Source organism: Homo sapiens, chromosome 1 (genome assembly GCF_000001405.40).
Source record: "Homo sapiens chromosome 1, GRCh38.p14 Primary Assembly".
Lineage (NCBI taxonomy): Eukaryota > Metazoa > Chordata > Mammalia > Primates > Hominidae > Homo > Homo sapiens.
The window spans coordinates 12,628,645-12,700,437 of record NC_000001.11 but is presented as its reverse complement, the minus strand read 5'-3'; the positions used below and the strand labels follow the sequence as shown (position 1 = coordinate 12,700,437).

Sequence of the window (71,793 nt, the reverse complement as noted above, 5' to 3'; positions counted from 1 at the left end):
TTGAAATATTTTTTTCCATTTCTGAAACAGTAATATAAGTGCTTTTTTCAAAAAAGTGTTCAGTAATAAGTGGTTACTAGTGGTGGCTCAGTAACCACCATATCTTGAAGTAATGATGAGCATAAAAGGTGCTTTGTGATATCTGCCATAACTGAAATGTGATATGAAAATATCTTTGATTTCCACTGGTGATAAAGTCCACATACAGGCAATATTACTGTGGCTCATGGCCTACATTTATACAAGAAAGAAACTAAATTTCTATTAGAGGTTGATGAAAATAACAATGTGATTTCTTTTCCCCCCCAAGTTTACGTGCTCCTTAACTGTTATCCATTGAACCCAGGTTTGAAGACATAATAGTGTTGTTGAAATTCTCTGAACTACAAAATAAATTCTTCATGTTTCTCAAAGATGAGAGATCACATTAGTTTCATGTACTTGGCAAATGCAAGTTTTCCCACTAGACACTACAGAAATGACACCTACCCTCAGCTCCCCAAATGAAATACAAGTCCACTTCCTCCTGTATCCACAAGCTGTTTAGTAGCTTGACACGTTCAGGCTCTAGTAACCAATTCAGAATTCGAAAATCAATAAAATAAAACCATCTTGGAAAACACAATTACTGGGCTCTCTTTAGCTATTTCACATTGTAGAGTAGCTATATAAATCCAGAACAGATTAAATATCTTTAATGGCTTCCTCCCAATATTCTGAAATAGAACTGGATCAAGAAGAACTATAAATTCAGAGTCAACTGCACAAGATAATCAGAGTGTATAGGGAAGAAGGAAAAATAAGCTAATATTTAATGTGAATCTGCAATATATAAGGCTTTTTGCATAGATTATTTCACTTTATCCTCAAAAATAATCTGAAATTCAACATTCCTTTATGATAAAAAATTTTAACTGAGAATAGAAGGAATCTTCCTTAATCTGATACGTAGTGCCTACAGGAAGCATCATAGTTAGTGTTAAAATATTGGAAGCTTTTTCCAGAAATCTGGAATAAGACAGGGATGCCCACTATCACCACATCTATTTAACATTATACTAGAAGTCCTAGCCAGTACAATAAGACAAGAAAAAGGAATAAAAAGCTTAAGAACTGGAAATGAAGGAATAAAACTGTCACTATCCAGTGTGGACATGATTGCATATATAGAACACCCAAAAGAACCTACAGAAAAACTAGCAGAGTTAGTAAATGAATACAGGAAGGCTATTGAATATAAGATCAATATACAAAATTCAATTGTATTTTTATATTCCAATTTCAAACGAATAGATAATGAAAAATTTCAAAAGACACCAGAGATCTGTGACTTACAAGTGCTGGGAATGGAGGAAGTGGCTGACCTCAGAAGGGCAACATGAGGGAATTTTTTTAGATGATGGAGTTATTCTATACCTTGATCATAGTGGTGGTTATACAACTATATGCACTTTATCAAAACTTATACAGTTGCACACCAAAATTTTAAACTTTACTGTGTGTAAATGTAAAAAGTGAATTAAAATAATTAAAAAGATATTTATAATATCACTTCAAAACCTCAAATAGCTAGGAATTAATCTACTGAAAAATGTTTGAGATCTCTATATTGAAAACTATGAAACATTATTGAGGGAAATTAAAGAACACTAAAAGACATGCAGAATACTATTCTCATAGACTGGAAGACTTGATAGTGAAAAATATAAATTCTCCCCAATTTGATCTTTTAACTTAATTCATTCCCAATCAAAATTTTATCTGCTTTTTTTTTTTGCAGAAATTGACAAGTTTACTTAAAATATATGTGGAAATGCAAAGAACCAAGATTTACACTATCAGATGTTAAAATTATTGGAAGGCTACTATAATTAAACAGTACACTATCAGTGCAAGTGTAGCAAACCAGTGTAGCAGAAGAGGAATCCAGAAACTAATTCACACATACATGGCCACCTGATTTATGACAAAGATTGTACGCAGTGCAGGGCTGTCAAGGAAGCATGACATTTTCAATACTACACTATGCAAAAGAATAAATTTCAGATGGGTTGCAGATGAAAATGTAGCATATGAAACAATGATAAAGATTTCTTAAGGAAAACTAAAAGCACTAACCGTAAATGCCAGAGAGCAGGGGAGAGAAGGATAAACTGGACCATATTAAGATTGAGAACTTCTCTGTTCATCAAAAGATACCATGAAGGGCCGGGAACCATGGCTCACATTTATAATCTCAGTGCTTTGGGAGGTTGAGGCAAGAAGATCACTGGGGCCCAGGAGTTCAAGACCAGCCTGGGCAACAAAGTGAGATGCCATCTCTACAAATAATTTTTTAAAAAATTAAAAATTAGCTGGGCATGGTGGCACGGGCCTGTGTCCCAGCTACATGGGAGGCTGAGGCAGTAAGATCACTTGAGCCTGGGCGGTTAAGGCTGCAGTGAGTCATGATCACTGCATTTCAGCCTGGGCAACAGCACGAGACCCTGCCTCAAGAACAAAAACAACAACAAAAAAGTTAATTAAAAAAAGAAGATACCATGAAGAGAGGAAAAAGACAACCTGTAGAGTGGGAAGATATTTGCAATACAATACCTATTTCCAACAAGTGAAACACATTCAAAACATATAAAGAACTCCTACAAAGCAAAAAGACTGAAAATGTAATAGAAAAATGAGCAAATATTTGAAGAGGCCCTTTACAAAAGAGAATATGCAACACACATGTGTCAAATGTGGCCAATACACACAGGACAATTTCAATTTCATTAGTCATCTGGGGAATGCAAAGTAAAACCAGTGTGATGCATAGGAAAAAATATTATAAAACTAAGCATTGGAAATGACGTGGAGCATGCCAAACTCTCACACACTGCTGGGAATTAGCACAACCGCTTTGAAAACTGTTTGGAAGTATCTACTAAATCTGAACGCATGCAAACCCTAGGATCCAGCAAGGATGTATCCAACAGAAATTCATGAATGTGTGCACTAAAGGAGACAGAGCCAAATATTTACAGCAGCTCTCTTCATGATAGCCCACAACTGAACAGAATCCAGATGCCCATCAAGAGGAGAATGGATGAATAAATGCTCATTGATTCACACAGTGGAATACTAAACAGCCACGAGAACAAACAAACTACAGCGAAGTCCAAACATAGATGAATCTCACCAATATAACCTTCAGCAAAAGGGACCAGATGTGAAACAGCACATTCCATTGTATTAAGTTCAAATTCAGGCAAAACAGATCAAATCTATGGCATAATGACCAGAAGAAGGAATGAGGGAGGTTTCTAGGATATGGCTATGGTGTGAATATCTGTCCCTTCCCAAACTCATTTTCAAATTTAATTGCCATTATATTAATAACAATATAGTGGCACCTTTAAGAGGTGGTTAGGCCATGAGGGCTCTGCCATCATAAATGGATTAAAGCCACTATTGTGGGAGTAGGTTTGCTATCACGGAAGTGAGTTCCTTTAAAAGGTTGAGTTCAGCCCCCTTTTGTCTCTCTCTCTCTCTCCTACTGTCTTGCCCTTCCACCTTCCACCACAGATGACTTCGCAATTTTGGAAGATTCATTCTTACTGTAGATTTTAGCAACCTCAGCATATGATTTCTTTCTCTCCTTATTAAGTCAAGAAGTTTCACCTTTTCGCTTAAAGGAAGCACTTTATGGCTTCTCTTTGCCATGTCTGAATTGCCAGCACTTTGGGACCATCATGAAGTAAAATAAGGGTTCCTTAAACACAAGTGCTGTGATACTGTGACAGTCAATGCAATACTGTGAGACTCAATGTGATAACTCTCAACCCCCTGGAAACATTTTTATCTGGCACTGAAAGAGGAAAAACACACCTACTCATCTCTATTTATGGGCCAGACACAGAAGCAGGCACTTAAGTGATCTGTTTCCATCATCACAGCATCATCTATTGTGGACACTTCTTGCTAAGAAACATAGAGAAGGCCAGGTGCGGTGGCTCACGCCTGTAATCCCAGCATTTTGGGAGGCCGAGGCAGTCGGATGGCTTGCACTCAGGAGTTCGAGATTAGCCTGGGCAACAAGGTGAAATCCCATCTCTACCAAAAATACAAAAAATTAGCCGGGCGTGGTGGTGCATGCCTGTGGTCCCAGCTACTCCAGAGGCTGACATGGGAAGATGGCTTGAGCTGGGAGGCAGAGGTTACAGTGAGCCGAGATTGCTCCTCTGCACTCCAGCCTAGATAACAGAGACCCCATCTAAAAACAAAAACAAACAAAAAGCATAAAGAGGACTTATCGACCACCTAAAACTGAAATGCGTCAGGCTGGTCACTAGCGTGGGAGATTGGGGGCGTTTCTGAATCCATTTTCTTCTCCCACTCACCTGTGTTAGAACTCAGGGCTACCTTTCTCCAGGCAAAATGAAATAAATCTGAGCTTTCTCTTTGTTCTGAACGATTTGTTTGTAATTAACCTTTGTGCGTATCTTGCATTTTATGGCTTTCTTGAGAGAAACTCAAGTTATTTTCACACGATGTATAAAATCTACACAACATTAATTTTTCTATATGGCCTGGGGCAAGAAGATTCTAGCCAAGACCTATGTGTTGGTCTTGTAAACCACAGTCCGTCCAAAGACAGACTATTTTTCCTCCACCTCCTCCTCCTCCATCTTCCTTCCAAATGTTGGGCTTTGGGATCAGAACTCCATTCCTTCTCTTCCTCAACACTCTTTACCCCCATAGCTGTAAGTGCTGCCCACAAAGCCTTCTATCTTCAGCTCTGTGCTCTCTCCAGAGTTTCAGATGCAAAAATGCATCTGCCAAGAACTCTTCAGCCATAAAACAGAATGAGATCCTGTCTTTGCAATAACATGGATGGAACTGGAGATCACTGTGCTAAGTGAAATAAGCCAGGCACAGAAAGACAAGCATTGCACGTTTTCACCTATTTGTGGGATCTAAAAATCAAAACAATTGAACTCATCAAGATAAAGGATAGTTATCAGAGGCTGGGAAGGGCAGTGGTAAGGGTGAGGGGGAAGTGGAGATGGTTAGTGAGTACAAAAAAATAGTTAGAAAGAATGAATAAGGCCTACTATTTGAAAGCACAACAGAGTGACTACAGTCAATAATAATTTAATTGTACATTTAAAAATAACTAAAAGAGTATAATTGGATTGTTTATAACACAAAGGATAAATACTTGAGGGATTGGATACTACCCCATTCTCCATGATATAATTATTACGCATTGCATGCCAGTATCAAAACAACTCATGTCCCATAAATAGATATATACCTACTATGTACCCACAAAAATTTTAAACTTTTTAAAATGCAACTGCCCTCTTGATATGACCTTTTCTGCCTGTTTCTCTCTCAGGCTTCCACACCTAAGCAAATCACACTACCATCTCTTCTGCCAGAACTGCTGGAGTTATCCATTACTCTTCCTGTTCCCACAACCTTGCACCCAAGCCATCCCTGGGTCCTTAGATCCTGTATTCCAAACACATCTATATTGATCCCTGTTCATTATTCTTTTTCTTTTTCTTTTTTTTTTTATATGGAGTTTTGCTCTTTTCACCCAGGCTGGAGTGCAATGGTACAATCTCGGCTCACTTCAATCTCCGCCTCCCAGGTTCAAGCGATTCTCCTGCCTCAGCCTCCCGAGTAGCTGGGATTACAGGTGCTTGCCACCATGCCCAGCTAATTTTTATATTCTTAGTAGAGATGGGGTTGCGCCATGTTGGCCAGGCTGGTCTCGAACTCCTGACCTCAGGTGATCTGCCCACCTAGGCTTCCCAAAGTGCTAGGATTACAGGTGTGAGCCACTGCGCCCAGCCAGCTGTTCATTATTCTTGATGATGGCTCTCTCCTCTTCATCTTCTGCTCAATGTAGAATTTGGATAATATGTATTTGTGATTCCGCTGATTTTCTGTTTCCCCAGTGAAATTACAATTCCAGCAAGGGCAAGAATAGCTATTTCACTCACTGTGGTATCCCAGTGTCTAGCACATACTCTAAGTGCCCAATCAATCACTTCTGAACAGATGATAAATGATGCCACATGGACTGGGGGCAAGGGCAGCATGAAACCTCATTCTCTTGCTCTTCTGATTATGTTTATTGAAGGATACAGGCAGTGGTGGTAGAATGAGAAGAGGTAGAAGCTCAAAAACTCTGGAGACAGCACGCATAGTTTGTGTGAAGTTTATTTCTTTGAAACCAGTTTAAACTCATGTCTCCTCAGATTTTGCAGCCTCTGGCTCCTCTATGTTACCCCAGAACCCAAAGGGCCCGTGTATTAGTCCGTTCTTGCACTGCTATAAAGAAATACCTGAAGCCAGGCGCAGTGGCTCACGCTTGTAATCCCAGCACTTTGGGAGGCCGAGGCGGGTGGATCACAAGGTCAAGAGATCGAGATCATCCTGCCTAACACGGTGAAACCCTGTCTGTACTAAAAATACAAAAAAATTAGCTGGGCATGGTGGCACGCACCTGTGGACCCAGCTACTTGGGAGGCTGAGGCAGGAGAATCGCTTGAACCCGGGAGGTGGAGGTTGCAGTGAGCCAAGATCACGCCACTGCACTCCAGCCTCAGCGACAGAGTAAGACTCTGTCTCAAAAAAAAAAAGAAAGAAAGAAATACCTGAGACCGGGTAATTTATAAAGAAAAGAGGTTTCATTGGCTCACAATTCTGCAGGCTGTACAGGAAGCATAGCAGCTTCTGCCTCTGAGAGGCCTCACGAAGCTGCCAGTCATGGAAAAGGCAAAGGGGGAGCCAGCACTTCACACGGCCGGAGCAGGAGGAAGAAAGAGGCAGGGAGGTGCCACACACTCGAAACCACCCCCTGGATACAATCTCCTCCCATCAGGTTCTACGTCCAGCATCAGAGATTCCATTTCAAATGAGATTTGGCGGGGACACAGAACCAAACCATATCAGCCCATGACTGCTGGGAAGGCAGAGTTCTGAGACCACTATTAGATCCGTTTTCATGGATGAGGCAACAGAAGCATATAATGAAGCAATCTGTCCACATTCAGCCAGCTGGTAAGAAGCCAACAGAGCTGAGATTCAAACCCAATTCAATTCAAATCCAACATGATTTAAATGCAATTCAATTCAAATCTGACTCTAAGGCCAAGGTCATGTCTTTTCAACCACCACAGTCCACATATCACAAAGCTTACAGCAGCCCCCGAACACCTCTCCTTTCGCTTCCTTTGACTCACTCACATTTTAATGACACCCTATCCTACCATTCTTGAAAAGACTGGAAAGGGCATCTCCGGGACACAGATTGGGCAACAACTGGGCAAAAAGTTCTTACTCATTGTAAAGGTAGAAAAGGAAAAGCCTGGTATAATGAATATTTGTCTTATTATTTAAGAATATTCAGCCAGGCACAGTGGCTCATGCCTGCAATCTGATACTTGTTGGCTTTAACATCCACAGAGAACACAAGTGTGTTGTTGTCTTCTGTCTTCTTCATGGCAGACTTGGTGGTCAGCGGGAACTTAATGATAGCAAGGCTGAGGCAGGAGGATCACTTGAGCCCAGGATATGGAGGCTGCAATGAGCTGTGATCATGCCACTGCATTCCAGCTTGGATGACAGAGTGAGACCCTGTCTAAAAAAATAATGCAGTAGATACATGGAATATTTGATGGAATAAACAAGGGTACCACTTACAGAAGGAAAGGAACAGAAAGATTAAGTCATGAGTCAGAAGTATGCCAGGCCTGGGTTGACTGCTATGGGGATCCTAAGCACCCAATATGGGCCTGTTCTGGCCCTGCACATCCTCTCCCAACGAATGCAGATAAAATTCACAGCTCCTCAACAAGCTAGTGAGTGAGCAGCCGCCATGGTGTGGACTCACCCCTGTGTCTCTCTGTGCCTCTCCAAGAGAGTAAGTGTGTGTATTGGCTCCAGGTACCCTCCATTCTGTTGCCCCCACCCCACGTTATTCAAGTTCTACTCTTGTCCTCTTAACCACACCAACAGAGAGGAAGGCAGATACGGTAGAGAGAGAGGGCCCATGAACATTGGGTTACCACAGATGGAACATGTGTGAACCTTCCACCCCCTGGTACCTTCTCCTCCACGAATTAACGTCCTCATCTCTTTCTCCTTGGTATGTTCTAAATGGATTTAAACCCTGGGACTAGATCATCTTAATTTTGTCCATGAACACTTCTCTTCAGTGACCTCTAGAATTGCTTGCCTGATTGTACTTGGGGGTACGACTGCATCAGGGCAACTTCCCACAGCACACATGGCTGATCTTAAGCAAAACTGAACTAGAAACTGGCCTATGACCATCTGCCTCCCTTGTTACACTTGTATGCCAACCCCATAGTTACCTGGATTCTCTCCATCGAAGTCTGCTTCTTCCTCTGGTGATGAATCTTTCTCTATGCCCTGTCTCATTTGCCAAAATTATGTCTTGTGTCTCATTCTGTTTACTATCTTGCTGGCCTTACCTCTAATTTGAGATTGCAGAGTCAACCTTCAAAATGTGTGCTCCTTAGACATTTATACCTGTACTTTGGGGTACACTGCCATCAAGTGTATTCTTTCCGTGGAGGAATGAAAAGAGGAAGACAGGGTTCTAAGGGTATAGCCCTGAGACCCCTGGCCAGGGATTTTTATCTGTTTTGTTTACAGATGTATCGCACTGGATAGGATAACGCCTAACACATGATAGGTATTCAATACATATTTGTCCAGGGCCACCTGCATTTTATAGCAGGACAAGGATTTGAGCCCCGCCCTCATGAGTAGTGCAGTGGGGATGCTCGCCACTGCGCCACATCTCATTAAGAATCAGTTAGAAAAGATGCTCTTCCTCTGTGCGCATGTTATTTCAATGGATGCTATTGGTTGCTTCGCTCATATTCCATAAAGAATTAGCCAATCTCACCATTCCCAGCTATCCTTTTGAGCAGACATGGATGGGGTTATCTATATGGTTATCTACATGGCTAACCCATCCATCATCCTTATAAACATGGATGCGGACAACGGTCTCCAGATGCCCCATTGCCCCCACCCCCACCCTTGCAAAATCGCCTTCCCGTGGCCAAAAAGATGAAGTGCAGAAGGAAAATCCCTCTGAGCAAGCATCGGAAAACGTGGCTTCCATGCCTGCCTCTACCACTAATGGCTATGAGGAAAAGTCCCTTCCCTCACCTGTTCCCCAGAAGCCTTCCTGGGGAACAGGAAGGATCTGGACCAAGTGGCTTCTGCACGTCATATTTAGTAATCTCTCTCTGTGCTGATGTAACCCCACTCAGATGCCCCAGGCTCTCATCCAAGTCTAGTGGTCCTGCCTGGAGACGTGAGCCCCTGACCAACTTCAGCTTCCTGCTCACATTATTGGCCGGGCGCGGTGGCTCACGCCTGTAATCCCAGCACTTTGGGAGGCCGAGGCGGGTGGATCACGAGGTCAGGAGATCGAGACCATCCTGGCTAACACGGTGAAACCCCGTCTCTACTAAAAAATACAAAAAATTAGCCAGGCGTGGTGGCGGGCGCCTGTAGTCCCAGCTACTCGGGAGGCTGAGGCGGGAGAATGACGTGAACCCGGGAGGCGGAGCTTGCCGTAAGCAGAGATCGCGCCACTGCACTCCAGCCTGGGCGACAGAGCGAGACTCGGTCAAAAAAAAAAAAATACACATTGCATTGTTTTTGTGGGTGTGTGTATTTCTTAATTTACACAATTGTTCTATCATTGTTCTCATTCTGTTTGTTATATATATTTTTAATTCAACACTGAGTTTTTAAGGTCTATGTTGCTGTATGTACATCAGAAGTGTTCTCTAAAATTGTTGAATAGTATTTCATAATATCAATGCAAGCAGTCTACTTTTCCATTATCTTAGGAATGAAAGCAGGTTGCCTCCAGAAACACTCTGATGGATGTCCTTGTGTGTGTGTTCTGTCATGGTCCTCAGTAGCAACTGACATGGAGTACACACCCAGAGGAGGGACAGCTAGAATATAGGGTAAACACAGGTGTAACTGAAGAAATGCTGCCAACGTCTTTCAAATGCCTGGCAAGGGCCCCTCTCTTACCAGCAATGAGCAATTCATTTTTTCTCATCCTCCACAGTGGCCCTTTGTTCTGATTCTTGCCAATCTGAAAGACTGTCAATGCATGCTGTTGTTTTACATTTTTCATTTACAGTGGATTTGAAGATTTTTTCATCTGCATGTAGCGTTTACATTTCCCACTCTGTGAATTGGTGGTGACATTCTTTGCCCACTCTTAGGTTTTTTTGTCTTTTCTGTTGGTTTTCAGGAGTTCCTTATGTATTCCAGATTTCCTTGTTGCTTTTAGATATTGCATGCTTTTTCTCCAAGACTGTCATCTTTCTGGTAACTTTCTCTGGGCGTATCTTTACAGCAGAAGAATAGATAGTGTAAGGCATTAGTCCACCTTATTTCTCTTCATGAATTGAACAAGATTTCACACCACCATCTCCTAAACTACCACCTTTTCTTCACTGATTTGTGGTACCTTAGACCTTTATTCTGTCAGTTCCTACATAGGCAGCATACTGCTTTTATTATTATGGCTTTTTATTTTTTTATTATTTTATTTTGTTTATTTATTATTTTTTATTATTATTTTTTTTTAGATGGAGTCTTGCTCTGTCACCCAGGCTGGAGTGCAGTGGTGTGATCTTGGCTCACTGCAACCTCCACCTCCCTGATTCAAGCGATTCTCCTGCTTCAGCCTCCTGAGTAGCTGGGATTACAGGCGCACACCACCACGCCCGGCTAATTTTTGTATTTTTAGTAGAGATGGGGTTTCACCATGTTGGCCAAGCTGGTCTCGATCTCCTGACCTCGTGATCCGCCCCCCTCAGCCTCCCAAAGTGCTGGGATTACAGGCGTGAGCCACTGCGCCCGGCCTACAGTCAGGTTTTAGTCAATCCTATACCCTAGAGCTAGGACAGTGGCTGACACCTGCAGTCATTGCATAAATATTTGTTGAATGGTTGACAAGGTGGCAAAAATAAGTGGTTTTATTCTCACATCAAAGCTTATATCTATTTTCTACCTACAAGCTTCTTACATCAACATCTGAACAGAACCTCACCTCGGCTTTCTCTTACAGAAAATGTTTCTCAACTTGAATGGACTCTATTGCAACCATTAATGAGGAAATAGAATTTACGTTAGAACTCACAGTGGTTATAACAGGAACTGATGAGGAACCAGCACCAGGTGAAGGGAAAAGGTGCTACTCATAAGACACAGCCGGCCGGGCACAGGGCTCACGTCTGTAATCCCAACACTTTGGGAGACTGAGGTGGGCAGATCACTTGAGCTCACAAGTTCAAAACTAGCCTGAGCAACATTGCAAAACCCCGTCTCTGCCAAAAATACGAAAACATTAGCCAGGCCTGATGGTGCATGCCTGTAATCCCAGCTACTCAGGAGGCTGAAGTGGGGGATTTCTGGGGCCCAGGAGCCAGAGGTTGCAGTGAGCAGTGATCACACCACTGCACTCCAGCCTGAGTGACAGAGAGAAACCTTGTCTCAAAAAACAAACAAACAAACAGAAAAACAAAAACAACAAAAAAACACAGCCTTTCACTGGAGGGCTTGGGGCTTGGTTATTAAGAAAAGGGTAATAAGCTGATGAGAATTTACAATTGCTGCTAATTGCTGGTGATGACCGGGGAAAGGAAGGTCCAAAAGTCGAGGTCATCAAACACTGATTCTCTTCAGGAAGGCCAGGTTTTTGTAGCTCTGTGTTTAGGTTATATATTTTTGAATATCTCCATTGCTTGGTTTCCAAGAAGAAACTCGACTTTGTTTTTGGAAATCTTACTGAACACTTACTCTGCTTTTCCCCCATTAAAAGAATTGCTTTTATAAAATTATTTGTTCAACAAAAATTTTTAAGGTCTTTGGCACAGTGCGGTGGCCCGCGCCTGTAATCCCAGCACTTTGGGAGGTCAAGGTGGGCAGATGACTCGAGCTCAGGAGTTTAAGACCAGCCTGGGCAACATGACGAAACTCGGTCTCTACAGAGAAATACAAACATTAGCCAGGTGTGGTGGTGCATGTCTGTAGTCCCAGCTACTTGGGAGGCTGAGGTGGGAGGATCATTTGAGCTCAGGAGACTGAGGCTGCAGAGAGCCAAGATCATACCACTGCACTCCAGCCTGGGCAACAGAGCGAGACCCTCTCTCAAAAAAAAATTATATATGAGATATAAAATTGAATATATACAACTGACATTAAATTGTTTATATAGAATTGATATAAAATTGTATATATCATATACAATTTCCTACCTCTCATATAATCTTTGTGTTTATTATTTTAATGGCTGCATAATATTCCAGAGTTAACTAATATACCCTGATTTGCATGACGCAAATGGGGGACACTGAAGTCGTTTCTATGCTTTTGTTACTTAGCATTTTCTCCTTTTGAGCTGTTCTTTAGGATGAATCTCCATGAGCCGAATTGTGGCAACAAAGGCTGTGCAAAGGCTCATTCCAGCTGCTCCCCAGGAATAGTGAGCTCATGCATGCCACCAATACCAGCACGTGCTCATATCCCCCGTCACCAGCATTGCGGTGCTTAGCACTTCTTTGTGTTTCTGTTTTTGTTTTTTTTTTTTCACTTTTCATTTTGAGATCACTGGAGATTCACCTGCAGTTTTAAGAAGTAAAGCAGAGAGATCCTGTAAATGCTTCACCAGTTTTCCCCCAGTGGTAGCATGGGACCTAACTATAGAACGTCACACTCAGGAACTCAATATTGGTTACATGCATTCGTGTGTGTGTGTGTGTGTGTGTGTGTGTGTGTGTGTGTGTGTGTGTAGTTCAGCTCTATGCAATGTTATCTTATATGTAGACTCATATAACCCCCAGCCACCGCAGTCAAGATACAGAACAATTCTGTTACAAGCAAACCTGATCTACTCTTTTATAGCTACATTTACCTCTCCTCTTCCCCACCCTTAGCAACTACTGTGTGTTCTCCATCTTTATAACTTGTCATTTCAAGAATATTGTATAAAAGGAATCACATAGTGAGTAACCTTTGGAGATTGGCTTATTTCACTCAGTGTCATTCCCTGGAGATCTACCTGAGTTGTTGCATGCATCAGTAGTTTATTCCTTCTTTTTGCTGAGCAGCATCCTTTGATCTGCATGGACCGTGGTTTGTTTAACCATTCACCCTTTCAGGAACATTCGGTTTGCTTCTAGTTTGGGGCTATTATAAATAAAGCTGCTATGAACATTCACATGCAGATATGGGCATAAGTGAACATAAGTCTTCAATTCAATTTATGTGAACATAAGTCTTTTTTTTTTTTTCCTTTTTGAGATGGAGTCTCCCTCTGTTGCCCAGGCTGGAGTGCAGTGGTGCTATCTGGGCTCACTGCAACCTCTGCCTCCCAGGTTCAACCGATTCTCCTGCCTCAGCCTCCTGAGTAGCTGGGACTACAGGCATCTGCCACCATGCCCGGCTAGTTTTTGTATTTTTAGTAGAGATGGGGTTTCACCATGTTGGCCAGGCTGGTCTCAAACTCCTGACCTTGTGATCCGCCTGCCCCAGCCTCCCAAACTGCTGAGATTACAGGCATGAACCACTGCACCTGGTCATAAGTCTTTAATTTCTCTGGGATTTGCCCAAGAGGGCAATTGCTGGGTCATAGGGTAAGTGCATGTTGAGTTTTGTGAGAAACTGCCAGGCTCTTCCAGTGAGGCTTCACCATTTCACACTCCCACCCCCAAATTAATGAGTGATCCAGTTTCTCTTCATCCTTCATCCTTGCCAACATTTGATGCCATTCCTTTTTTTTTTTTTTTTTTTAGCCAGCCTCATGAAAGTGTGTTGATATCTCATTGTGGTTTCCTATATGTTTGTGATGGTGTAATAGTTATAAAGAGATAATATGGGCCAGACTTAATGGCTCACACCTGTAATCCCAGCATTTTGGGAGGCGGAGGCGGGTGGATCACCTGAGGTCAGGAGTTCGAGACCAGCCTGGCCAACATAGTGAAACCCTGTCTCTACTAAAAATACAAAAATTAACCAGGCATGGTGGCACATGCCTGTAATCCCAGCTACTCAGGAGGCTGAGGCAGGAGAATCGCTTGAACCCAGCAGGCAGAGGTTGCAGTGAGCTGAGATCACGCCATTGCACTCCAGCCTGGGCAACAACAGCAAAACTCCCATCTCAAAAAAAAAAAATTAAAAAAAAGATAATATGATACATAAACAAATACACATCAGCCTAGTGGGACACTGGAAAATATTCCATTATTACACACATGAACATTTCTGCAGCAAACCTATGAACACTCACATAAGTGGAATACATAAAGCATAAATTATGTGGAATAAATACGGGCATAAAATGTGGAATAAATAAATAAGTGGAGCCAGGTTTGTTGGCTCATGCCTGGAATCCCAGCACTTTGGGAGGCTGGGGTGAGAGGATTGCTTGAGCTTAAGAGTTTGAGACCAGCTTGGGCAACATTGTAAGACCCCATCTGCAAAATAATAATAATAATAAATAACTGGAATAAATAAGTATTCTTGTTTCGGTTTAAATCTGAAGGTACCAACAAATGAACTCAGGTCAGATTTGGCAGCCAAATAAGTCATGAAAAAATTCTCAGTTTTCTCAAATGTCTGGACATTGGAATTGCAGATATGGAATTTTGGGCCTTACAATGAACAGTTCTAGGCAGCTTCATGCCATTAAGTCATGACTGGTATAGACTCCCTGGACAGTAGAAAGGACAGACCAGGAGAAGATGCTGTTTGTTCATCACTTATGCATTCAGCTGGCAAACCCTGTTGAGAGCTTACTGTGTACCAGCAAATGAGGACCATCCCTTAGGAAGCCTCAGGGAAGCCCCTTACCCAGGCTTCCAAACTCCCTGCCCACTCTGTGGTAGAAGATGATGTCTCCCTTGAGCTGGAACAGCCTCATGAGTGTCATCCTAAAATGCAGGCTGATCACCACCAGTTTAGAGCCCTTCTTTATTTTCACGCTGTCATCTATAAAACAGACATATCTGGGCATGAAGCAAGTTCCCAGCTTCTCAAAAATCTGCCCCTGTTTGAAAGGTGGAAGGAGGGAAAGAGAGAGACCAGTTGATTGATTTTAGGACCAAGCAATTCTTTTCACCCAGCTGATACTGCCCAGACTTGCCGCCTGCCTCAGTCTAGGTTTATGTGCGAAACTACCATTTTGGATGTTGATATAGTTTGGATGTTTGTCCCCTCCAAATTTCATGTTGAAATGTGATCCCCAGTGTTGGGGATGGGACCTGGTGGGAGGTGCTTGGGTCATGGGGGCCGATCCCTCATGAAGGGCTTGGTGCCATTCTTGTGGGAGTGCGTGTGAGTTCTTGCCCTATTTGGTCACAAGGGAGCTGATTGTTGAAGAGGAACCTGGCACCTCTCTCCCCTCCCTCTTTCCTCCTCTCACTCCACGATGCTTGCTCCCCTTTGCCTTCCACCACGACTGGAAGTTTCCTGGGTCTCCCACCAGAAACAGACGCTGGTGCCATGCTTCCTGTACAGACTGCAGAACCATGAACCAAATAAACCTCTTTTCTTTATAAATGACTGAGCCTCAAGTATTCCCTTATAGCAATGCAAACAGACTAAGACAGATGTACCCTGAGCTGTCTCCTCTACAGCAGGTAAATATCAGAAGCTACTCATAAAGCTCTAAGAATTAGGGTGGATGTGATCAAGACAAAAATCCTTGTTCTGTCCTTACGGGACAGAATTTCTTCTCAGCCTCTGTACAAAACACCCCCAGCCCAATTAGTCTTGAATCGATACTGGCTCTTAACTCATCTCTGACCAGCATGTGGCTCAGTACTTTCCAAGGTACTTTAGTGTCTTCATTTATTTTTTGATGCATTCATTCAACAAACGTTTGTGGAAAGCCGCTAGTTTGAGGAACAGGGCCACATGATGTCTTTCATGGGCCCCTTCCCCATGCATAGTCCAGAACAAAGCTGAATGGCTGACCCAGAACTTGCCCTTGACTGGAGCCCCTTCCAGCACAGCGTTTACAGCTGGGAAGACCTGTGTTCAACTCCCACTTCTGCTTAAAGCTGTATGGTTTTAGGTAAATCAATGACACCCATCATCTCAGGTATCTCACCAACAAAGTGGGAATAATGAAATGTACCTCAGGGGGCTTCTAGGTGGATTAAAGAAAGTTATTAATGGAAATCTACAAAGAAGGCACTCTGCAAAGGCTAGCTGCCTTTTCTGTGACTTCTTGAGCATGTGCCATGTATTTGGTGAGACACAGGGTAATTCCCTGGAGATCTACCTGTCTAAACGTGACAAAGGCAGCACTCAGGGATAAAGAGCCACAGGTAAGCCTGTAGCAAGGGTAACTTTGATTCCTGTGTGTGGAAAAGGTGCAGCTGGAACCTGGTAGCCACAATCTTCCCACAAAAATTTGTTGATGAGGCCAGGCGTGATGGCTTATGCCTGCAATCCCAGCACTTTGGGAGGCCAAGGTAGGATGATTGCTTGAGCCTAGGAGTTCAAGACCAGCCTGGGCAACATAGTGAGACTTTGTCTCAAAAAAAAAAATTAGTTGATGAGTTTCATTCCCAGCCAGGTCCTGAACGACTGAGTTCAATCAGGTGTTCTGCAAACAGATTCATCCATGCAAAGGCAATACCTGGGGAGAAGACTCTGGTTGGCAGGTTATATACCTGTGGGCCTTCCATGTGGCCCCCATCTCACTCAAGGAAACACCAAAGACTTTATAATATCCTCAAGGCCTTACACGGTCCCTCATCCCACAGCTCCCCTAATACCATCTCCCCGGCCCCCTGTTCTCTCTGTCCCCGCCACACTGGCCTCTTCCAGAGTTCCTGAGTTACACTCCCTCACCTCCTCCAGCAGTTGAGTCAAGGGTCACTTTGATGAGGCAGGGTCCCCACGACTCCTCCTGGATAGGCATTACCATCCCTCCTGCCTTTTCCTCTCCACAGCGCTCTCCCAACCAGAGCCTTGTTTGTTTTAGTGGGATGCTGAGTGCATTCCACTTGTCCATCTCCTCCCGCTAGAAAGGAAGCTCCAAGCAAGCCCCGGCCTTGTCGCTCACCACCGCGTGGACCTCGAACAGTGCCTTGCCCAGAGCATGGGCTCAGTAGGTGTGTGTTGACTGGCATCTAATTCTCCTACTCCACACTCACACTGGGACCTTTGTGAGGACTGTTCATAGCTCTGCCTTAGCTCAGGGAGGCACATCTTTCTATTTATTGAAAAATACTGGAAAACAGCCCTTTTTTTCTTTTTTTTTTTCTTGGCACTCTAATTGTTTATTCTTTGACTTTTAAATTGATATCTTTTTTTATTATACTTTAAGTTTTAGGGTACATGTGCACAACATGCAGGTTAGTTACATATGTATACATGTGCCATGTTGGTGTGCTGCACCCATTAACTCGTCATTTAACATTAGGTATATCTCCTAATGCTATCCCTCCCCACTTCCCCCACCCTCAATAGGCCCCGGTGTGTGATGTTCCCCTTCCTGTGTCCAGGTGTTCTCATTGTTCAATTCCCAACTATGAGCGAGAACATGCAGTGTTTGGTTTTCTGTCCTTGCGATAGTTTGCTGAGAATGATGGTTTCCAGCTTCATCCATGTCCCTACAAAGGACATGAACTCATCTTTTTTTATGGCTGCATGGTATTCCATGGTGTATATGTGCCACATTTTCTTAATCCAGTCTATCATTGTTGGACATTTGGCTTGGTTCCAAGTCTTTGCTATTGTGAATAGTGCCGCAATAAACATACATGTGCATGTGTCTATATAGCAACATGATTTATAATCCTTTGGGTATATACCCAGTAATGGGATTGCTGGGTCAAATGGTATTTCTAGTTCTAGATCCCTGAGGAATCGCCACACTGACTTCCACAATGGTTGAACTAGTTTACAGTCCCACCAACAGTGTAAAAGTGTTCCTATTTCTCCACATCCTCTTCAGCACCTGTTGTTTCCTGACTTTTTAATGATCGCCATTCTAACTGGTGTGAGATGGTATCTCATTGTGGTTTGATTTGCATTTCTCTGATGGCCAGTGATGGTGAGCATTTTTTCATGTGTCTTTTGGCTGCATAAATGTCTTCTTTTGAGAAGTGTCTGTTCATATCCTTCACCCACTTTTTGATGGGATTGTTTGTTTTTTCTTGTAAATTTGTTTGAGTTCGTTGTAGATTCTGGATATTAGCCCTTTGTCAGATGAGTAGATTGCAAAAATTTTCTCCCATTCTGTAGGTTGCCTGTTCACTCTGATGGTAGTTTCTTTTGCTGTGCAGAAGCTCTTTAGTTTAATTCGATCCCATTTGTCAATTTTGGCTTTTGTTGCCATTGCTTTTGGTGTTTTAGACATGAAGTCCTTGCCCATGCTATGTCCTGAGTGGTATTGCCTAGGTTTTCTTCTAGGGTTTTTATGGTTTCAGAGCTAACATTTAAGTCTTTAATCCATCTTGAATTAATTTTTGTATAAGGTGTAAGGAAGGGACCCAGTTTCAGCTCTCTACATATGGCTAGCCAGTTTTCCCAGCACCATTTATTAAATAGGGAATCATTTCCCCATTTCTTGTTTTTGTCAGGTTTGTCAAAGATCAGATGGTTGTAGATATGTGGCTTCTTTTTCAGGTTGTGTTGAGGACAGAGGATTTCCTGAGATTGTCCCAGGAATGGGCTGGGAAGGCCTTAGACCTCCTGCCATTTATTCCCAGATCTCCCTCACCCCACCCCTGCTTCAAGGCCCTACATTTAGCAGAGTTGCCCAGCACAGGCCAGATGTCCCATCAATGTTTACTGAATAAAAGACTAAGGAGCCAGGTGCAGTGGCTCATGTCTATAATCCCAACATTTTGGGAGGCCAAGGCAAGAGGATCCTTGAGCACAGGAGTTTGAGACTAGCCTGGGCAACCTAGGGAGACCCCATCTCCACGAATTTTTTTTAATTAGCCAGGTGTAGTGGTGCACACCTGTGGTCCTAGCAACTTGGGAAGCTGAGATGCAAAGATGGCTTAAGCCTGGGAGGTTGAGGCTGCTGTGAGCCACAATCGCACCACTGCACTCCAGCCTGGGCAACAGAGTGAGACCTTGTCTCAAAAAAAAAAAAAAAAAAAAAAAAAGGAAAGAATAAAAGACTAAAGAAATGAATCTAAATGAATAAGGTGGTGAACAGACATGCTTCCCAAGCAAAATAGCAACAAACCTGAAAAACAATATTTCAAACATCCCAGAAAGTAAACAGCAAAATGAAATCAGCTCCAGCTTAGGATAGTCCACCTTTGTTCTATCGAAGTTAGAGACTTAAAAGACTAAAAAGGAACCCATTTTACAAGTGAAAACACCATGGTCTAGAGAAATTAAGAAACTTTTTCTAAGTCACCCAGCTGGCTACCTGCAGATTTAGGGTTCAGCAAGAAACCTGAAGACTCAGGAAATTCTCTCTCCTCGGTACAACCTGAAAAAGAGACCAAAATTGGCCATTTCTGGTATTTTTCAATACATATAAAGATGTGTATTCCCCAAGCCAGGGAAATGCTCTGTACGGGCCTCACCAAGTTCCCAGCGCATGACTGTGGAGCAGCAGAATTAGATGCCATTCAATGCACACCTACTGAGCCCATGCTCTATGGTGTATGTTCTGCAGCCAGAGAGCCTGGGTTCAAATCCTGGTCCTACACCTAACTAGCTGTTGGCTTTGGGCAAGTCATTTAGTCCGCCAAAGGTGGATACTAATATCCTACTGGACTCAGGAAATTAAATGAGATAAAACTTGAAGACTATTGTAGGGGATCAGAAAATGCTCCCCCAAAATATGCTGCTTTGACATAAGGATTATATTGAGCTGAAGACAACTGAGAAAACAGTAAACACTTATTTGCCTAAAAAGCAAATATATTCTATGAACATATATGTAAATATATAAATTTATGTTCTATAAATTCTCCTTTGTGAAAGCATCCTCTTCCCTCTTTTGTACCAGGAAGGGCAGAGGAAGATGACTCTAGACTCTCATCAGCCCAGAGACAGCACCTAAAGACATTTACATACAAAATTTACAAAACAACTTCTATCTTCATCTGTTTACCCATATATTTACCTTCCCACAGTTTGCCACCCTTAAAAGCCTAACCCCCTTTTTCCTTTGTCTTCTCACTTCTCTATAAATTTATTGTTCATTGTCAAAATGGTATATAAGTTCTCCAGCCTCATTGCTTCTTTGGGGGTTTTCACTTTCTAGAAAGCCCCCATGCCACATAAAAATACTAATATCAAATAAAATTTGTATGCCTTTTCTCCTGTTCATCTGTCTTTTGTCAGTTTAATTTCCAGGGTCCCATCCCTAGAACATAAAAGGTTTTTTGTCCTCTTCTAGATGATGAAAGATAAACTTTTCACCAGTGGCAACACTTGCCTGGGAGCTATTAAAACACAGTGCTATGGTTCATGACCACTGATCCTAACCATCCAAAGCTGATAAACAACCACACACTCTTAAGCTACCTCAGTATGCTGGACCCTCACTTACCTAACTGAAGTCTCTTTCCTGACCAGCGAGCAATAGGACTTGTTTTAACCAACTAGGTTTGCACTTAAGGACTCAATCTGCCCTTCTCAGGCAGGACCAACTTGTACTACCTCACCCCACCCTTTTTTTTTTTTTTTTTTTTTTGAGACAGGATCTCACTCTGTCACCCAGGCTAGAGTGCAGTGGCATGATCTTGGCTCACTGCAACCTCTGCCTCCCAGGTTCAAGCAATTCTCCTGCCTCAGCCTCTCAAGTAGCTGGGATTACAGGCACCTGCCATCATTATGTTGTCCAGGCTGGTCTCAAACTCCCGACCTCAGGTGATCCACCTGCCTCAGCCTCCCAAAGTGCTAGGATTACAGGCGTGAGCCACCATACCTGGCCAACATTGATGGTTTTATGCAAGGGAGTAAGATGACCTGACTTATGTTTTTAAAAATTACTTTAGGGGCCAGGTGTGGTGGCTCACACCTGTAATCCCAGCACTTTGGGAGGCCAAGGCAGGCAGATCTCTTGAGGTTAGGAGTTGAAGACCAGCCTGGCCAACATGGTGAAACCTCGTCTCTACTAAAAAAAAAAAAAAAAAAAAAAAAAAATTAGCCGGGTGTGGTGGCACACCTTTAATCCCAGCTGCTCAGGAGGTTGAGCCAGGAAAATTGCTTGAACCCAGGAGGCAGAGGTTGCAGCGAGCCGAGATTGCACCACTACACCTCTGAGTGAAGCGTGAGACTCCATCTCAAAAAAAAAAATTACTTTGATTGGGAAGTCCCTACAAAAGTTCAATGTATGACCCAGCAATTCCACTCCTAGGTATATGCCCAAAAGAATTGAAAACAGGAACTCAGACAGATTCTTGCATGCCATTGTTCATAGCAGCATTGCTAATGACAGCCAAAAAGTGGAGACAACCCAAGTGTTCATCAGTGGATGAATGAATAGACAAATTGTGGTATATTCATACAATGGAATGTTATTCAGCCATAAAAAGGAATGAATAGAATTATGGCAAAACTGATGAGATGTCACTTCCAAGATCAGGTTTTATAATACACTTTTATAGTAACAACAAAGAGACTGAGGCTTCCCTCTGGGTATACGGGGCACCCCCTCCCTTGCTTCCTCTCTCACTCTCTGGCTCACTCACTCTGAAGCCAGCTGCCATGTGGGGAGCTGGGAAAGGCAGTCTCCCACATGCAATCTTTCCACCCCCATTTGGCCACATCAGAATGGACGTTGGGGCTGGGACATTTCATAACATGACCTGTGCTAGGCTTGCTGCCTTGTGTGGGAAGATCTTTCCCTGTTGCTAGTGTGTGCTCCTTTGTTCTGCCTAAGCATGGGCATCACATGGCATCTGGCCAACTCCACTGCTGTGTCTGTCTCCATGGGAGGGAATGGGGTCCTTCAACTACAGCATGAGAGAGGTGCATGTAACCAATTGCCCTGTGTCAGCTGCCCCAGGAGAGACTCACTGGCCATGGGGGCTTTGCTGGCCATGGGGACACACTATTGACACTTTTTTTTTTAACTTTTATTTTAGGTTCAGGGGTACTTGTGCAGGTTTTTTATATAGGTAAATAGCATGTCACAGGGGTTTGGGGTACAGATTATTTCATCGCCCAGGTAATGAGCATAGTACTCGACAGGTAGTTTGTCAATCTTCTCCATCCTCCCATCCTTTACACTCAAGTAGGTCCCAGTGCCTGTTCCTTTTTTGTGACCATGCATTCTCCATGTTTAGCTCTGACTTATAAGTGAGAATATGTGGTATTTGGTTTTCTGTTCCCAAGTTTCACGTAGGATAATGGCCTCCAGTTCCATCCATGTTGCTGCAAAGGACATGATCTCATTCTTTGTTATGGCTTTGTAGCATTCCATGGTGTATATGTACCACATTTGAAGCTGATCATCCTCTGCCTCTTCTCTATGTAAGTCAAGCTTGCTCCATTCAGTGTTTAACTAGGTTGTGTTTCCTTTGGCCATTCCAGTACCAAGATGCAATGGGCAGAAGTGTTTGGACCTCTCCCCTGGAACTGGTAACTGGTACACAGTGTTCTGCTTCACAATGATGTCTTTAGCCAACAGCCAGTGAAGCCCTGAGGTTTGCCAACAGCCACATGAGTGGCCAAGGAAGCTAATCTTTCCCCAGCTGAGCATTGAGATGATGGCAGCCCTGGCTGACACTTGATTACATCCCATGAGAGATCCTGAGCCAGAGACTCCCAGCAAGGCTGTGTTCAGACTACTGCCCCACGAAAACTGGGAAATAGTGAATACTTGCTGTTTTTAGTTGCAAAGATTTGGGGTAATTTGCTATGTAGTAGTAGTAGACAACCAACACATATTTTTAATACCCGAAGTAGGGAAGTACAAAAACCTAAAAATGTGTTGGTAATTTTTAATGTTTATTTATTTATTTGTTTGAGACAGGGTCTCACTCTGTCACCCAGGCTGGAGTGCAATGGCATGATCATAGCTCACTGCAGGCTTGACTTTCCAGGCTCGGGTGATTCTCCCACCTCAGCTTCCCAAGTAGCTGAGACCACAGGCATGTGCCACCATGCCCAACTAATTTTTTGTATTTTTTGTAGCGACGGAATTTCACCATGTTGCCCAGGCTAGTCTTAAACTCCTGGACTCAAGCCATCTTCCTTGGCCTCCCAGGGTGCTGGGATTACAGGTATGAGCCACTGCACCTGGCCAAAATGTGGTTGTAAACTTAACCTTGGGCACAGTGGTATGGCTTACATTTAATGAAGTTGAGATGCCAGGGTTTCCCCAGCACTATTTGTAGAAGGAAATCCAAAGTCTTATGGAGATGGGACTGTTGGACTGGATTTCTCTTTTGCAACCTGCACGATCACCCCCCAACTACAAATGCCAAGAAGGCACAGAAGACAGTTCCCTTACTAACACACCAAGAAATTCATTTTTGTGGAGGACATCTATACCCTTAAAAATGTCTGAGGCCAGGGGCAGTGGCTCATGCCTGTAATCCCTGCACTTTGGGAGGTCGAGGCAGGTGGATCACCTGAGGTAAGGGGTTCAAGACCAGCCTGGCTAACATGATGCAACCCTGTCTCTACTAAAAATGCAAAAAAGTAGCCGGGTGTGGTAGCGGGCACCTGTAATCCCAGCTACTCAGGAGGCTGAGGCAGGAAAATCACTTGAACTCAGGAGGCGGAGGTTGCAGTGAGCCGAGATCACGCCGCTGCACTCCAGCCTGGGCAACAAGAGCAAAACTCCGTCTCAAAGCAACAACAACAACCAAAAAAAAAAAATGTCTCTGATTATTCTCCTTAGTAAGCAGGTATGACTGTGGAGGAGGCCACATTGAGATGGTCTTTCTAACTTTATTCAAGATAATGGTATCTGTGATGGTTAATACTGAGTGTCAAGTTGATTGGATTGAGGGATGCAAAGTATTAATCCTGGGTGTGTCTGTGAGGGTGTTGCCAAAGGAGATTAACATTTGAGTCAGTGAGCTGGGAAAGGCAGACCCACCCTTGATCTGGGTGGGCACTGTCTAACCAGCTGCCAGTGCAGCTAGAATATAAAGAGGCAGAAAACAGGAAAAGATGAGATGGGCCTAGCCTCCCACCCTACATCTTTCTCCCATGCTGGACCCTTTCCGTCCTCGAACATTGGACTTCAATTTCTTCAGTTTTGGAATTCGGACTGGCTCTCCTTGCTCCTCAGCTTGCAGACGTCCTGTTGTGGGACCTTGTGATCATGTGAGTTAATACTTAATACAATTCCCCTTTAGATGTATATCTATCCTATTAGTTCTGTCTCTCTAGAGAACCCTGAGTAATACAATATCACAGAGCAGTAGAGGACTAGCGGCAACACTTCATCACCAAAAGCAAGGTGAGTGCATTTACCATAAAAAGCAGGAGAGACGCGGGGCATCTCTCCTGTAATCCTGGCTCACAGATTATGCTGGCTCATGCCTGTAATCCCAGCACTTTGGAAGGCTGAGGTGGGAGGATTGCTTGAGCCCAGGAGTTTGCAACCAGCCTGGACAATATAGTGGGACCCTCTCTCTACAAAAAAAAAATTTATAATTAGCTGGCCATGGTGGCACATGCTTATGGTTCCAGCTATTTGGGAGGCCATGGCAGGGGGATCGCTTGAGCTCAAGAGCGTGAGGCTATAGCGAGTCATGTTTATGCTACTGCCCTCCAGCCTGTGTGACAGAGTAAGGCCCTGTCTCAAAAAAAAAAAAAAAAAGCAAGAGGGATGTCCCAGTAATCAGAATGCTCAGCCCACAGAAATCTAGGCAGTGGCTAAGTGATCATGGTGTCTCAGGAATGAAATATATCATCAGTTTATTAGAGTGATTTTTTTAATTTAAAAAAAGCTCCAGGTCTAGTGCCTATAAACCACTTAAGTCACCACAGTAGAGCCATGACCTCTCATCCAGTTTCCAAACCTAAGTCACTCCACAGATACAGAAACCCTTGATAAAAGTAGAGCCTGGGTCTCCCTGAGGAAGGACCCTCCAGCTTTGCCTCAAGTATACACTCTAAATCTTCCCCAAGCCCTCCCCAAAGGGATCTGCAGTCATTTACCAGAGTGACTGTGCACAGGAGAAAAGGAAACATTCAAATTGTTCAGGAATCGGTACACATAGATTCTAAATTAAGACTTGTCCTAGGGACCTGTAGTGCTGGTGGTTCTCTCAAAGTCGGGGCTCACTGTAATCAGGTGACAGATGAAATCTTGCCTCAAGTCCAACTCACACTGGGCCCAATTGGTCCAAAGACACGTGTGTTTGTTATATCTCTAGTGCCTCAATGTATCATTGAAATAGACATATGTGAAAACTAGCAGAATCCTACATTGGCGCTCTGACCAAAGGGATGAGTGTCACTGTGGTAGGAAGCACTATGTGGAAGGCCCTGGACTTCCCTTCCCTACCAAGACAATAAGCCAGAAGCAGTGCTGCCCCTTCCTACCCCCAGGAACTGCAGAGATTCATACCACTCTAGAAGACTTCAAAGAAGCACCTATTGCACCCTGATTTAATTCACCAATGAGAAATGTGCAAAAATCAGATTGATCTTGGAGAATGTTTGTGGGTGATTCTAAAACTGCTCATGCAGTAATTTTATAATTCAATTGCAGCTGTTTTTCCAGCTGTAGCATCATATGGGAGCAAGTAAACACAGCTCCTGGCACTTGGTAAGCAGCTACTGACCTGGCAGATGCCTTTTGTTCCATACCAATTTTGTAAGGAATACCACAAGCCACCTGCCTTTATCTAGCAGGGCTAACAGTATACCTTTACATTCTCACCTCAGGGCTATGTCAATTCTGTTTTCTGCCATAATATACTCTTCAGAGATGAGGATCATGATATTCCTGTAAACATCACACTGATCTGATACATCAGTGACATTGTGCTGACTGGATCATATGAGCAGAAAGTAGCAAGTACTTTAGATTCTGTGTTAGGTTCAACCCAGGAGACAGAAACAGGGAGTCACAGATATAAAGAACAGCCACTGCTCCTAGGTCAAGATCTGACCTTATTTTAGAGGACATGGTCATAGGTAACTAGAAAAGGTGCCAAAAAGCCATTCATGGGAGAGTGTCTAGTTGGTGACACTCTGCTGCAAAACCATCTGAATGTTACCAAAGGAGGCTGCTGGTCACTGAGTGTGATGGCCGCTGGGTACTGTAGGAGCTAGACATCAGAGAAGCCTTTCTCAGTGGGCCCCACATGTTGGCAAAACTGAATGCTGCAGGAAACCGTGGTAGAGAAAACACAAACTGCAGACATCTGGCAAGAAGAGTACACCAGAACTAAGACGAGAAGCCCGCCCTTTTCCAATATTTCTCCAGCACCTTCTACTGACAAACCTTAACATTGTTGGCCAGGGGCGGTGGCTCAGGCCTGTAATCCCAGCACTTTGGGAGGCCAAGGCAGGTGGATCACAAGGTCAGGAGATCGAGACCATCCTGGCTAACACGGTGAAACCTCGTCTCTACTAAAAATACAAAAAAAAAAATTAGCCAGGCATGGTGGCGGGCGTCTGTAGTTCCAGCTACTGGGGAGGCTGAGGCAGGAGAATGGCATGAACCCAGGAGGTGGAGCTTGCAGTGAGCCAAGATCGGGCCACTGCACTCCAGCCTGGGCAACAGGGTGAGACTCTGTCTCAAAAAAAAACAAACAAGCAAACATTGTTTCAGGTGACAAAATAGAACTATGTCAAGGGTATGTCAAGAACTGGGGAATAGGTCTCAGATTTTTATCCTACTTGCAAACTAATATTTTATCCTACTTGCAAAATAATAAGACTAATAAGTCTACTTGCAAACAATAAACTATCCACAGTTTCATGGATACTGCCAGAAAACATGAGATGTCAGGCTCAGATTCAAAGATTATTATTATGTATAGCATGGCAAACAGAATGAACTTCACATTAGCGTTGGTTCTCCTTGCCTCCCAGATCCCATGGGAATGACACAGAGAAGCCCAGGTGGATGGTGTGCATGGTAGGGGTGCATCACAGGTGAGGAACTCTGACCTTCAGGGACTCCAAATCTTCTATAAGCAAGAAAACCTGCCTAACCTTTTCCCTATTATCTTTTTTTTTTTTGTAACTTTAAATTCTGGGATACATGTGCAGAATGTGCAGGTTTGTTAGTTAGGTATACAGGTGCCATGGTGGTTTGCTGCACCTAGCAACCCGTCATCTAAGTTTTAAGCCCCACGTGCATTTGGTGTTTTTCCTAATGCTCTCCCTCCCCTTGCCCCCCACCCCCTGACAGGCGCTGATGTGTGTTGTTCCCCTCCCTGTGTTCATGTGTTCTCATTGTTCAACTCCCACTTACGAGTAAAAACATACGGTGTTTGCTTTCCTGTCCTCTGTTAGTTTGCTGAGAATGATGGCTTCCAGCTTCATCCATGTCCCTACAAAGGACATGAACTCATTCTTTTTTATGGCTGCAAAGTATTCCATGGTGATATGTACCACATTTTCTTTGTCCAGTCTCTCACTGATAGGCATTTGGATTGGTTCTGTGTCTTTGCTATTGTGATTAGTGCCACAATAAACATAAGTGTGCATTAAGTGTGCATGTGCCTTTATAGTAGAATGATTTATATTCCTTTGGGTATATACTCAATAATGAGATTGCTGGGTCAAATGGTATTTCTGGTTCTAGATTCTTGAGGAATCCCCACATTGTCTTCCACAATGGTTGAACTAATTTACATTCCCACCAACAATGTAAAAGTGTTCCTATTTCTCCACAGCCTCACCAGCATCAATTGTTTCTTGACTTTTTAATAATTTCCATTCTGTCTGGCATAAGATGGTATCTCGTTGTGATTTTCACTTGCATTTCTCTAATTATCAGTGATGTTGAGTTTTTTTCATATGTTCATTGGCTGCATAAATGTCTTCTTTTGAGAAGTGTCTGTTCATATCCTTTGCCCATCCTCATGGATAGGAAGAATCAAAGTCATGAAAATGGCCATACTGCCCAAAGTAATTTATAGATTCAATGCTATTCCCATCAAACTACTATTGACATTCTTCACAGGATTAGAAAAAACTACTTAAATTTCCTATGGAACCAAAAAAGAGCCCATATAGTCAAGGCAATCCTAAGCAAAAATAACAAAGTTGGAAGTATCATGCTACCTGACTTCAAACTATACCACAAGGCTACGGTAACCAAAACAACATGGTACTGATACCAAAACAGACACATAAACCAGTGGAAGAGAACACAGACCTCAGAAATAACACCACACATCTACATCCATCTGATCTTTGACAAACCTGACAAAAACAAGCAACAGGGGAAAGGATTCCCTATTTAATAAATGGTGCTGGGAAAGCTGGCTAGCCATATGCAGAAAACTGAAACTGGACCCCTTCCTTACACCTTATACAAAAATTAACTCAAGATGGATTAAAGACTTAAATGTAAAACCCAAAACCATAAAAACCCTGGAAGAAAGCCTAGGCAATACCATTCGGGACATAGGCATAAGCAAAACCTTCATGATGAAAACACCAAAAACAACTGCAGCAAAGCCAAAATGAACAAATGGGATCTAATTAAACTAAAGAGCTTCTGCACAGCAAAAGAAACTAGCATCAGAGTGAACAAGCAACCTACAGAATGGGAGAAAACTTTTGCAACCTACCCACCTGACAAATATGTAATATCCAAAAGATCTAGTATCTTTATGATACTAGACAGTAAATAAACTTGCCCCCTGGTGCAAGAGAAAACACTATATCTTCCAAGATTGATTACTCTACAAACATCCTCAAAAAGACAATCTGGATCAAAGGCCATCAGTGCTTCTGTTCACAACAGGCACAGAAATGTGAGAAACCCAGGGAGAATGGTCTCCCTGCAATCTTCACCACTCATTACTTGATCTTGGCTTCTGGGAGATTTTTCCATGAGTATCCCACGCCTTTAGCCACTCTGATTAATCTGACTGACAAAGGCTGGGGATGGAGGGAATCTCCAATTTATCCTGTAAAGTATTTAATAAAGGCTACTATCTACAGGACTCCAAACAGCAGGATCAGGCTAATCTATGGGAGAACTGACCAGTTGAACAAATCTGATCAACCATCTGGGCTTACCTTAGAAAGCTAGGTGGCTTGCTTTATAAGTGTTTGTACTGATTTTTCTGCTTGGCCGGCAGCATTGATTTAGCCACAGCAAGATGTAATAGCAATTACACAGACTCCACCTTGGCCCATAACAAGGAAATCTAAGGTAATGCTATCGTTCACAGTAACCCTGGGTGGCAAGGTGAGGCTGGCCTGGGTGCATCTCAGGGCCATAGCAGTGTTTCCTTAAATATGCAAAAAAACACATACAAGGCTTTCTCCTCCTAGGAAAAATACAAGTTACTATATTTGAGGGAAAGAGGACAAGATAATACGTGGCTTCCACATAAGAACTTCAGCCCCAGGGGCATACATGGTACTTCTTGAAAGAAAGCACTGTTTGCCAGGTGCTGTGGCTCACATCTATAATCCTGGCATTTTGGGAGACTGAGGAGGGAGAATCACTTGAGCTCAGGAGTTTCAGACCAGCCTTGGCAACATGGCGAAACTCCATCACCACCAAAAATGCCAAAAAATTAGCCTGGCATGGTGGAGCATGCCTGTGGTCCCAGCTACTGGGAAGGTTGAGGTGGGAGGATGGTTTGAGTTCAGGAGGCTGAGGTTGCAGTGAGCCAAGATCACACCACTGCATTCCCTCTCTACTGCACTCTGACTTTGGGCAACAAAGCCAGACCCTTTCTAAAAAAGAGAGAAAAAAAAAAAAGAAAGAGAAAGCACTGTTTACAATTTGGGGATTCACCAAGTGGAAGCTATATTCACTGGAGGGCACAGGTTGACAGTGTCTCTAATGGCTGGCTGGCATTAATAGTATGCCAGCAATCCAGTCAATGTTAGGGTTCCCAAGTGGGCAGAGCAGCTTCTATAACAGCCTGAGCTTGCTACAGAGCCTTCTCTTGCTCTGTTTCCCACTTGAAACAGGCAGGCAGGCAGGCAGGCTATGGGGAATTTTCTAGTTGGATGGAAATAGCTGGCACAAATGTGCTATATGTTGCCTTCAAAATCCAAAAGCCCTAATAAGCATTGTGCATTTTTCATTGCAGATGGCACAAATGCAGCAACTTGTCTTTCACCTTGGAGCAAATATTTCAACATTCTCCACATCACCAAACCACCAGAAACTTCACTGATGTAGCTGTCCCTTAATTGTTTTGGAGTTTCTTTCACTTTGCATATGTCTTCCTAAGGTATTCTAAACTACATGCTGCTTCCTGCCTAACAGATCCAATAAGTATAATGCCATCAACATAATGGATTATCATGATGCTTTCTGGACTGTCAAAGCAATTACAATCTCTGAGGACTATATTAGAGCAGAAAGCAATATTGGCATTTCCCTGAGGCAGGACGGTAAAAGTATACTGTTACCACTTCCAGATAAAGGCAGGTGGCTGCTGGTATTCCTTACAAGTTGGTATGGAACAAAAGGCATCTGCCAGGTCAGCTGCTTACCAAGTGCCAGGAGCTGTGTTTACTTGTTCCAGTATGATGCTACAGCTCGAAGAACAGCTGCAGTCGAAATCATTGCATGAGTAATTTTAGAATCACTCATATGCATTCTCCAAGATAGATCAGACTTCTGCAAATTTCAAACTGCTGAATTAGATCAGGGTGTGATAGGTGCTTCTTTGAAGTCTCCTAGGGTGGTATGAATCTCTGTAGTTCCCTGTGTGGTGCAGCACTGCTTCTGACTTATTATCTTGGTAGGCAGGGAAAGGTCCAGGGCCTTCCACATAGTGCTTCCTGCCATAATGACCCACATCTCTTTGATTATAGAGCCAATGCAGGATTCTGCCAGTTTCCACATATGTCTATTTCAATCATATATTGAGCCACTAGAGATATAATGAACACATGTGTCTGTGGAGAAATTGGGCCCAGTGTGAGTTGGACTTGAGGCAAGACTTCATTTGTCACCTGACTACAGAAAGCCCCCACTTTGACTGGGAAAGCCACAGAAACACTGTCCTCAAGATTGGTGTCAATTCAGAACTAGTGTCTAGTGACTTCTGTGTTCACAATTTCTTATAAGTGTTCCTGGATATAAGTTTTAGCTAGGTTCTCAGAGGTAGAAAATGTCTTATGAAAATGTGATTGTACTTAGAGGCTGATAAAGACTTTTGAGAGAAAAGAAGAAGACTGCTGATATGGTTTCTTTCTCCTGATTGGACCCTACCTAATACAAGGACATACAGTTTATGTCATAAAAATATGCTAGGAATAGCTTAGAAGAAGGTGCAAATTACTCCACCCAGGGAAGGCCAGATGGGAGTAATGGGAGTAGGGGAAGGGAGAGTTGGGGAAAGATTAGAGGACTCTACTGGGGGAACCATTGGTCACTAGCTCCAAGTCAGGCCAATGGTTACAGACTAACCTGAGTTTCTCAGGCTGAGAAGTTGGGTTGACTGTTCTTCCCAGCACCTTCTGGTAAGGCCTTCTGTGGAAGACATGCTCTAAGGTGGCCTCATGGTCCCCACTCCCCAGTGGTCATACCCATATGAAATCCCTTTGGGTGGACAAGGCTTATGAATTGCTTCTAACCAACAGCATATGGCAAAGGTGATGGCATGTATGTGATATGTGCTTGTGATTACCTTGCATTAGTTCTAGTAGCTACCTTGCTGGAGTCTGTCTCTCCCTTGCAGTCATTTGGAGAATTTCATGTGTCAAGACACTGTGGGTGACCTCTAGAAGCTGAGATTGATCTCTGACCACAGCTTGCAAGAAACTGAAGTCCTCAGTCTATAATCACAAGGAATTGAATTCTGCCAACAACCTGACGAAGCTTGAGAGTAGATCCTTCCCCAATTGAGTCTCAGATGAGACCACAGCCCCAACACCTTGATTGTAGCCCGCAAGAGGCTACCAACACAGCCCCTGACTAAGCCAACAACCCAGCTAAACTGTACTCAGGCTCCTGACCCACAGAAACTGTGAGCTAATAAATGTGTATTGTTTTAAGCCACCATGTTTGTGGTAATAACGTTACACACCAATAGATACTTAACACACCCTTCCATCAAAGCTGCTTACGTATAATCCATTAGTCACAATGTCTGCTCATGCCCCCAGGGGCCCAACCCAAATTGACTGTGTGGATGCCTGCTCTTATTGCAAAGAACCAAGACTTCTGTAGGACCCCCTCCTCCATCAGTCATAGGTGAGGTCGTTGGTACCCACTGAGGCTATGGTTGGGAAAGCCTCCAGCTTCAGCATTTGGGTGGGACTTTGGTGAGACTGACAGCACTGAGGCCCAGGGGTATTACAGGTATATCTAGCAAACATGGGCCCAAGCAAACACTAGTGTGGGTCACCTCTAACATGCAATACAAATATTCCCTTCCTTTTCTCTGTGAGCAGAGAAATTGGCATGGCTAAGCTATGGCTTGGTTCTTTATAAAAGTGAGAATAGTCTGGCATGGTGGCTCAGGCCTGTAATCCCAACACTTTGGGAGTCCAAGGTGGGTGGATCACGAGGTCAGGAGTTCAAGACCAGCCTGGTCAACATGGTGAAACCCCATCTCTACTAAAAAATATAAAAATTAGCCAGGCTTGGTGGTATACACCTGTAATCCCAGCTACTCAGGAGGCTGAGGCAGGAGAATCGCTTGAACCTGGGAAGCAGAGGTTGCAGTGAGCCGAGATTGCACCACTGCACTCCAGCCTAGGCGACAGAGTGAGACTCCATCTCAAAACAAAAAGAAAAAGTGAGAACAATATACAAGCTCATTGAAGAAAACAGGCTAGCACCTTACTGCCTTAGGAAATGCAGTTTCCATATTCCAGATGGCATCCAGAGGTTCTCAAGACATCCCTGACTTGGTGAACCTACCTGTTAGTACCCAGTGGTCTGCTTTTGGAATTCAGATTAAAGACTTGAGCCCAGGCAAAGCTCACAGCTCCCCAGAGCCCACCCTTTTCTTCTGTTCCTTTCCTCTTGCCTCTTTCCCTGTCTCTCTCTTTCCCACAATCCCCTCTGAGATCTTCATTGTCAAGGGTAGAATTTCATTGCAACAGCATTTCTCAGACCAGCTGGAGCCAATCAAAGTCGAGATTTGACCCAGTGACCTTTGGCCGCAGGAACAATTAGATGCCCCCTCCAGCAATACTTTGACTTCATGGATACAAATTCACCACTGACGGTATGACCAGTTGTTGGCATTTATTCTGCACAGATCTTATATGTTGGGGCTTTGAGAAATTTTTAAAGGCATTTTTTTCTCCTTTTGATATTTATTTCACCTAAATGGGAATGTTAGAGAATGTCGCTAGATCCAGCAATGGACATTGTTAGTGCTGGAAGGAAACAGACACAGTTTGGATTTTCTTGAATACTAAGCAAGACTGTTAGCTTACTTCTCACCCTTCCCAGCTGCCCCAAGCATTGATGTAGCACCTCTTTAGTCAATAAAATAGAACTCACTAAAGCACCCGGTTTCTGGTAGAGTCCATACTTGCCCCTTCCTCCTCGGGGCCCCAGGGTTACTATCATATGCCCTTTATATAACTGACTACAGCATTCACAATCTTCAGGGAACATGGGAAAGAGAGAGCCTTCTTATCAAAAAAGATAATGGATCCGTGAAAACCATCATACAGGTGGTACCATGTCACGCGGACCCCCTGGTCCTCCAAGCGCTTCTTATAGAGCAAGCTGTCATCACGGAGTATGTCATTCTCACAGCTCACCAGGAAGGCCTCAGGAAGCTGAGCGATGACCTCATCATCTGCTATCAGGGGTGAATTTTCTACATCCAGCATATGTTTGGCTTCTAGATAGGCAGCTTCATTAAAAGGGCCGGGAGACCAGGGTTGGTAGCCTCTGTTCTTAAATTTCTTGGGGATGTTGTCAGGGCTGAGCCACTTCTCGTACTTCCTCCAGACGTCTGGGGGTACACAAGTGCCGTTCAAGATGGCGTCACGCCAGGAGAGGTCAATGGCCAGATAGTTACACAGAGAAGTCACCATGAACTTCCGGGAAAGTAATGGGACATTTTGGTTCTGCTGAAAGGATGGCAACTGCAAACAGAATGCCTGGACAACTGGATAAATCAGAACCTGAGCCCGGATCCGGGGAAGATCTGATCTGCCCACCAAGGCCTGGGTGATGGCGGCCACCGCTGCACCTCCGACGCTTTCTCCACAGACCACAACCCTGGAGGGGTCCACCCCATAGGTTTCCAGGGCCTTCAGGAAGTGAATGGAGGCATTCATGCAGTCTTGGAAAAGGGCAGGGGAATGGTGGTCAGGAAGCTTGCGGTACCTAAAACGAAAACAGGGAGCAACACTACACCAGTGTGGACAGTGTTGCTAGGGAGCTGTTTCAACAGAATCCTCAACCCCCTTACAAGACTATATCTGATTAAATCCTCAGAATAACCCTATGAAATAAGGATTTTATCCCCATTGTCTTCCTATGAGCATGTGAAGAACCTGCCTAGAGTCATACAGGCAAGGATTCTTAACTCCAAACCTGTGCTCTGTCAGCTTCCCGTAAACTCTATACGAGGTGATGCAACTTTGTTTTCATTGAAGCTATTTGCTTTGGGAGCAAAACAACCAGCAATGGCTGAAAAAAAGGCAAATGAAACCACTACCAGTCCCACTGTTTGTCTGTAGAGAAAGGGAGAGAGAACACTAAAGTTAAAGTCAAGAGGAAGCTACTTTCAGGCAGAATTTTTTTTTTAATCAAAAATCTAGGCCGGGCACGGTGACTCATGCCTGTAATCCCAGCACTCTGGGAGGCCAAGGCGGGTGGATCACGAGGTCAGGAGATCGAGACCATCCTGGCTAACACGGTGAAACCCCGTCTCTACTAAACAAAATACAAAAAATTAGCCAGGCGTGGTGGCGGGCGCCTATAGTCCCAGCTACTCAGGAGGCTGAGGCAGGAGAATGGCCTGAACTCAGGAGGCAGAGCTTGCCGTGAGCCTAGATCGAGCCACTGCACTCCAGCCTGGGCGACAGAGCGAGACTCCATCTCAAAAACAAAACGAAAAAAAATCAAAAATCTAATTTAAAAGAATTGGCTAGGCATGCATGGTGGCACACACTTGTAGTCTCAGTTACTCAGGAGGCTGAGGCAGGAGGATTGCTTGAGCCCAGAAGGTTGAGGCTGCAGTGAGCTGTGATTACACCACTGCACTCCAGTGTGGGAGGCAAGAGGGGCAGGGAGTGTTCTGAAGGTGTAATGTAGAGACGGAAAGCTAGCCTGGAAACCCACAGCTCAAGCTGCAGAAGACCCGGGTGCCAGCAGCTGGTGAAGAACACTAGGGCGTTGGTCTTCAGTATCCTGAGGTTTGGCTTCCGAAGTATGTCCCCTCAAAGAAATTCAAGGGCAAAGAAAAGGAACTTTAAAATGAGCTTTTAAAAGCAGTAATGAACAAGCTAATTAATGCATAAATTGAGATTAAGATAATAGAAAGGAATGAATAAAAAAATAGAAACAGTTTGGCTTAACTGATTGGAGTAGAGAGTTTATCTAAATAATTGTTCTCTTAAATGTTAAGTTGAAGTGGCTGCTAATCATCTTTTCTGTTCTTACAATCTATCATTGAAAACATCAAGGCCGGGCGGTGGCTTACGCCTGTAATCCCAGCACTTTGGGAGGCTGAGGATCACTCAACCTCAGGAGTTCAAGACCAGCCTGGCCAACATGGTGAAACCCCATCTCTACTAAAAATACAAAAATTAGCGGGGTGTGGTGGTGGGAGCCTGTAATCCCAGGCACTTGGGAGGCTGAGACAGGAGAGTCACTTGAACCCAGGAAGTGGAGGTTGCAGTGAGCCGAGATTGTGCCACTGCACTCCAGCCTGGGAGAGAGTGAGACTCCATCTCAAAAAAAAAAGAAAGAAAACAAAAGAAAAAAGAAAAAGAAAAGAAAACATCAAAAAGGTATATTCTAATTATCACATTAAATTTGGAAGAAGCTCATAAGGAAAAATAACACCTTAGACTAGTGGCTTTCAACTTAGAACGACAAAATTATTTTTTTCATTTCGAAGAAAAAAATTATATGAGAGCCCCATTGTATAAAATAAACAAATGCAGTTGTTCTGGTTTTGCCCAAGGGTAAGGAACATAAGCCCTCACTCTTTCTTCTTCTTCTTTGACCTCCATAGCTGCCTCTAAGGCATCACAGGGAACTCTAGGGTTCAAAAGAACCATTTTGAAAACACTTCCTTCTATTATACCTTGAATTTTGTTTCCTTTAAAAGTTAACACCTCATCTTTCAAAATAGAGTTTGATTGATTGCAGCATAATTTAGTGCCCATCTAGGAAACAATTATCACCCAATAATCTTATTGGCCATTTCCTAGATGGTCAATATATTGATAAATCTATCAATGTTATCGAAGCAGGTTCCTATTTAAGCTCAGGCGAAACACATGCTTCTTAGAGGGTCCTTGCAGGGAGGTGGCCCCTTCACCTGGTAGCAGAGAGTACAAACCTCAGCTTTCATTTTCCCATTTCTAGAAATGAATACTCCTCACCAAATGTTGAATATATGACTCCAACATGATGAAGGGGATAACAAATATTAGGTACTTTCTATTGGCAAAATCTGTGACCTGCCAGAAAGAGGCAGAAATTCTCCTGTGCCTCCCTACACTTCTCTCTTGCTCACTGTGATAGACTGAATGTGTGTGTCCCCCTAAAATTCCCATGTTGAAATCCTACACTGCAATGCAAGGGTATTAGGAAGTGGGGCCTTAGGAAAGTGATCAGGTCATGAGGGTGGAGCCCTCATGAATGGGATTAGTGCCCTTATGAAGGAGGCATTAGAGAGCTCTCTGGCTTCTCTTTCTGCCATTCTAGGATACAAGGAGAAGCTGGCAGTCTACAGCCTGGAAAAGGGTCTTCACCAGAGCCTGACCATGCTGACACCCTGATCCTGGACTTCTAGCCTCCAAAACTCTGAGAAATCAAAGTGTTGTTTAAGCTGCCCCATCTATGGTAATTTGTTACAGCAGCCCAAACTAAGAAACTCACCCAGAGGTGAAGGCTTCGCAGAACCAAAGGTCAAAAGACCCATCTTCTCCAAGAGTTCGGGTAGGGAGTCCCATCCAGGCCTTAGACATCTCCCTTCCTTCAGTGTCTCTCAGGGAGTCTCCTCTCAGCTACTGTCTCCCTGCAGCCTCCTGGAAGCCCTTATCTGTGCATGCAGCTCCATGAGCCACTCTATCAAAACTGCCCTGGCCCGTGCACCAGGTCTAAGTATCTGGGATAATGGCATCCTAAGCAATTTCCTACAAGGTATTAATGCAGGTGCTTATTGATACCTTTATGTGCTACCTGTTCAAGGGATGTTTTTATTATCACAAAGGGCTTTGGTGACATAGACTGTAATGGTGGAATTTCAGACACAATGGTAAGCCACCTGGGAGGTATGTTGATGAATACTAGAAAGTGCTGGCTTCCTCAATCTCATCAGAGAGGACCAGAGATGTTAAGTGACTTTGTTTAAGTCACACAGCTATTCTGTCTACCAAAGCCTAGGGGCAGCTAAGGTTTGAGGAGGTCCATTGTAGAGGTAGAATCTAAAAAGGCAGATTTTAATTTCTCTCGCTGGCCTTCTCTAAACTCTTTCCCAGTGATGTGAGATCTCTTGAGCCAAGAACCAGAATCCTAGTGAGTAGCCCCTACTGCCCCCTCCATCCACTCTAAAGATGCCTCCATCTCCCTTTTGTTTTTATAGGACCAGGGTTGTATCTTAAGACACTCTCAACACTAGTTCCTGTAGGACCAGAAGCTTAGTTAGTTTTTAACAATGCAATAAGCACCTGCAGAACCATCACCCCAAACAACAGCCAGAATCTTGCGCATCACCTTCACCAACCCCACCATCATGCCATTTTGCTTCTCCTCCAACTTAATGAATGGTTACCCTGAATCCTGTATCTATCATTTTTTTCTTTCTATGTTACATTGTCTTGTTACGTCTATGTGTTTTCCTCGAAAGTATTCTTTTGGTTTTAACGTTTTTACCTTTGCAAAATGAGTATCAGGCTTTATGTAATTTTTTGAACATTTTTCACTTAGTTTTATACTACTAAGATTCATTTGCAACATGGTACACCTTTCTAGTTCATTTATTTAAATGGCTGTGGAAAAATCCATAATATCTTCTTGGCTATGTAATCTAACAGTTGCTGTGCTGAGGTTTATTCATGCACGCCCCCGTTCATGGACATGTGGGTTGCTTTCAGGTTTTTGCTCTTTCGAGCACTGCTGCGCCTGTCTCTGTGGATGCATGTCCAAGAGTTGCCTCTTGGGAGTTAGGGCCTCTCTGATCTACAAATCACCCATGAACTTACCCTATCTCCTCTCACCCCTGTGGAACCTACCAGCTGTCTCCAGAAACTCACCCAATCATCAGAAGTACAGATTCAGTCTCCCGGGCCAGATAATTGCACAGGCCATGGTAACAATCTGCAAGACAAAAACACTCAGAGCAGCAGCGCATGAGTAGGACCCAAACCATCTCACCACAGCCCCCAGGAAGAGCCAGCTGACAGTCTTGGTGTGGGGTGTGGCATCCTCTCTGTTTCTATCCTTGCCTCCTCTGCCTGGACAGAGCCAAAAAACCAGGCCAAATCATACATCTGTCCCCAGCCTCCTGAATTTTGGGACTCAAATTCACCTTGGGGCTCACTTTCTGCAACATTTATTTTACAGTGGAGGAAACCAGGAACCTGGAAATCTTAGTGATCTGAAATGGAAAAAAACCAAGGGAAGTTAGGCATGCCTGCCCTAGGATGTTAATAATAACTATAAATTTATATTGATCAAGAAATAAACAAGGGTTGGACGGGATGTTTCTATGAGTAGAGTGGTGCATATGAAGTTCTCAGAGGCAGGTCCGTCAATATGAGTACGTAGAACATACTAGCACAGTGGCAGACACAGAATCACTGCCAAATACACTTCTAATGCAGTCATTCTCAACTTCAGCCATACATAGAGGTACCAGGGAGTTTTTACAAGTCCTCAGGCCCAGGCTAAACCTCAAACCAATTAAATCAGAATCTCTAGCATGGAAGCTCAGGCATCAGGATTTTCTAAATCACACCAGGTAATTCCAGGGTTTGGAGGAGGTTGCTGAAGTGGGTGCATGCCTCATTAATGCTCTTTGAGGGAGATGACAATGGTTCTGAATGGAGCCAGAGGCACAGAGGGGTCTAAATTGAGTCGGAGCAGTCAGCCCCTAAGTTGAAGTTTCCATACTAGTAGGTCTCAGCCCTGGCTGCACATTGCAGTCATCTGATGAGCTGTTTAAAAATACTGATGCCCTGGTTCATGCCTGTAATCCCAGCACTTTGGGAGGCCGAGGTGGGTGGATCACGAGGTCAGGAGTTTGAGACCAACCTGGCCAGTATGGTGAAACCCCGTCTCTACTAAAAATACAAAAATTAGCCGGGCATGGTGGCACATGCCTGTAGTCCCAGCTACTCAGGAGGCTGAGGCAGAAGAATTGCTTGAACCCGGGAGGCGGAGGTTGCAGTGAGCCGAGATCATGCCACTGCACTCCAGCCTGGGTGACAGAGCAAGACTCCATCTCAAAAAAAAAATGCTGATGCCTGGGTCCTGCCCACTTAGCCTGGGGTATGATCTGGGTATGAATATGACTTTAAAATTCGCAGGTGATTTTAAGGCCCAGACAAAGTAAAGACCTCTGCTAGACACCCGGGGCCAACCTGGGTGTCATCTTCCCGATGTAACCCAGACATTCCTCCTTTCCCAAGCATGTCAGGTAGTCCCTGTTTCAGAGCTTTGCACTTACTGTCCCTCCCACTTAGACTTAATAGGGCCAGGACTAGGGTGAGGTAGGCAAGACATCGCCTTGGGTGCAAAATCAAGGGAGCCCCACAACACTCAGCCATACAGAAAAATAACATTTGGATGCAATTAAGAAATCACAATTAATGCCAAAAAATTGTATGTTGAACAAAATATCAAAATTTTAAATAGGCTTGGCTGGGTGCAGTGGCTCACACCTGTAATCCCAGCACTTTGGGAAGCCAAGGCAAGAGGATCACTTGAGCCCAGAAGTTTGAGACCAGGCTAGGCAATATAGCAAGACCCCGTCTCTGTAAAAATAATTAGGCCAGGCACAGTGGCTCACTCCTGTAACCCCAACACTTTGGAAGGCCAAGGTGGGGGGATCACTTGACCCCAGTAGTTCAAGACTAGCCTGGCAACACAGGGAAATGCCGTCTCTACAAATAACTGAAAAATTAGCCAGGCATGGTGGTACATGCCTGTGGTCCCAGCTACTCAGGAGGCTGAGGCAGGAGGATCACCTGAGCCCAGGAGGTTGAGGCTGCAGTGAGCCATAATTGCATCACTACACCCCAGCCTGGACAACAGAGTGAGATCCTGTCTCAAAATAAACAAACAAATACATAAATAATTACCTAGGGGTGGTGGTGCATGCCTGTGGTCCCAGCTACTCGGGAGGCTGAAGCAGGAGGATCACTTGAACCCAGGAGTTGGAAGCTGCAGTGAGCTGTGATCACGCCACTGCACTCCATCCTGGGTGACAGAGCAAGATCCTGTCCTTAAAATATATATATGTATATAAACAGGCTTCTATTTTTCACTTGCACACTTGCTGTGCCCTGTTGGGTCCTGCCTGTGTATACATTTTGACATTTTGTTCATCATAATTGTTTTGCATTAATATTTGTTTTTTTAAACATTGCATTAAAATATTACTTATCTTGATTAATGAATGTTTTGGCATCCTCTGAATTTGGAGCCTGAAGCAAGTGCCTCCCTCTAGCCCCGGCCCTCACCTAGAAGGCTCTTTTCCGGCTTCCAAAGGGCCAGATCCTCCTCATCCATTGAGCCTGAGGTCAAATCTGACTTCTCTGATGAGAAGAGCTAAATCGGAATGATGCTGTGAGATTCTCCATGCCACCTGTGTTATCATGATCTGCAATAACTTCAGTGTCCAGCTCCCTCAGGTGACTGTCAGGTCCATGAGGCCAGGAACTGGGTTCTGTTCCCATGACAACAGATCCAGCTAGAGACTGTCCTTCGTCACTCCCACCACCAGGTGGCAGTACATCCTAATCTCGGGGAAGTTATGTACCGGGAGAAGCCCGCCTTTTCCTATGGGCAAATTTTTCTCGTATGTGTCCATGCGTCGGTCCATACATCCATATCCATTTGTTCATTCGCAAGCTCATCCTTTCATCCACTTATTCCCCCATCCATCCATCTATTCATTCGTGCATTCATTCATTCAATTCAAAAAATGAAAACAACAGGCACTGAGGATCCAGCAACAAACAAAACTTCTTGCACTCTTCATTTTTAGTGGGGGAGTCAAGTACTGAATATGGAAACCCATGAAAGAACAAAATGAGCTCCGACTGTGTCAAGTACCTGAAGAAAATTAACAAGGATGAAGCCGGGGGTGGAGACCAGGGTGCAGGGCAGGGCAGCATCAGCGCTGGGGGTGGAAACGGGTGCAGGGCAGGGCAGTATCAGTGCACGGGGTGTACACGGGGGGCAGGGCAGGGCAGCATCAGCGCCGGGGGTGGATACAGGGGTGCAGGGCAGGGCAGCAGTCAGCAAGGAGAGTTCTTAGATAAGATGTCCAGGGAGGCTGAGACAGGAATAACACAGGGTGGTTACAGGAGAATAGAAAATTCCAGGCCACGCGTGGTGGCTCACCCGTGTAATCCCAGTACTTTGGGAGGCCAAGGCGGGTGGATCACCTGAGGTCAGGAGTTCGACACCAGCTTGGCCAACATGGCAAAACCCCGTCTCTACTAAAAATACAAAAATTATCCAGGTGTGGTGGCACGCGCCTGTAATCTCAGCTGCTTGGGAGGCTGAGGCACGATACTCGCTTGAATCCGGGAGGTGGAGGTTGCAGTGAGCTGAGATTGTGCAACTGTGCTCCAGCCTGGGTGACAGAGTAAGACTCTGTTTCGAAAGAAAGAAAGAAAAAGGAAGGAAGGAAGGAAGGGGAAGGAGGGAGTGAGGAAGGGAGGAGAGGGAGGGGAAAAGAAAGAAAGAGAGAAAGAAAGAGAGAAAGAGAAAAAGAAAGAAAGAAAGAAAGAAAGAAAGGAAGGAAGGAAGGAAGGAAGGAAGGAAGGAAAGAAAGAGAGAAAGAAAGAGAAAGAAAGAAAGAAAGAAAGAGAAAAAGAAAGGAAGGAAGGAAGGAAGGAAGGAAAGAAAGAGAAAGAAAGAGAGAGAGAGAGAGAAGGGGAGAAGAGAAGGCAAGACAAGACAATTCCAGGCAGCAGTTTCACACAATGAGCAAAAGGAAACTTGAAATGGCTGCAGAAGCTAGAGACTGATAAAACCCTGAAAAGCCAGGGTGTTGGCCAAGCTGGCTAAGACTGACTGGACCCAACATGGCACCGGATTTGACCTGAGTCTCTCCTAGGACCTCCTTCTATGTCATCAACATACTAAACACACACCCACTAGTACCATGGCAGTTCTGGGACACCCATTTTGGTCCCAGAATGGGTGTGGACCCACCACAGTTCTGAGAAAACTCCGCCATTTTCCAGGAATTTTCATGAATATTCCGCCCCTTGGTTAAAGAAACCTATAAAGGTAGCAGCCCCAATCCTCCTCGCACGTGTCTCTCTTGAGTCTGCCTGCACTCTTTTCTTGACTATGTGCTTTTCCCTTTGCAATAAATCTCCGTACTTTCACCATTTTCTGACTCGTCCTTGAATTCATTCTCATGATAGTGTCAAGAGCCTGAACACTGGCGAGGGTCAACGTCCCAATGGCATTTGGGGACCTCCCCCAGACCAGCAGTATCATCTTTGTGGCGAGCCAGTCAGGAACATCATCGCTCCCATTTTAGAACCACTGGCAATTGGTAAGTCCCGCTCCAACCTTAGTTTGAGTCCTCTTGTTCTCTGGAATTACTACTTTCTTCCTTCTTTCTTGGAGCTAGCTACAGCCTGCCTCCCTGCTGCTGTTTCCCTCAGTCTGGAAAACCCAATTCACCCTGATGGGTCACAAGCAGAGATGAGAAATTTTCAACCTACACAGAGTAGTTTGGGGTTTTGTTTGTTTGATTTTTTTTTTTTTTTTTTTTTTTTTGAGACAGTCTTTCTCTGTCACCCAGACTGGAGTGCAGTGGTGTGATCTCAGCTCACTGCAACCTCTGCCTCCCGGGCTCAAACAATCCTCCTGCTTCAGCCTCCTGAGTAGCTGGGACTATAGGCATGTGTCACCATGCCCAGCTAACTTTTGTATTTTTTGTAGAGAAGGGGTGTTTCACCATGTTGCCAGGGCCAGTCTTGAACTCCTGAGCTCGAGCAGTCCACCTGCCTCAACCTCCCAAAGTGCTGGGATTCCAAGCATAAGCTACCATGCCCAGCCTTACACTGAGTAGCTTTGAGGCACCATGGTCCTCCCTGACACGAGGCTAATGAGGGTGGTAGGGTAAAAACCCATACCAGGCAGTGGATGGATGGTTTCCAAGGAGCACTATGACTTTTTCCTGGGAAGGGGCTTCTGTTTTCCCAAGGGACCAGCTGTGCCAATACACTGACGCTAGTTGGAAAATGTTTTCTCCTTGTCTTTCTTTAAACCTTACTGTTGTGATTTTCTCTTCTCATGCTTCTTCCTCACACTTCACCCGAAAGCTTAGTGAACTCTTTAGACGCAGCAGGGTAGGCCCCTTAGATACTGTTCTCTGGAATGCCAAGTGCTCCCTTCAAGGTCCCTATTTTTTGGCCATACTGAATCATCTCTACTCCCAAGCTTTACCTGGTGGTAAATGTTCAGATGGATATCAGCAAGCTTGCAGGCCCACAGCTTGCCCTTCTCGACCTTCCCATTTCCAAAGCCCCAGGGGCCACAGATGCCTGGGCAACACTGAGACTCCAGAGATGCCTAGATGCCGAGGACAGTAGGGCTCCAGGGATGCCTGGATGCTGAGGCAGCCAGCCAAGGGAACTGGGATGCCTGTCTCCCTGGTGTGGACATGGAGCTGGCCAATCACAAGGGACATTTCATAAAATGCCAGGACCAGTCCATCCATGAGGGAACCATACTGTTATTTTCCCCTTCTGTCTCAAGTCATGCCAAGGACAAGCCAAGGCCATGGGTAACTTTCCGTCTCTGTCAACTCCCCTTTGGGACACATTCTTAAAAACTGGAGTAATTTTAAACTTGATGGGCTTAGAAGAAACTCATTTCTTTCTATAACACCATTTGGCCCCAATATAAGTTGGAAAATAGGGTGCAATGGCCAGAGAATGAAACCCTAAATTTTAATACCATCTTGTGATTAGGTCTTTTTTGTAAATCTCAGGAGAAATGGACTGAAATACCATATATATAGGCCTTCATGGCTCTTTATCAGAACCCTTTATTAGCCAGTCAGTGCCCAACATCAGGAGAAAATTACAGAAATTGGCTTTGGGACTCCAAATGCCTGTTAATCAAATGCTTGATGTAGCTTTTGGGATATTCAATAATAGGGACAGGGCTGAAAAGGCTGAAAAGACCCGGCATGGCAAACAATGGGATGAAGTGCAAGCCCAAATGATAGCCATCCTTGTAACTCTGCAACCAGTGCCCCACAAACCCAGGGTCACCCAGAGGGAGGCTTCAGTCGTTGGTGAAACGGGCCTAACAGCAAACCTGCAGGCAATGGTTACTGCTTCAAGTGTGAAAAGCTGGGACACTGGAGCAATGATGTCCCAGCCAGGGAGCCCACCTAGACCCTGCCCTCACTACAAGCAGAAGGCCCACTGGAAAAGGGACTGCCCTGAGCTCTGAAGGCAGGGGACACCCGATGCCATAATGGCCATAACTGAGAACTGAAGAGGCCTGAGGTTCCTGGCAGCCCCCACAAAAATCATGGTCATCACAACTGAGGAGCCTCAGTGACTCTTGACATGGCTGGTAAAAATATTAATTTCGTAATTGACTCAGGGGCCAGTTACTCTCTCCTAAACAGCCACCCTGGGCCCTTATCCTCCAAAAACTACAGTGTCACAGGTGTTGATGGCACCCCAAAATCAAAGTGCTTTACTTTACCCCTGAACTGCAGGCTAGGACCATATATATAGTATAGTCTATATAGTATATATATTAACTCATGAGTTTCTAATTATGTCGGAATGTCCCATTTGTTTGTTGGGATGTGCGAGACCCTGACCCAACAACGGATGAATAACATGTACTGACATGTATTCTGCTTTGCCAGTCCGGCTGAGTGTCCGAGCCGTTTACAGACACCAAGCAAGGTGCTGTAAAGAGTCAGTGGCCACAGCCCTGACCAGCCAGCGAGACTCGTATTTATTCAGTAAAGATTAATTGACAAAGGCTTGAGTCAACACACCTGTGGGTAATTAACCTGGTCACCCCTACCCCGGAGAGGGCCGTCTTGCCCATGAATGATCAAAGGTTAGTCTTAGGACCACGTGAGTAAACAAGCTATTTAGATAAACTGTTCTATCTTCCTTTGTACCCACTTTAAGCTATTTACTCAAGGTAAGGATTAGGTTGCCTTCAGCCATAACCTTATCCTGAGATTTTTGCAAAAACCTTCAGGCCTTCCAAGAAGGTTTGTGGCTATTATAACTAAAATTTTTCCCACCAGCCTGACTGAACCCCCACAGGGATGGGACTTCCTAGCCATCCCAATAAATGAGCCACTCTATCAGGCCCTAGAAAGCCCTCCTTATCGGCAATGCTTGCTGCTTCTAAATCAGCCTCAGAAAAACAGGAGACCCACTCACACACCGAAATAAGGTCTCAAGTAGACCCACAAGTATGGAACCAAGAAACTCCTGGCAAAGCAATACATGCTCAGTCAGTGATCATCTCTTTAAAAGACAAAAATAATTCCCCATACAAGGATCAATATCCTCTCAAATCAGAAGCCAGGCAAAGACTGCAACCTCTAATTGAGAAGTTGTTAAAACATGGCCTCCTGGTTCCAGGCAGATCTCCTTGTAATACTCCTGTCTTTCCTGTCCAAAAACCAAACAGTAGTTCAAGACTTACAATGAGACCGTAATTCTCTTACATCCTATAGTGCCAAATCTTTATACCGTATTTACCCAAATACTGGGAGACACCAATTGGTTCATGGTATTAGATCTTATGGATGGTTTCTCTCTGCACCCTGAATCTCAGTATTTGTTTGCTTTTGAGAGAACTGATCCTGGAACTACTATTTCCCTACAGCACACCTGGATGGTACTGCCTCCAGGCTTTGGGGATAGGACTCACATGTTTGTAAATCCCTTGGCATGAGAATTAAGGGAGCTAGAGCTAGAAAGGGGGGGATACTCTAATACGTGGATATTATCCTTGTATGCAGTCCCTCTGAGAGGACTCAGAGAAGAATGGCATTCAGGTCCTAAACTTCCTGGGAAAAAGAGGGTATAGGTTCTCTTCATCCAAGGCCCAGATTTCTAAACCTGAAGTAAAGTAAAATATCCGGGGCACATCCTAAGCCCAGGGAACCAGACCTTGTCCATCAAATGAAAGGAGGCAGTCTTGAAGGTAGGACCTCCACAAACAAAGCAGCAACTTAGAACTTTCCTGGGTGTGCCAAGGTTTTACAGGATTTGGATCCCAGGATTTGCGCTCATTACTAAGCCATTGTACGAGGCCCTAACAGGACCAGAGCATAAACCACTCAGAAGGGTTTGTGCGGTAATAAACCATACCTGTTGTTCTTATATCAACAATTCAGGATTAGCTGAACTGCATGTTCAAAGTTTTACCAACAGGCTATCCGGCTGTATAATTTCAATAACGTCACTGCTGAAGCCATGTGGGACTCCATCCAGGGATACCTACCAAGTGTGACATGAGTCCTACCTTTCCTGGGTCCTCCAATAGCTGTCTTATGACTTCTGATCTTGGGTCCTTGCTTGTTTAATCTCTTTGTAAAGTTTATGTCTTCTTGACGCAAATGGTTTTTGCCTTTTATGGCAAACACTGCAATTACTTTCACACCAATCTAATAGACTGCAACAGTTCCATGTCAAAAGGATGGCCCTGAAGGATTCCAACCAATCCCTGCCTCAGATTCAGATCCTCCTGATGACCCACCTTGGGTCACCCATAGGCTAGGCATCCAGAGATTTCCAAGCCTACACTAGGCGGGGCCAAGACCCCTAATCAGCAGAAAGTAGATACTGAAGACTGACCTCCCCCGTCATCAACCCCTAAGTATAGGAGATGGAAATCTCTGAGGGAAAAAAAATGAGATAGGAATTACACAGGGTGGTCGCAGAAGAATAGAAAATTCCAGGCAGCGGTTTCACATGACTAGCAAAAGGAAATTGTTGAAATAGCCGCAGAAGGTGATAAAACCCTGAAAAGCCAGGGTGTGGACCAAGCTGGCTAAGACCGACTGGACCCAACATGGCACTGGATTGGACCTGGGCTTCTCCTAGGACCTCCTTATGTGTTCATTAACATGTTAAACACACACCCACCAGCGACAGGACAGTTATGGGGACACCATATTTGGTGTATAAATGGGTGGCACCACAGTTCCGAGAAAACATCATCTTTTTCCAAGAATTTTCATGAATAGTCCACCCCTTGGTTAAAGAAATGCATAAAGGTAGCATTTCTTTGCGCCTGTCTCTCTTGAGTCCATCCCACTTCCTTTTCTTGAGTGTGTGCTTTTTCCTTTGCAACAAATCTCTGTATTTTCACTATTTTCTGACTTGTCCTTGAATTCATTCTCCCAACGGTTTCAAGAGCAGGGACACCAGCTGGAGGTGCCACTGGCCTTTGGGGACATCCCCCAGCCCACCGGTATCAAGACAACTCTGGGGAGGGACAGTTGAGATACAACTGAAAGAACCAGGCGTAGTCAGCCATGCAATGACAGGGGTGGGAAGGGTATCTTTTGAGACTGAGGAAACAGCAGGTAGAGAACGGTGGTGAGAAGGAGCTTAAGTGTCTGCAGCAGATAGACGCGTATTGGGACTGCAGCTGAGTGAACGGGTAAAGGACACCACAGGTGACCCGGGTGAGGCTGTGGGAGGAGTCTGGGTTTCATGGAAGGGCACAGGAGAGATTTAAGTGCAGGACTGACAAGCTCTGACTTGTATTTTTAAAAGATCCCTCTGGAAGGCTGGGCGTGGTGGCTCACGCCTGTAATCCCAGCACTTTGGGAGGCCGAGGCGGGTAGATCATGAGGTCAGGAGATCAAGACCACAGTGAAACCCCGTCTCTACTAAAAATACAAAAAAAAAAAAATTAGCTGGTCACGGTGGCAGGCACCTGTAGTCCCAGCTACTTGGGAGGCTGAGGCAGGAGAATGGCGTGAACCCGAGAGGCGCAGCTTGCAGTGAGCCGAGATCACGCCACTGCACTCCAGCCTGAGCGACAGAGCGAGACTCCATCTCAAAAAAAAAAAAAAAAAATCCTCCTAGCTGCTGGATGGGGACCAGATATGAGGGGCGAGAGGTGAATCAGGGAGACCCGTGGCTGGGAGGCTGGGATGCAAGGAGGCAGGCAAGCAAGGATGGGGTCTTGGGTCATGATGATACTGCAGAGCTAGAGGGAAATACATGGGTTTGGGATCATTGTAAATGAGACAGGGCAGGCCAATGACTAGGAGTAGAAAGGGGAGAGAGGAGTCCACAGCCTCTGCGACAGCCCCACCATGACCACTGCTGTCCCCATCTTGACTGAGACCATCATATTAAAGAAAAGAAAAGGATTCCCATGTCAGCTGCCACACTATCTACTGACCTGAGCCCAAAGCCCTTAGTCTGGGCTATTAACGCTATAAAAATCTCCAACAACTGATTCCTTTAAGCTACTGTAGAAGGGTTCTTGCGGGAGGCATGAGCTAGGCTATGCATGCAGATGAGGCCCTTCCTCTACAAAGCCACAGGGAAGCCCCTTACCCAGGCTCCCAAATACTGTGGCCCCTCCATGGTAGAAGATGATGCCTCGCCGGGGTCTGGAGGATGCTGCCTTCGGCTGGAACAGCCTCACGGGTATCGTCCCAAAACGCAGGTCGGTCACCACAAGTTCAGGGTCCTTTTTAATTCTCACGCTATCATGTAAAAAACGAATAAATTTGGGCATGGAGCAAATTCCCAGCTTCTCAAATATATTCCCCTGTTGGAGGTAACAAAAGAAAGCCAGACGTTAGGAGAGGTTAGAATCTGGATGGTAGATTCCCTGACACTTAGAATTGTTAGGATGTTTTCACAGTTTCTCACCTGCCTCCTGTAGGTACAGGGGGCTCTTCAGGAATCCATAGGCTCTGGACTGTGTCCAGGTAGAGGGCTGGGTTTTCCAACTTTTCTCCCCAGAGGCTCTTGATTGAATAATGATGTGAATTTGCCAAAGGGTAGCCTAGCTTGGGGCTGACTGGGAAGAAGCCACTGACTTAGAAAAGCCAATTGTTGGCCGGGCGCAGTGGCTCACGCCTGTAATCCCAGCACTTTGGGAGGCCGAGGTGGACGGCTCATGAGGTCAAGAGATCAAGACCATTCTGGCCGACATGGTGAAACCCCATCTCTACTAAAATTACAAAAATCAGCTGGGCATGGTGGCGAGCGCCTGTAGTCCCAGCTACTCGGGAGGCTGAGGCAGGAGAATCACTTGAACCTGGGAGTCAGAGGTTGCAGTGAACTGAGATCGCACCACTGCACTCCAGCCTGGCAACAGAGAGAGACTCCATCTCGGGGAAAAAAAAAAAAAAAGAAAAGCCAGTTGGCCAAGGCAACTGGCCAGCAACTTCCCTCTCTATAGCTCTGTGCTGGACTCTCCCCAGCCTGGGATGCAAAGATAGTTCCTCACCTGTATCAACAGATCATTCTTCTGGGTTAGGAAGGATTCCTAACTGTGTCCGTGTTCAATGAAAAAGAGCAACGTGATCAGTTAGGGATGTCTGTTGTGGGCTCAGGTCAAGGGAGTAATGTGTTTTTAAACTAATACGGTCACTCTACTTATAAACAATTCAACATCTGAATATTTCACGAAATACAGTTACAAGGTGTCATATTTCATGTACTAAGTACATTTCAGCGATTCTGGATAATCTCTCCCACAGACCTCACATTTGGAGTGTGTCTTTGTCATAAGGAAAACAGCAAGGAATGATAAGAATGACAAGAACAAGAACAGCTGATACTTATCAGACATTTACAATGTGTCAGTACTGGCCCAAGTGGCTTGGATCATTAACTTGATTAAACTTCTCAGCAACCTTTCTAAGTCAGGCATAATTACCAGCTCCATTTTATAAATCAGGAAGTTAAGACATGCCAAGGTCAAGTTCCTTGCCCAGGGTTGTTCAACAAGTAAGATGCAAAATTTGTGTTCTCAACTGCTAACCAAGAAAGAGCTTGGGTTTCAGAGCCAAGCCTATCCAAGCTCAAGTCTGACCCCAAACTCCAATGAACTGAAAAGCCTTGGGCATCACTGTCTCTGAGCTTCAATTTGTCTCTGAGCTTCCCAAAATGAGAAGCATGTTGTGTATAGTCCAAGGATGAGGTGTGAGGATGGGATGTGATCACCTACATAGAGTGTCTCCCCAGTGGGTCCTGGCCAGTGTGAGCCCCACCCTTTCTCTTGCTTGCACCCACTGGGTCTTGTCTGAGGTTGCACGGACTACCCCAATCGGTTCCCTCCATGAAGAGGTCCTCCTAAAGGAACTCCAAACAAAATAATGATTTCCCTGCTTTAGTTGGAGGAGAATGAGTTGATCTGCAAGGTGGAGGTCACCTGCTTTTCCCATCAACTGACCCACATCCGAAAACCCCAGGCCTCTATGTTGTACCAGCATGGATCTTCACCTGCTCGGCTGTGAGCTCCCTAAGTCGTGGCCCCTGTTGTCAGGGTAGGCTGGCCCCAGCACTAATCTCCCCAGCTGTCTTCCCTGTTTGCCCACACACTGTGGGCTTCTCCATGCCTCCCTTTGTTTCCTGGGAGCCTTTCTTACCTGTTCAGCAGGTGGTTGGACACCAAACTGACTTTCATATCCAGGCTCAAGAGTCATGTTCACGTGGGGCCATCCTCCTCCCTCTCATAGTAATGGCCACTGCCTTCTTGGAGGCCCTCAGTACCCTGTTGCCCAGGTTGGAGTGCAGTGGCACATTCTCAGCTCACTGCAACCTCTGCCTCCAAAGATTTCTTTAGAACTCCTCTGGGGCTTTACTGTGTGGATCTGATCACCCATGTTTGTTCCTACCACCAAACCAAATGCTTCTCATGAGCAAAGGTCTCAGCACCTTCCCCTCTGTCTCCAGCATCTAGAACAGGAAACGTTTGTTTAGGGGATTTTGAACAATGAAGTGTGATATTAACCCTCCATAGGCATCGCGCTACCCCGGAAAGTTTAACATCACGCTGTACCGTGTGATGGCCACTAGCTATGCCACGAAGTTACTTTGTTTTGGTTTTGGTTTGGTTTTCCAATTCTGAGTCCACATTTTCTATAGCTGGTAACTTAGGACAGAGGCAGAGAGGAAAACTGATTATTAAGATTATACATGGGAGCATCGAGATTTTAAAAATATCTGAGGTCCAGTGGCCAGGAGTGGTGGCTCACGCCTGTAATCCCAGCACTTTGGGAAGCCGAAGCTGGCAGACTGCTTGAGCCCAGGAGTTCAAGACCAGCCTGGACAACATGAAGAAACCCCATCTCTACAAAACATACAAAAAAAAAAAAAACCCAGGCACAGTGGTGCATGCCTGTGGTCCCAGCTGCTCAAGAGGCTGAGGTGGGAAAATTACTTGAACCCGGAAGATGGCGGTTGCAGTGAGCCAAGATCATGCCACTGCACTTCAGCCTGGGCGACAGAGTGAGACTCCATCTCAAAAAAAAGGAAAGAAGGAAAGAAAGGAAGGAAGGAAGGAAGGAAGGAAGGAAGGAAGGAAGGAAGGATCTGAGGTCCAGAATTTTAAATAGCTGTTGAAACTCCTTGACAAATATTGCATCATTTGCCCTTTAAAAGAAAAGCAGTCCGGCTGCGGTGGCTCATGCCTGCAATCCCAGCACTTTGGGAGGCCGAGGCAGGCGGATCACAAGGTCAGGAGATCAAGACCATCCTGGCTAACATGGTGAAACCCCATCTCTACTAAAAATACAAAAAATTAGCCAGGCGTGGTGGCACGCACCTGTAGTCCCAGCTACTCGGGAGGCTGAGGCAGGAGAATCGCTTGAACCTGGGAGGCAGAGGTTGCAGTGCAGTGAGCTGAGATTGCACAACTGCACTCCAGCCTGGGTGACAGAGCAAGACTCCATCTCAAAAACAAAAACAGAAAAGCGATAGTGGCTGGGCACAGTGGCTCATGTCTGTAATCCTAACAGTTTGGGAGGCCAAGGCAGGCGGATCTCTTGAGCCCAGGAGTTCAAGACCAGCCTAGGCAACATGGCAAAACCTGGTCTCTACAAAAAATACAAAAAAGTTATCTGGGCATGGTGGCAGGCGCCTATAGTCTTAGCTACTCAGGACGCTGAAGTGGGAGGATCACCTGAGCCCAGGAGGTCGAGGCTGCAGTAAGCCATGATTGTGCCACTGCACTTCAGCCTACATGGTAAGAGACTGAGACTGTCTCAAAAAAAAAAAAAGAAAGAAAGAAAGAAAAAGAAAAGCAATAGTGTTTGTTATATTACTGTTTATATATTTTAGTAAGGCTGAAATCATTCATAGCAACTTTTAAATCTATAATAATTTCAAGAAATGCTACATCTTTGCCTTCAGGGACTTGATAAGCATACTATGAATAATTGACTTTTATCGAGACTTTCTAAGCACCCAGCACTGGTGCTGTGCATTTTCAGTGCTTTTCTCATTTAATCCCCATGTCACCCTATAAAAAGCCTCCCCAGGGCCGTGCACAGTGGTTCATGCCTGTAATCCTAGCACTTTGGGAGGCCAAGGCAGGAGGATTGCTTGAATCCAGGAGTTTAAGATCAGCCTTGGCAACGTAGCAAGACCCCATCTGTACAAAATATCAAAAAATTAGCCAGGCGTGATGTGAAGGTGCACGCCTGTGGTCCGAGCTACATGGGAGGCTGAGGTGGGAGGATCACTTGAACCCAGGAGGTGGAGGCTGCAGTGAGCCGTGTTCACGCCACTGCACTCCTGCCTGGGTGACAGAGTGAGACCCTGTCTCAGAAAAAAAAAAAAAAAAAAATCCTCACTTTTCAGAGAAGAAAATAAAGGCACAAAAACATGAGTCCACAAAACGAGTAAGTGAGGGCTTCAGGGCTCAGAGGGTGGTCTGATACCGAAACAAAGCTCTTGATTTCCTGGCCATAGACTCTTTTTAGCTTTTTCCTTGTCCTCCCTAAACTTCTTGTTCCTGTGTTGTCTATCTGTCCTCTGGAACCGAATGAACATTCACTACTGTATGTCCTCATCCTCATCATCATCACCCCATGATGGGCAGTGTGCCCTGGGAGGCCCCAGTGCCGGAGGGATCGAGAGAGGACGCCACAAGCTGAATCCACCCTTTCAGCGGCTGCAGACCCATCTCAGAGTCCCCTGTGAACAGCCCATAGCAGCTGTCATCAGTAGATGTTTAGCTTGTGGGCTACTTTTGAGGAGAAACACTGACAGAAAAATCTCCATTTCTCTGGGCCACCTGAACATCTTAGGCCCTCGTTTTAAATCCTGGGGCTCTAACCCAACTAGTAACTCCATGTGGATTGCAGCCACTGGCTTGAGACTGCCTAATTCCAGGCTGATTGCATTCTCCAAATGAGAGGACACGAGTACTTTCTACATCCTTGTCCTGTCTCCTTGCGTCAGTGGCATTGATGCCACTGCACACTGAACTTGTCGGTGTCTCTAAAAGTGATCTTTTAGAAAATGTTTTTGTAACCCATGGGGAACACTTCCAGCAGCACAGAGATGTATTTTACGAATTCACTAAACATCTCTAGACATATTAACCCTCCCAGATGAGGAAACTGAGACACAGAGAGGTTAAGTAAATGGTGCAGGACCGCACAGCGAGTGAGTGACAGAGCTGGGACACACACTCAGGCAGTCCGGCTGCTGTCTCTGTTCCTTATTCCTAAGCCCTGCTGTCAGTTAAGCGTGGCCTCCTCATCCTCCTCCACAGCTGCCCTGGAATCAGTAGGAGCTGTTTGGCTTCTATAAGGTCTCCACCTAGGGTTGGGACATTGGGGTTAACTCAGGTTGCCTGCCACAAACAAGATGTCACACCACTGTTTCCAAATCCACTGCAACTCTGGGTGCATGCTGGTCCACCCCAAACCCCCAATCCCCAAGCCCTGCTCAGAGCCTGGCTGGCACGGCCACTCAGAAATGCTGGGTAAATTCATGTATACCAACAAAAGTAAGCACCTACCAGATACCAGGCTCTGTGAGTGGGACTGGGCTTACAGAGATGAATAAGGAAAAAAACACCTGTGAAGCTAGGTGCAGTGGCTCACACCTGCAATCCCTACACTTTGGGAGGCCAAGGCGGGCAGATTGCTTGAGCCCAGGAGTTCTAGACCAGCCTGGGCAACATAGCGAAACCCTGTCTCTACCAAAAGTACAAAAATTAGCCGGGCATGGTGGTGCGCACCTGTAGTCCCAGCTACTTGGGAGGCTGAGATGGAAAGGATCGCTTGAGCCCAGGAGGTTGAGGCTGCACTGAGCCATGATTGCACCACTGCACTCCAGCCTGGGCAACAGAGCAAGACCCCGTCTCAAAAAAGTAAAATAAAATAGAAACAACCTATAGGTAAGTCAGTGCACTGAGGGTGAAAGTGTGCGCGGCTGAAGGAGGGGCAGGGGCTGTCAGGCCACAAGCCCGGGGAAGGCAGGAACTGGGTCTGAAATTGTTTTTGAATTCTCAGAAAAGAGCCCAGTGATTGGCACTCGGTAAATGTTTGATGCTAAAGGAAGAAAGGAAGGGAGTTAGAGAGAGCAGGAGAGAGGAAGGAAGAACGGAACAAAAGGAGGGAAGGAAGGAAGGTAGGAAGGAAACAAGGAAGGAAGGGAGGGAGGGAGGGAGGGAGGGAGGAGGGAAGGAAGAAAGGAGATAGGGAGGAAGGAAGAAGGGAAAGAAGAAAGGAAGGAGGGAGGGAAGGAAGGAGATAGGAAGAGAGAGAATGAAGGAAGGAGGGAAGGAGGAAGGAAGGAGGGAGGGAGAGAAAGAAAGAAGGAAAAAGGAAGGAAAGGAGCGGAGAAGGAGGGAAGGAAGGAAGGGAGGGAGGGAATGAAGGAGATAGGGAGGAAGGGAGAGAATGAGGGAAGGAGGAAGGAGAGGGAAGGAGGGAAGGAAAGAAGGAAAAAAGAAAGGAAAGGAGGGAGAGAAGGAGGGAAGGAAGGGAGGGAGAGAGGAAGAAAGGCAGGCAGGCTATGGGAAGGGGGAAGGAACGGAGGGAGGGAAGAGAGAGGCAAACAGAATAGCAGATACAGAAGAGACAAGTCTATCTTGAGGGAGTCCGAAGAGAGAGAGACAGAAGGGAAGTGAAAGAGGGAAAAGAGGGTAAGGTACTGAGAACAAGAGAAGAAGCCCCCAGGTTACGACGTGGCCTGAGAGTAAACTCACCAAAGTGACCAGGTAGAGGAATATGCAATGCAGGAATCTCAACTTGGCAGGATGCTGCAAGGTAGCAGGGATATCCGTGGTGAGGAAGTGCTCAAAGACAGCCCAGACAAAGACCCCCAGGAAAAAGATGGGCAATGCCAAGAGTAGCACTAGCCAGGGGACAGCCATGTTCCTGGGGCCTTGAGGAGCTGCTGCCCTGAGGAGCTTGTCTGATAGCTTATGTGAAGAGGACCTGGCTGGGTTACACCCTCCGCCTCCTCCACCTCACTCTCTCTGGGCTAAGCCTGACACCTGACACAGTGGCCTGACACAGCTTCTCAGGGTAAGCACAAAAAGGCCAATGGGAGGTGGAGGAACCTATTTCCCTAAGCAATGTGGGGACCCAGAAAAATCAATACTGCTCATCATGGGGAGTCTTGGAAGGTGAGCTTCCCAAAGATTTCAGGAAGATCAGGCTCAGATGGGCACCTCGGCTCCTGGGAACCCTAGAAAGAGATCTCATATGGGTTATATAGGCCTCCAGGGCCTGATCTTTCAACTGTAAGATAAGAGACTTCGCCAGCTTTCCTTGTCAGAGTGTGGTTAGGGTGAGCACAGCACGTCTCACCCCAGCTCCCTAGCTAGCTTCCCTAACCCCAGTTTTGTTTTGTTTTTTGAAACAAGGTCTCACTCTGTCACCGCCTATGTACCCTCTGGGCCTCTGGCCAGATCAGGGCAAAGACTGGCGTGTTTTCTGGTAGTCATAATCTTCTGGGGTCCTGGGACGGGAGACAGGAATGCCATTGCAGGCAAAACTGGGCTTTATCCAGCCTCATATTCCGCCTCTAAAAATGGTGCCAAGGGCTGGTTTGGGGACAATTTTTATCCACGTTACTTTCTTCTAAGAGAGAAAGAAATGATTGGAACCATTTCAGGAAATAGGCTTTGAGCCTGAAAATTTTAGAAATTTTAATTTGGGCCGAGCACGGTGGTAATCCCACCTGTAATCTCAGCACTTTGGGAGGCTGAGCTGGGAGGATCACTTGAGGCCAGGAGTTCAAGACCAGCCTGGCCAACAGGGTGAAACCCCCTCTCTACCAAAACTACAAAAATTAGCCGGGCATGGTGGCACATGCCTGTAATCCCAGCTACTCGGGAGGCTGAAGCTGGAGAATCGCTTGAACCTGGGAGCTGGAGGTTGCAGTGAGCCGAGATCGCACTACTGCACTCCAGCCTGGGCAACAGAACGAGACTCTGTCTCAAAAAAAAAAAAAAAAAAAAAAAAAAGGGAGAATATAGAAACTATACATATAAGAAAATACCACTACCCTTAGGGCTTAAATAGAGCACCCAAGAAAGACCCCGTTTCCACCCATAGGGATGAGACCCAGCTCTTGTTGGAAAGGGCATAGTGTGAATTTGCTGAACTGGCAAAGAAGTTGCTCAACTGCTACACCAGGGGGACTCACTGGTGTCTTCCTCTTGACACACACACTCAACAAATTTGCTGAAAATCTGCTCCCTTGGGTGCTAGGGAAAGCCATTTATTCACAGGGAGGTGTTTTACTGGAGGCACTCTGAAGTGAAACCACCCAAGGGGACTGGAAGGGAAAGTTATTAACCTCCGAGTGCTGCAGGAGCTTGGAACTAGAAGGCAGACCCCCTTTTTCATTCCTATTATTTATGTTTTAGGTTTTTGGTTTTTTGTTTGTTTGTTTGGTTTGTTTCAGAAAACAAAAGTTATAGAAGAGGCTTTACCCCAGTGAGTATATGCATGGCAGATTTTTGTGTTTTTACGTCATTGTATCTTTGTAAGAGTTTACTTAGGTTTCTCTTAGAGGGTTATAAGATTCACTATTCTGGCTAGGTGTAATTATCTTTTGTCGTTGTTGTTTGTTTGTTTGTTTTTTGTTTTTTTTTTTGAGATGGAGTCTCGCTCTGTCACCCAGGCTGGAGTGCAGTGGTGTGATCTCAGCTCACTGCAAGCTCCGCCTCCCAGGTTCACGCCATTCTCCTGCCTCAGCCTCCGGAGTAACTGGGACTACAGGCGCCCCCCACCACGCCCGGCTAATTTTTTTGTATTTTTAGTAGAGACGGGGTTTCACCACGTCAGCCAGGATGGTCTCGATCTCCAGACCTCGTGATCCACCCATCTCAGCCTCCCAAAGTGCTGGGATTACAGGTGTGAGCCACCATGCCCGGCCAGGTGTAATTATCTTTTTAAAACTCATGACAAATAATGTAATTTTTGGTTTCTTAAGCATGTTTATGGATACCCCTGAAGATAGCACACACGGGAGGAGCTTGGCCTGGAAAAGCAGATAGCGCAATTACTGCCCCCAGAGCATTTTTGAAAACAGTAGGACAATTAGCCTGCAGTTAGTGGAGGCTAATAGTTGGGTGTGAGACCAACAGAGGCACAGAGCTTAACAGAGAGATCAGGGAAGGAGAAAGTCAAGACAGCCCTGTGGAAAACACTGCATTCTTAGGGTGACTGTACACAGGACCAAGGCTGCACCACCTGAGGTGTGATATTAGAAGCTGCACACTGCAAAGGAAATAGACTTTACTGAAATAGCTTATCCACATCATTAAACAAATAAAGAAGGTCAGAACACAGGGGCTCGTGCCTGTAATCCCAGCACTTTGGGAGGCTAAAGCAGTGAATCATTTGAGCTCAGGAGTTCAACACCAGCCTGGGCAACATGGTGAAACCCCATTTCTATGAAAATAAAAATTAAAAAAATAGTGCATCTGGCACAGTGGCTCAGGCCTGTAATCCCAGCACTTTGAGAGGCCAAGGCGGGCAAGGTCAGGAGATCAAGACCATCCTGGCTAACATGGTGCAACCCCGTCTCTACTAAAAATACAAAATATTAGCCAGGCGTGGTGGTGGGCACCTGTAGTCCCAGCTACTCGGGAGGCTGAGGCAGGAGAATGGTATGAACCCAGGAGGCAGAGCTTGCAGTGAGCTGAGATTGCGCCACGGCACTCCAGCCTGGGTGACAGAGCGAGACTCCATCTTAAAAAAAAAAAAAAAAAACATAGTGCATGCTTGTAGTCCCAGCTACTTGAGTGGCTGAAGTGGGAGGATCACTTGAGCAGGGGAGGTCAAGGCTGCAGTGAGCTATGATCACACCATGGCACTCCAGCCTGGGCAACAGAGTGAGACCCTGTCTCAAAAAAGAAAACAAACAAATAAATAAGTAAACAACATAAGCGATAAGCTCAGGGAGAACTGGGGGGAGGGATTAGTATCCAGAGTTGCTACAATGTAGTATCCAAAATCTCTAATCTTCCACAAAAAATGAGACATGCAAAGAAACAGAAAAGTATAACCTATACAAAGAAAAAACATCAGTGACAGAAGTTGCCTTTGAGAGGGCCCAGATGTCAGAGTTAACAAAGCCTTTAAAGCAGCTATTATAAATATGTTCAAAGAACTAAAGAAAATAATGTTTAATGAAGTAAAAGAAGAATATAATGACAATGTTTCATCAAATAGAAAACACCAGTAAAGAAATAGCAATGATTTTTTTAAAGGGCAAACTGAAATTATGGGATTGGAAGGTATAACAACAAAAATGAAATATTCACTTTGGGGGCCCAACAGTAGATTTCAGCTGGAAGAAAGAATCAACAGACCTGAGAGTATAGCAATAGAAATGATGCAATCAGAAAGACAAAGAAAATTAATGAGGAAAAATAAACAGCATTTCAGGGAAAAGTGGGGCACCATTAGGTGCAGCAATGTACATATAATGGGAGTACCAGAAGGAGAAAAGTGAGAAAAAGGAACATAAAAATATTCCAAGAAATAACGACTGAAAGCTTCCTAAATCTGTTGAAAAATGTTATTCTATATATCCAAGAAGCTAAATGAACTCTGCCAGAAATAATCAGTTCCTCTTCAAACTTCCTTGTTCCTTTTAGCGACTAGCATCCTTTCACATTGCTAGAAAGGATAAATTCTTGTTCTCCAAACAAGCCTTTCCATCCTTGCCGTGCCTAAACATGCCCAAACATGCCTTAATGGACAATCCCCCACTCCCCTCCTTTCTTTACAAGTTATGTGTTTAAGAGTTTCAGTTTACCATATTTGGAAAAGTTTTACCACCTACCCCTTCTTCCCCATCTACCCTATTTGGAAAAATTTCAAGTTTTAGCCAATCAGGTTAGCTTAAATTGTGCAGTCCAACTCCAGCCAATGTGGAAAAGACACAGAAACAGAAGCTGTGTTAGGGATAAAAACCCTTGTCTCCTTTGTTCCTTGCGCACTTGCGATCATGACTGATGCAGGCAGCACCCTTCTGCAGAAGTAAATTTGCCTTGCCGAGAAATCTTTTGTTTGAGTGCTCGTTTTCTTTGCAGCTCCAAGCTCTTATTTCCAACAAACTCCAACTATGATCAATGCAAAGAGATGGCATCACTGGTAAATTATTCCAAACACTTAAAGAAGAATTCATTCCAATTCTTCACAAACTCTTCTTAAAAACAGAAGAGAAGGGAACACTTCTCGATGGCTATAATAAAAAAGACAGATAATAACAAGTATTGTCAAGGATGTGGAGAAACTGGAACTCACATTCCTTGTGAAAATGTAAAATGCTGCAGCCACTTTGGAAAGATTTTAGCAGTTCCTCAAAATTTATTGAACATAGAATTATCATATGACCTAGCAAGTCCACTTTAGGTATATACACAAGAGAATTGAAAACATGTGTCTACACAAAACCCTATCTATAAATGGTCAGAGCAACATTATTTATAATACCCCAAAAGTGGAGACAATCCAAATGTCCATCAACCGGTGAACAGGTAAACAATGTGGTATATATATTGTATCAGGGTTCTCCAGAAAGATCAAACCAATAGGACATAGAGAGAGAGCTATAAGCGGGGATTTATTAGGGGAATTGGCTTACACAGTTATGGAGGCTGAGAAGTCCCACAACAGGTCAACTGCAAGCTGGAAACCCTGGGATGCTGGTAGCGTGGATCAGTCCAAGTCCAAAGGCCTCAGAACCAGGGAAGCTGATGGTGTAATTCTCTATCCAAGGCCAAATGCCTGAGAACTCAGGGGGCACGGGGTACCACTGGTGCAAGTCCTAGAGTTAAAAAGCCAGAGAGCCTGGAGTTGCTGTCCAAGTATAAGAGAGGAAGAGTACATTCAAGCTCCAGCAGATACATGAACACATTAGGCTTTTCTTTGTTTTGATTCTCTCTGGACCCCCAGCAGATTAGATGGTGGCCGCCCACCTTGAGGGCAGATCTTACCCACCTAGTTCACTCAGATTCACATGCTAATCAATGGAAACCCCCTCATAGAGACACCCAAAAATGATGCTTGACCAGGTTTCTAGGTATTCCTTAACCCAGTCGAGTTGATAGCTAGCACTAACTATCACATCTATGCAACAAAATATTATTCAGTAGGCCAAGCACTCATGCCTGTAATCCCAGCACTTTGGGAGGCCAAGGAAGGAGGATCACTTGAACCCAGAAGTTTGAGACCAGCCTGGGCAATAGAGTGAGACCCCATTTCCAAGAAAAAAAAATGTTTAAAATCAGTGGGGCATGGTGGCACACGCCTGTAGTTCCAGCTACTCGGGAGGCTGAGGTGCAAGGATCACTTGAGCCCGGGAGGTTGAGGCTGCAGTGAGCTGTGATCACACCACTGCATGACAGCCTGGGGTGACAGAGAGAGATCCTGTCTCAAAAAAAAAAAAAAGAAAAGAAAAGAAAGACAGAGAGAAGGAAGGAAGGAAGGAAGGGAGAAAGAAGAAAGAAAAAGAGAAAGAAGAAAGAGAGAAAGAAAGAGAGAGAAGAAAGAAAGAAAGAAAGAAGAAAGAAAGAAAGAAAGAAAGAAAGAAAGAAAGAAAGAAAGAAAGAAAGAAAGAAAGAAAGGAAAAGAAGGAAAATTCTAATGAGCTTTAGGTTCTAATCTCCCAAACCCTTCCCTTCTCATGACCTCCACTCCATGTGGCTTGGATGAGGGATTTTAGACCTCAGGGATCTGTGAGGACAGCAATGGGGGTATGTGGTATTATCCTGATATTTCCAAAAGCCCAGAAGAGGTAAGGATGCACGAGCTATTTGGCACATCTGGTGGGGTTGCTTGTGGCTAGCACTCTAGGTACTCGAGGCAGTAATTCAACTAATAAATAGTTGCCATTTACTGAGGACTCCTTGTGTGCCAAGCAGTGTCCTACCAACAGCCCTCTGAGGTAAGCACATGGAGATGAAACTCACACTCTACAAGATTGCCTCACTTTCCCAAGATCATTCCCAAAGGGAAAGAGGTTTCTAGCAAGTGTGTGAGGCTGTGTGTTAATTTCATACAGGTTCCCATATTCCAATGTAACAATAACGGCAACAAAAATAACTAAGTCCAACATTGGTTAAGTGTCTGCAATGGCCCAGGCACAGCTGTGAAGTGCCTTACCTGTAGGAATTTGTTCAATGTCTGCAACACCCTAGAGGAAGGTACTGGCGTGATCCCTACTTCACAGATGAGGATACCAAGCCCCAGAATGCCAGACTCACTCGCCCACATTCATAGAGCCAGAGGTAGAAGGGCTCAGCCCAGAGCCCAAGCACTGCCCTGTCTCCTCTCAGGTCTGTTAAAGCAAACTAAATATGGCCTGAGAAGGACTCCATACTTCCATATTTGAGTCCCCGTAGACATACTGTAACCAGCTTAATAGTTAGACAAGATTGAAAACCTAACATAGAAGTATGCGCTTGTAACAATAACTGAGTCTTGGCCAATCCCAGCGGCCAAACTTCAACCACTCAGAGCCTGCCAAGTGTTCAAACTGTGTTCAAATAAGGCAAAGGCCATCCTGTTTCGGTACCTCGCTGCCAATTTCTGTACCTCTCTTCCCTTTTTTTTGTCTGTAAATCTTCTACCACGTGGCCAGATTGGTGGCTCATGCCTGTAATCCTGGCACTTTGGGAGGCCGAGGCAGGATTGTTTGAGCCTAGGAGTTCGAGACCAGCCTAGGCAACAGAGTGAGACCCCATCTCAAAAAAAAAAAAAAAAAAAATTAGTTGATGAGCTTTTTTATCACTTGAGGTCAGGAGTTTGAGACCAGCCTGGCCAATATGGTGAAACCTTGTCTCTTCTAAAAATACAAAAATTAGCTGGATGTGGTGGCACGCACCTGTAGTCTCAGCAACTCGGGAGGCTGAGGCAGGAGAATCATTTGAACCTGGGAGGTGGAGATTGCAGTGAACAGTGATGGCACCATTGCACTCCAGTCTGGGTGTCACAGGGAGTCTCCATCTCAAAAAAAAAAAAAAAAGAAATCTTCTTCCACCACGTGGCTCCACTGGAGTCTCTGTGAATCTCCCATGATTCTGGGGGCTGCCTTATTCATGAATCATTCATTTCTCAATTAAACTCCTTTAAATTTAATTTGGCTGAAGTTTTTCTTTTATCAGGTCTGACAGATGGATGGATGGACAGACAGACTTGAACTTATGGAGGCTGTGCCTTTCTGGAATTAAAAACTGGAGACACAGAAAGTACAACTGAGGGGGGTGGGGGGTTGAACCAATGTTCCAAAACAGAGTCCAGAGAGGAAAAACAAGGTGTTCTGGGTGGCAGATCAACCTCCCTGTACCCAGCACACAGCCGGCTCACCGCATAATTACCCTTTTGTCACTTACAGCAAAAAAAGTCCATCCTGCTATGTCCACAACCTTGGAAGGGGCAGGAGGGAGAAAGAGTGACAGCCAACATTTCTCAGCAGTTGTCTGTGTTTGGCATCCCCAGGAAGCCCCAAGCTATCTGGGGAAGATGGGGTGAGGCCGGTCCCCCACCAGAACACCCATGGCCTCACCAAGCTGTGGAAATCCCCACCCTCAGTGCCCTCTCCCCACCCCATCCCATTCCCTAGGCCACAGGCAGTGCCCTATGCTGTAAATCAGCCCAGCTAACCCAGACCTGGGAGCAGATCCCTTGGGAGCCCTCCCTGCTAGCCAAGAATTCCAAGAATTCAAGGGGGAAGCCCTTGAGAAAACAGGCCATATGACCTGATATTTGGGCCAAAGCAGCATTTCCATCCCAGGCCTGGGAGGACTCACACCAGGAGGATGGGTTTGTCTTCCTGTGGGAGAAACCCAGGCACGCAGGGGCAAGGGCCAAGGTACTCATCTACCTCCCCCCAGCCTCCCGAAGCGTTAGCTGGTAAACCGCTGAGCAATGTTCAGCCAGAGGACTTTCCTGGGGTGTAAGCTTCCCTTGGGAGGCAGGGTGGGGGCCAGCGGTGAAGAGGCAGTTTCCTTTCAGGCAGAAACTTGGTTGGGTTTCAAATTCAAAGGAATGACCTTGGTCAGGAGCCTGACATCTATTTCATGACCATGTGGCATTTTCCAGCACTGGTCTAAGCGTCAGTAAACACGAAGGGGTAGTGGCGTAATGGACACTGTACCCATTTTACAGCAGGAAACCAAGGTAGGAAGAAGTGAAGTGACTTGCCCACGGGCACACAGCAAGTGGGTGGCAGAACTGGACTCTAAACCAGGGAGCCCACCCCAGGGGCTGTGTCTGGCCACCGTGAGATTCGCCTTCCCTCTAACTAACAGGGTTAAAAATGACATCACGGGGCCGGGTGTGGTGGCTCACGCCTGTAATCCCAGCACTTTGGGAGACCAAGGCAGGCGGATCACAAGGTCAAGAGATCGAGATTATCCTGGCCAACATGGTGAAATCCCGTCTCTACTAAAAATACAAAAATTAGCCGGGTGTGGTGGCACACGCCTGTAGTCCCAGCTACTCAGGAGGCTGAGGCAGGAGAATCACTTGAACCCAGGAGGCGGAGGTTGCAGTGAGCCAAGATCGCACCACTGCACTCCAGCCTGGGGACAGAGCAAGACTCCGTCAAAAAAAAAAAAAAAAAAAAGACGTAATAGAGGTGGAGTCATCCGCACCATTTCCCATAAGACAGCCTTGACAACCCGTGACTAGCCGAGGTCCTGTCTTAGCTGTGACAAGCCAGACCTTGAGGCTGGGTTTTCTAATGTCCCCTTGTGCCCCTGCAGGAGGATAGAACTAGTGTGTGGGGCTCACTGCCCGGCAAGGGGCACTTAGGGGGTGCCAAGCCTCCCTCTGAGAGCTCTACCCCTGACTCTTATCAAGAAGCCCTCACACACCCCTGATGTAGGCACTCCAGCTGTCCCCATTTCACAGATGTGGAAGCCAAGGCCCAGGGGCATTAAGAACTATGCTCCAGGTGAGGCGCTGTTTAAGTGAAGAAGGAGGAATATCCGTGTCCTGTTGATGCGGAGCAAATGATCACAAACTCGGTGGCTTAAAATGACATAGATGCATTCTCTCACAATTCTGGAGGCTGGAAGTCCAAAATCAAGGGGTGGGCAGGGCCACAGTCCCTCCAGAGGTTCTAGGGGAATCCTTCTGAAGCGGCATCATTTGCCTGGGGTAATACCCCAGGTTCGTTGCCTCACGCCAAGGAACTTAAGGATGCACACACGCAAGGAGTGAGTTTAAGGGTGGAAGTTTAATAGGCAAAAGGGAAAAGCTCCCTCCCAGTTTGCAGCGAGATGCGGTCGGTTTTGTAGATGAGCTTGAGGAGGCGGTGTCTGATTTACATAGGGCGCAGAGGATTGGTTGGACCAGGTGTTCCCTTTACATAGCGCACGAAGAAGCTGGCCATCCCACCCTAATCTTTTGTTATACAGTTGGGGTCTCCACCTGGCCAGCGCCGCATTGTCTGCTTCTTTACTGCACATGTGGCCTCCATGTTGAACATGCCTGGCCCCCAGATAGCCGTTTCCAATGGGCACATAGGAAATTCCCACGTACACACAGGCACATAGTAATTTCCTGCCGGCATTTCCCTACGCCAGCTTCCAGCTTGCTTATCTGTTTGCAGCTTGATTTTTCAGGCTGTTTTTTGTTAGGAAAAAAAAATGATTTGCCTGTAATCCTAGTACTTTGGGAGGCCGAGGCGGGCAGATCACCTAAGGTCGCCAGTTCGAGACCAGCCTGACCAACATGGAGAAACCCCCGTCTCTACTAAAAATACATAATTAGCCAGGCGTGGTGGCCCATGCCTGTAATCCCAGCTACTCGGGAGGCTGAGGAATCGGTTGAACCCGGGAGGCGGAGGTTGCTGTGAACCGAGATCGCGCCATTACACTCCAGCCTGGGCAACAAGAGGGAAACTTCGTCTCAAAAAAAGAAAAAGAAAAAAATGATATGGGGGCTGCTTTTTATTAAAGAGAAAACCTTACCGAGGACTCTCTTACCCTCACTATCCTCCTAAATAATTTATTTTTAGCTCCTGTATCACTTCCTGGCCTCTTGCAGCTTCCGGTGGCTCCAGGGTTCTGCGGCTTGCAGCTGCGCCACTCCAGTCTCTGCCTCTGTCCTCACATCGGCCTTCTCTTCCCTGGGCGTCTGTCTTCTCTCATAATGACACCTGTCGTTGGATTTGGAGCCCCTCTGGCTATTCCAAAATGACCTCATCTTGAGATCCTTAGTCAAATCTGCAAAGACCCTTTCCAAGTCAAGTCACATTCACACATTCAGAGATTAGGATGGAGATGTATCTTTTGGGGGACCCCCTTCCAACTTGCTACAGAGGATTTGAACCAGGTCTGGCTGCCACTCAGCCTTTAAAACCTCATGAGGGGGTGGGGGGGGAGTGAGGATGGTGAATGGATACAAAAAATAGAATGAATAAGAACTAGTATTTGACAGCCCAGCATGGTGGCTATACTCAGTCATAATTTAACGGCCTGGCGCGGTGGCTCACGCCTGTAATTCCAGCACTTTGGGAGGCGGAAGTGGGAAGATCGCTTGAGCTCAGGAATTTGAGACCAGTCTGAGCAACATAGTGAGACCTCATTTCTAAAGAAAGAAAAATATAATAATTTAATTTTACATTTAAAAATAACTAAAGGTATGATTGGATTGTTTATAAGACAAAGGATAAATGCTTAAGATTATAGATTCCCATTTACCCCGACGTGATCATTACAGACTGTATGCCTGTATCAAAATATCTCAGGTACCCCACAAATATATACACCTGCTATGTACCCACAAAAATTTAAAAGTAAAAAAAAAAACAACAACACAACACATCCGGCCGGGCGTGGTGGCTCACGCCTGTAATCCCAGCATTTTGGGAGGCCGAGGCGGGTGGATCACGAGGTCAGGAGATCAAGACCATCCTGGCTAACACGGTGAAATCCCGTCTCTACTAAAAAATACAAAAAATTAGCCGGGCGTGGTGGTGGGCACCTGTAGTCCCAGCTACTCGGGAGACTGAGGCAGGAGAATGGTGTGAACCTTGGAGGCGGAGCTTGCAGTGAGCCGAGATCCAGCCACTGCACTCCAGCCTGGGTGACAGAACAAGACTCTGTCTCAAAAAAAATAAGTAAATAAAAATAAAATAACACAAGACATCCAACAAGTGCCCAGGGCACCATCACCTTGTGGGGGTGGGGGGCTCCTACCTACCCCAATTAGAGCTGAAAGCACAGAAAGTCCACTTCCTTGAGACACCTGGTCACACAGGGACAGTATGACCTGGAAGTTCAAGTGTTTGGGACAGAGAAACCTCGGTGGTTTTCTCACCTCCACGATTTCCTCCAATAAAACTTCCTCAATTCCCCCAACCCTGCCCTTGGCAAATGCCCCACTTACCTGCCACTCACACGACACTCTGTCCTCTCCTCTGGGACATCTCACAAGTGTGAATCCACTTCTGTGATCAGTGATTTCTGCCTGTCCCCTGACCTCCGCTAGATGTGAGGGAGAAGGGCAGTGTCTACAACTACTCATGTGGACATCTTACCCCTGTGGGGCTTTTCTCTTTGTTTGTAACAGCTTTATTGAGATGTAATTCACATACCATACAATTCACCTGTTTAAAATGTATAATTCAAGGTTGTTGTGGTGGCTCCTGCCTGTAATCCCAGCATTTTGGGAGGCCAAGGCAGGTGGATTGCTTGAGCCCAGGAGTTCAAGACCAGCCTGGGCAACATAGGGAGACCCTGTCTCCAAAAAAAAAAAAAAAAAAACACAAAAACTTGTTGGGTGTGATGGTGAGAGTCTGTGGTCCCAGCTATTCAGGAGAGGGAAGTGGGAGGATCGCTTAAGCCCTGGGAGGCAGAGGCTGCAGTGAGCCGTGATTGCACCACGGCACTCCAGCCTAGGTGATAAAACAAGATCTTGTCTCAAAAAACAAAAAGGAAACGAAAAAAACTTAAGTGTACAATTTAATGGGTTTTAGTATATTTATAGAGTGGTGCAGCCATCACTGCAATCAATTTTTGAACATTTTTACCATCTCCCCTCTTAAATTCTGTCGCCAGTAGCAGTCACTCCCCTTTCCCCCTCCCCCATGCCCTAGCAACCACTGACCTGATTTCTGTCTCTATGGCTGCCTGTTTTGGACATTTCATAGAAACAGAATTGGACAACGTGTGGTCTTTGTGACTAGCTTTTTCACTTATGTTTCAAGGCTAATGCATATACAGTATATTTCATTCCTTTTCACTGCCAAATAATATTGCACTGTATGGATTTGCCACATTCTATTCATCCATTCATTAATCTGCAGACATTTGTGTTGTTTCTGTTTGTTGGTCATTATGAATAACACAGCTATTAAAGCAGCATCCATGTGCTCCCAAGAGAAGTGCTCCAGAGAAAAGGCAAAGGAGGAGATGGGGGGTGCAGAATGGGGGAACATTACTGTTATGGGATCTTTAGGTTGTCATTTTTCTGGCCGGAAACCTCTGTGGCTGGGGGCGCCTTTGCCCAGGTTTTGCTCAGGCCCGCTGGGTTTCCTTCACCTACTTGGCCTGGCAGGTTGAGCTCAGCTCACACTGCTGGCCTGGGTCCCACACCTGCAAATCAGAGGAGGAATGGCAAGGGGTGTATGAGTAGGTACAGGGTCCGGCCACTGTGCACAGACAGACATGCCAGCTGCTGCAGCAGGATGAGCAGCTCCAGGTGCCGGCAAAGTCGCTGGCTCTCTGCGAGGCTGCAGCCAGACCAGGCACGCTGCAAGTAGCTTCCACAGTTGGCACCAGGGAACACAGTGGCATTCAGAAGCTTGGAGACACCAGGAACTGCAGGGCCCAAAAGAGGGAGTCACAGCCCTGGCTTAGGGAGCTCTCAGGTCTGGGCTCCCTGAAGGGCCACAGCTCTTCTCTCCTTCTCTTCACCCACAGCATGGCAAGCAAGGGGCATGTCTCAACCCTGTTTGTGTTACAGCTCTTTTAGTCTCACCATTCGGTGGGTCCTGAGTTCTTGTCCTGCAACCAGGAAGAATGAGGTACACAGACAAGAGGAAGTGCAAGATGAAGAGGAGCTTTATTGAGCAATAGAACAGCTCAGAGGAAACTGGCAGGGGGCAGCTCCTTTCTGCAGCCAGGGTGTTCCCACAAGTGTTCAGCTCCTAGCGGAGAGGGTAGCTCCTCTCTGCAGCTGGTCATCCAGTCATCTGTGCAGCTCTCAGCAGAGAGGAGACCATAGAGTGGGTGGCTCATCTCTGCAGGCAGGTCATCCCATCGTCTCTGTAGCTCTCAACAGAGAGGAGGCCCTGAAGTGGGTAGCTACTCTGCAGCTGGTCATCCTGACATCCGCTCAGCTCTGGCTGATCTTGGGGCTTTTATGGGCCTCAGAGGGGAAGAATTGCACGCTGATTGGTCCATGGGTGGCCATAGGTGGGCCCGGAAAAGGCACCACAAGTTCCTGCTCTGCAGAACTGGCAGCCCAGCCCCCAGTTTTCAGACTCTCCTAGCCTGAAGGTAAGGTCTCACTGGGGTCTCACCACCCCCTTCTGCTAAGGAACCTGTCTGCCTCCTGCTGCTGTTTTTGGCACCTAGGCTGTAGGTGCCAAAGGGTGCCTGCTGCCCTCAGCCCCCCTTGGCTTCCCTCCTAAGGTTGTTGGTTCCCAAAGTCCAGAGGGGGCCAAGGCAGCAAGGGGCTAGCATGTCAACACTGCCCTGAGTGTGCGAAGATCCAGACCGGCTGCAACAGCACCCAGACTCAGCCCCGACTTTGCTCTGAGATCAGAGCTGGCACCAACAGCAGGGAGAAGCCAGGCAGCGGGAGCAGGCACTTCTGAGCCTGCGAGGGTGGGGGACCTTCTTGGACCCCAAGAGTGCGGGGATGCCTGGGTCTGCAGCTGCAGTTTGGGTAGCTGCACCTGCACCCAGGGGTATGGGGCTCCTGCCTGCTCTGCGGAGCATGAGGCCTGGGTCTGCAGCCAAGGTTTGGGTGGCTGCATCTGTCCCCAGAGGGCAGGGCTCCTGCCTGCTCTTGGGCCCCGAGAGTACAGGGATGCCTTGGTCCACAGCTTTGGCTTTGATGGCTGCAGCAGCAGCCGGGGAGCTCCTGCCCCAACACAGAGGGATGGGACTCCTGCTTGTCCCCAGCTCCCACCAGCTCCATGGAACATGCAGCCCCAGCCTCGCCTCCCTGCTGCAGCTGGCATGATGGCAGTAGCCACTCCAGATGGCCTGCCGCTGCCGTCATTACAGTGTTAGTGAAGTCCTCAGTGACACTGAGCTGAGACCTGTAGAAGGTGGAGGAGCGAGTCCTGCAGATATGCAGGGGTTGGGGGGATCACAGTCGTCCCAGCTCATCGGATCTTTTTGCCAGAATTGAATGTAGCCACATTGATTATCTGTGTCCTCACCATCTTGGGAGTCAATTCTTGTGAAGGTTGCCCAAAAACATTATTTTGAATTCATTAGAAGCTCAGGGTGGTAAACATGCCAAGGGTAATGAAAACACTTAGCCTTGGGGAAACCTGGGAGGACTCTGGGAGGAGGTGGCATTTGACTGCCCCCACCTTCTGTTGAAGGGTAAATAGAAATGAGGAGGGTCTGGCTGACTGCCCAGCCCCTATCACAAGGAAGCTCTCTGGGGGGCCTCTGCACCCTTCTGAAAGGAGACAAAGGGGCAGCTAAGATGGGTCAATGGGGAGTCCAGCGTGTAAGCTGCCCCAGGATTCCTGAAGCCAGGTGGTCTTTGAGGAGTGCTTGAGGCTTAGGAGAGCAGAGGGCTGGCTCCTGGTTTTATGCAAAACAGCAGAGCTTCCCTGCTCCACACCTGCCCCTATTCTTAACAGAAGCCTTTGTTTCCTCCCAGTGCCTTCCCCTCACCCTCCTCCCCAACCTGCCAAGGCCACCAACCAGAAGCTAATTTGAAACAGTAAATTTGGGAGCAGTAGAGAGGCAGAGCAAGGCAAGTGTCTGCTTTGCCCCCAGGCCAGCCTGAGAGAAAACCTCCACCAATGGGCACCTGGCCTTCCTTTGTCTTGGTTGAATCAACAGTCCATTCATTCATGAGAAAATTCATTCAACAAACATTTCCTGCACATCTCCTCTGTGCTGCCCCCAAACAGTCCCCAGGCTGGAAGGGGTGGAAGAGTGGGGAGAGCGACAAGTAAATAAACGCATGCCATAAAGTGTTTCTGGCATTCTGACAGCCATCTTCATTGGGTGCACAGCCCTAATAGGTCACGGTCTGGGAAAGGGGCCACATGCAGGACCAGCTACATCATTTGCAGGTGCAAAATGAAATGCAGGCACCTCATTCACAAATTAAGGATTTCCACAGGCCAGGCGCAGTGGCTCACGCCTGTAATCCCAGCACTTTGGGAGGCAGAGGTGGGTGGATCACGAGGTCAGGAGTTCAAGACCAGCCTGACCAACATGGTGAAACCTGTTCTCCACTAAAAATACAAAAATTAGCTGGGCATGGTGGTGCACATCTGTAATCCCAGCTACTAGGGAGGCTGAGGCAGGAGAATCACTTGAACCCGGGAGGCAGAAGTTGCAGTGAGCTGAGATTGCGCCACTGCACTCCAGCCTGGGCAACAAAGTGAGACTCTGTCTCAAAAAAAAAAAAAAAAAAAATTAAGGATTTCCACAGCAGACCACTGAAACAGGCGTGGGGCCCTCCTCAGTGTGGGGGCCTGTGGAACAGCCCAGGTCACGTGTCCACAAAGCTGATCCAGTTCCTACTCCTCAAGAGGTTGCCAATCACACACAAGATTTGGACAGGTTATTTCTCCTCTCTATCTTCAGTTTCTTGA

General features: G+C 45.7%; 1 protein-coding gene across 2 annotated transcripts, besides 1 other annotated feature; it reads right to left on the bottom strand.

The window, feature by feature from the left end:
• Positions 23,630-23,965: a silencer, noted in NCBI's record as "fragment chr1:12736484-12736819 (GRCh37/hg19 assembly coordinates)". NCBI's record gives its function as "represses an EF-1alpha promoter that drives an FKBP-Casp9 reporter gene in an ReSE screen in K562 erythroleukemia cells {active_cell/tissue: K562}" and the evidence as "EXISTENCE:reporter gene assay evidence [ECO:0000049][PMID:32094911]".
• On the bottom strand, positions 33,362-56,353 carry AADACL4 (arylacetamide deacetylase like 4). Of its 2 annotated transcripts, NM_001013630.2 has the most exons (4): positions 55,724-56,353; positions 49,099-49,315; positions 38,584-38,647; positions 33,362-34,477 (listed from the first exon to the last, which is right to left on the bottom strand). In NM_001013630.2, exons 1-4 carry the CDS (start codon positions 55,889-55,891, stop codon positions 33,703-33,705), a joined length of 1,224 nt encoding a protein of 407 aa, NP_001013652.1. In that variant the 5' UTR covers positions 55,892-56,353; the 3' UTR covers positions 33,362-33,702. The 2 variants fall into 2 exon arrangements, with proteins under 2 accessions (NP_001013652.1, XP_016856642.1); XM_017001153.1 differs by lacking the exons at positions 38,584-38,647; positions 49,099-49,315; positions 55,724-56,353 and adding an exon at positions 35,438-35,848.
• Positions 56,354-71,793: the final 15,440 nt, after the last annotated feature.

Coding starts and splice junctions, on each gene's coding strand:
- AADACL4 (NM_001013630.2), bottom strand. CDS start 55,891: ATGGCTGTCCCCTGGCTAGTGCTACTCTTGGCATTGCCCATCTTTTTC. Junction 49,316..55,723: donor TCCTCTACCTGGTCACTTTG/GTGAGTTTACTC, acceptor TACCTCCAACAG/GGGAATATATTTGAGAAGCT. Junction 38,648..49,098: donor CACAGTATTTGGGAGCCTGG/GTAAGGGGCTTC, acceptor TTTGTCTTGCAG/ATTGTTACCATGGCCTGTGC.